Source organism: Mytilus edulis, chromosome 11 (assembly GCF_963676685.1).
Source record: "Mytilus edulis chromosome 11, xbMytEdul2.2, whole genome shotgun sequence".
NCBI classification, from domain to species: domain Eukaryota; kingdom Metazoa; phylum Mollusca; class Bivalvia; order Mytilida; family Mytilidae; genus Mytilus; species Mytilus edulis.
In genome coordinates this window covers 20001378-20066413 of record NC_092354.1, presented here as the reverse complement: position 1 = coordinate 20066413, position 65036 = coordinate 20001378, and the positions used below count along the sequence as shown (strand labels likewise).

General features: G+C 31.7%; 3 protein-coding genes across 3 annotated transcripts; all 3 read left to right on the top strand.

Annotated features, from left to right (window-relative positions):
* Nucleotides 1-20027: 20027 nt before the first annotated feature.
* LOC139494071 (uncharacterized) lies at nucleotides 20028-35261 on the top strand. The gene is made up of 9 exons (XM_071282241.1): nucleotides 20028-20194; nucleotides 20883-20928; nucleotides 23004-23191; nucleotides 26026-26340; nucleotides 26745-27050; nucleotides 27853-28073; nucleotides 28337-28433; nucleotides 30475-30558; nucleotides 32884-35261. The coding sequence occupies exons 1-9, from the start codon at nucleotides 20092-20094 to the stop codon at nucleotides 35259-35261; spliced, it is 3738 nt and encodes a 1245-aa protein (XP_071138342.1). The 5' UTR covers nucleotides 20028-20091.
* Nucleotides 35262-48214: 12953 nt separating this feature from the next.
* Nucleotides 48215-53239, top strand: LOC139495294 (E3 ubiquitin-protein ligase DZIP3-like). Its single transcript, XM_071283602.1, has 4 exons — nucleotides 48215-48549; nucleotides 49561-49802; nucleotides 50909-51119; nucleotides 52848-53239. The coding sequence occupies exons 1-4, from the start codon at nucleotides 48306-48308 to the stop codon at nucleotides 52991-52993; spliced, it is 843 nt and encodes a 280-aa protein (XP_071139703.1). The 5' UTR covers nucleotides 48215-48305; the 3' UTR covers nucleotides 52994-53239.
* Nucleotides 53240-56466: 3227 nt separating this feature from the next.
* On the top strand, nucleotides 56467-60000 carry LOC139494070 (ankyrin-1-like). The gene has a single exon (XM_071282240.1). It carries the CDS (start codon nucleotides 56467-56469, stop codon nucleotides 59998-60000), a length of 3534 nt encoding a protein of 1177 aa, XP_071138341.1.
* The last annotated feature ends 5036 nt before the right edge of the window (nucleotides 60001-65036 follow it).

Here is a 65036-nt window from a genome sequence, read left to right as displayed (position 1 = left end):
CGTTTGATGTTTCTTCAATAAGTACCCCTTCATAACCTACATGTCATTAATTCTAATGTATTATAACGAAAAAACAAGCTCCGTGAACACCAGTTTTTTATGTTTAAACTTGAAATTACTTTTAGCGGTTAGTCTTTTGCAGAAGCTTACGTCGATTTTGTTTACACCCCAGCTACCTTATTGAATGAAGTGGATATACGCCAAAAAATCTATAACCTTTAGTTTTTTTTTAAAAAGACTCCGACAAAGTTACATTATTTTCTCCACCTTCTCCCATCTTCCCTCTATTGAGACTTGTGAAAAAAATCTTCAAAATAGTATTCTCTATATCTGAATGGTACGAAATGCACAGTAAAATAATAGATATTTCGATATCCTTTAAATTGAATTTGATCAATAAATATTTAGATTTTCCTTCCCCCAAAAAATACGAAAGGAATAGAAGATACCTGTTTAGTTTCTGCTCCTTGAAAACTGATATTTGGATGAGATAGAATTTACTGATGTTTTGAGATAAATGTCATAGTGTTCAATTCTTGGTTTCTGTTTAATGTTATGTAGACGGAATCTGATTTGTTTTGTTTTTTTTTTTTGTTTTTTTTTATTTCTGCTAGCTTTGTTCTTTTACATTTTATAAATGTTGCACTTAAGTGGATAGTTGTCATATTGGCAACCATTCTCATCTCCTTATTTCTGTATACAAACATCTTTCAGATAGTTCGGGTTTCCATTATCAAACATATACTGATGTTTGTAGAATATCAGAAATATTTTCATATTGAGAATTTGACAACTGCAGACTGAGGGTACAGAACATGCACACAGCCTATAACATCCGTCATATATCATCAAAAATGCGCAAAACCTTTTTAAATTCTTGTCTGACAGTGTTTACAAAATCAATAAATTTTGAATTTTGACGTATTTCAGTATTTTGGATTTTCAAACTGTTCCGTTTGTTCTGAAGGTAATAAATCAAGCAACTCTAGTTTCATTTTATTTTTGTCTTTGCAAAGTTTATTTTTGTTTAAATGGAGATATTTGTTTTTTTTTATATATCTAACGGACTCGGCCATTTGCCAACCTTATAAAACCAGAAATGATGCCATCCATGTTTATGGGCGACAAGGACGTGAACTTTGATAGGTTTATTGAAAAGTGCACCGTTGAGTCTAAACTATAATGTTTCTTTTAGTTATTGGATAATTTGTATTCTTCCTTTGTAGCTTCGCTCTCACCCCATATATACCGTATTAGGTCGCTAGCACACTATGTAACTAATAGTACAAAATATGTTAAGTTATTTACCTGTCCCCGCTTTTATAACACTAACTCCTAACATACTGAATATTATGATATTCTCAACTGAAGTTCTGCTCCTGATAAAAAAAATCACATTCAATACAGATAAAAGTGTTTCAGTGACAGTTCTTCTTGTTTTTTCGCCGTAAAAATATTGCACAGGCACAATGCATAACAATGAAAAAACCTGTCAACTACTTTTATAAGGCGAAAAAGAAAGTCGAATCGTGTAGCCAATAAACAATACTTTTTTTTAATCTGAGCATGCAAATTGAAGATTATGTTATACATTTTGCAATAAACATATTCGCAGAGCAAAACGATTTATTATGAGAGTCCCAAACACTATATTAGTTGACAATTTTCCCACTAATTTCTCGTGTTTTCAAGTGATAGTAAACTCGTAGTAGCCTACAATGCATTGTAGTTCATTGAGTAGATTGGTCATTTTTTCGAGGCCATATTGGACTTGTGTTTGGGAAATTACTATGCAAATATATTCTGACGTCAGGAAATCTAGAGTTCTCGACCTGTTTAAGGAGAACTGAACATGACTGTATATGTGTAATTTTGTTATTGTCACTAGGACGATGATCTAAATGAGTCATGTTTGATATATTTGTCATGTCTGGCGATGAGGGGACACCTCCCGTATCAGACGACACCGTGTCCATTGTGACGTCTGTTTCGGATCTTTTTATACTTGGCGACGTCCGAGCCAGTTTCCTGTTTGATCTTAGTAAATTCATGCAATTGTAGTTTTTCTACTGGGCCGATGATGTCCTCGGGGACAAAATGTCCACCAGCAGAGACATCGACACAGTGGTTTTAAAAGAGGGACGAAAGATTCCAAAGGGACAGTCAAACTCATATATCGAAAATAAACTGACAACGCCAAAGCTAAAAATGAAAAAGACAAACATACAAACAATAGTACACATGACATAATATAGAAAACTAAAGAATAAACAACACGAACCCCAGCAAAAACTAGGGATGATCTCAGGTGCTCTGGAAGGGTAAGTAGATGCTGCTTCACATGTGGCACCCGTCATGTTGCTTATGTGATTACAAATTTTAAATCCGGTAGAAAGTCTTAATTCGGTAGGTCACATATAGGTTAGTTAAATATAAAGAAAATTGATGTAAAGTATAATTTATACCAAACTGGAACAAAAGCGATGGCTGTTTCAAAGATTCAGTAAGGGATTGTTTTATTGTTAACGGTTGATGTATAACCTCCAAAAGACGAAAACGGTTATCAGCATGGTGTCAGTAACCATACAATGGTGTCAGAAGTCCCAAACTATATGTCATATAACATTAACACTATTAAATGAAGATTACGTATTTGAACTGTCTTAAAATACGCCATAACAGCCTTATATATTTCAATTTTCATATACGCACTATAATTACCACATATCACATAAAATATTTAAGTTGATTCTTTGTTGCCATTTCTTTAGGCAGGATTTAAGAAAAATACCGAAAAAGTTTAATGCTATAGGGTATAGAAACAAGTTGATTTGCAAAATTTAAAAAAAAAAAAAGATTAAGGGTAAAAGACCTTAGACTTTTAATTTTCATGTTGCGACATATTAATGTATTGAGTGTTATGCAGAAGACGGTGGTTGTAGTTTGTTCTTTTGTATACTTTTTGATTTTCGCTCATTATTGTATAAATAAATAAGACCATTGGTTCTTTTTTAAATGATTTTACACTTTTATCATTTTGGGGCCTTACAAATAACCTGTGTGGTATTGGTTTTACTCATTGTTAAAGGCCGTACGGTGATTGGTACTTGTATATTTCTGTGTCATTTGGTCTCGTGTGGAAATATTATTTATACTATAAAAATTATATATCTGGAATAAACTATCAGAGGAAATCTGATAACATTCGAACTTACTTTAAATAAAGCTAATACTAACAATGACCACTGCCCTTTTCTCGATCTTGATATCTATATCACTAATGGAAAGCTGAATACTAAAGTTTATGATAAAAGGGATGATTTTTCATTTCCTATTGTTAATTATCCGTTTTTAGATGGTGACGTTTCCTTGTCACCATCTTACGGTGTTTATATATCTCAACTTGTACGATTCGCTCGTGTATGTAACAATGTTTTAGATTTTAACGAGAGAAATTTATGTATTACTGAAAAATTATTACACCAGGGTTTTCGATATCACAAACTAGTCAAAACATTTACTAAATTTTATCATCGGTATAAAGACATCATTCGTAAATATAGCTCAACATGCAGACTTCTAATACGTTCAGGTATTTCACATCCAATTTTTTATGGTAATATTCTTTATAAAGCACAAAGGTGTCAGTATTCACCTCAGAAACTTACAAAACCTTTGAATAGACTTATTAAGAAGGGATATAATTACTATACTGTTGTCAAGTCATTAAAGATTGCATATTTTGGCGTTAATATTGAGTCACTGATAAGGTCTTTGCATCGGAACTAAACACATTATTTTTTTAAAAACAGTTGTTGGCATGACACGGGTTATGTTCTTCTCATATATGTTATGATGGTATGATACTAAACCCCTAACGGGAAGGATTGTGCCTGATGTTCATATGATGAAATCATAATCTTTCAGTCAGTTTAATTGAAGTCTGGAGCTGGCATGTCAGTTAACTGCTAGTAGTCTGTTGTTATTTATGTATTTTTGTCATTTTGTTTATATTCTTTGGTTACATCTTCTGACATCAGACTCGGATTTCTCTTGAACTGAATTTTAATGTGCGTATGCGTTTACTTTACTACATTGGTTAGAGGTATAGGGGGAGGGTTGAGATCTCACAAACATGTTTAACCCCGCCGCATTTTTGCGCCTGTCCCAAGTCAGGAGCCTCTGGCCTTTGTTAGTCTTGTATTATTTTAATTTTAGTTTCTTGTGTACAATTTGGAAATTAGTATGGCGTTCATTATCACTGGACTAGTATATATTTGTTTAATGGCCAGCTGAAGGACGCCTCCGGGTGCGGGAATTTCTCGCTACATTGAAGACCTGTTGGTGACCCTCTGCTGTGGTTTTTTATTTGGTCGGGTTGTTGTCTCTTTGACACATTCCCCATTTCCATTCTCAATTTTATTTTTCCTTGAATAGCGATAACGTAAATATTTAATAAGTATCTACGTGAAAGTCTAGTCGTTCTCATATTTTAAATTACAGTTAGCATGAAATATTGATTGTAGGGTGTCACATATAATGTAGACAGCAAAACAAAGGAACAGTTCGACGTTAAACGTAGGGGAAATAGTTCAATAACAGTTGAAGTATGTTTAATTATTTCTTTTCAATGAAAAGTTATTCATTACAAGTACGAAATTTGTAATTTTTCTTTTTCAATGACATCTCAATCTCAAGTTACAAAAGATTTGAAAAAAAATATATTTTATAGAAACTTGACATATGTTTTTGTTTTGTAACCGCCATTTTGGTATAAAGAGGGTTGACAAACTATAGGTAAGTTTACTAAGGAATATTGTAGTAAAATTATTGGGAAAATTGGCGATTGCCGTTTTACACATTATAGTATTATGCTAGAAATATGTTCATACATTATGGAGTCTAATTATTAGGTAACTGTTAATGTGATGCATTTAAAATACAAACAAGTTTATCAGCTTGGTGTCAGTTATCTATGAAAAGCCACAGTGAACACCCCTTCCCCCCCCCCCCCCCCATCATTATTTTTTTCCTTAGAAATACAGGGATTTAAATAAATCTTCGACTGCCGGGGTATATTTGTTTTTCTTTAGAAAAATATGGATATAAATACATCTTCGACTTTTATGGTCGCCGATTATTTTCAACTATAAACTCTTCGGCTTGTAAACATCAGACTCTAGCCAAATATTATCAATTGGAAAATCTTCGGTTTTTAATCAAGAGCCCGCAGATTATATTTCATAATAAAATCCTTTGCTGTTAATCAAGAGCCCGGAGATCATTATCAAAAATGTTGTCTGCGGTTTTTATAAACCAACACAGGTGTTAATGTTAAAAAGACAACTGAAAACATTAAATATGCAAGTACATGCAGACTATATAGTATGTATATGTGTATATATTTGAGTGTGTGCGTTAGCGTCTGTATTATTTTTAATTCCCGTGACAAAATAGGGGGTATTAATTTACCCCTGTTCATCCGTCTATTCGTCCGCAAGATGCATTGTTGGTACGGCTGTCTGCTACAGTTTTGGAGGTACAACTTTAATCTGTTGTATGATGTTCATTCACATAATACAGGTGTGCATGGTCACAGGTTTTTGATTTCTTCCAAATATTCTGACAATTACAGCTGATCACAGCTGTAGTTGCCTAAGTTAGACATGGTCTTTTTCTTGGTACTGCAGCTGCAAATAAAGATCTTGGTTTGTCCAGCTATCTCCTCCTACAGTTAAATCATCATATATATTTTTATATTTATAATTTCCTATAGTTAGGTGGGACACAGGTACTTGTCTAAGAAACAAATTTCCTATAAACCATTTTATATAATGTTATATCAACATGATCAATGTGCATTGTATAATGTATATAGGAAAAAATAACCTGAGAAAAGTGTCTTTGGCTCTAGTACCAAGAAAATGACCAAGTTAAACTTTGCCAACTACAGTTGTGATTCCCCTATATTGTCAACGGGGCTTACAAATAATACAGACGCTTACGCACACACTCAAATACATACATACATACATACATGCATACTATATAGTCTGCATGTGCTTGCGTGTCTAATGTTTTCGGTTGACTTTTCAACAATAACACCTACCTATCTCAACCTTTCTTGGTGTAATAAACCATTATATGCAAAACTTGAGAGTTTCGAATGTATTTCTCTGTTCCTCGTCTGCATTTGATGTAAGTCTTAGCATTTTATTTCCCCGCAGATTATAACAATCATAATATTCAAGCCTCGTAGATTTTTTTGGGGTTGGTTTATAAAAACCACAGACAATATTTTTGTATATAGACTTTCTTAACTTTTTTATTCAAAAGACGTTTTAAAGTTTAAGCAGTTTGGATAATAGAATTCAATTAGACAATGTATCTTTTCGCGAAATGTCACAGTTTGAAGTCGCTTTAACTCCCAGTTTACGTTAGCAACGTCTTAACCTCTGCCGTAACTGTATCGTATGCCATTAAACGGTGTTATATATTTAGTAGACAGGTGAACAAAATAACCCAACGTTTAAAACACAAGAAACATTTTTCAATAAAAGTACGAAATTTATAATTGTATTTTTTAATGATATACCCTTTAAAAAGTTATAAAAGATTTGAAAATTGTTTGGTAATTGTAACTTAAAAGCAACTTTTTATTTTTTTACGGGCATTTTGGTGTGAAAAGGGCTAAACAATTATAGGTAAGTTAACTAAAAATAATTTTGAAGTAAAAGTTAATTTAGACCAAACTACAAAACCAAATGGCGACGGCTGTTTCAAAGATTATAGTATCATGGTGGAAGAAATAAATTCGGTTAGGTAGTAGTTCATTGATAATTGTTGACGTATTACGTCTAAAAGATGAAAAAGGTTATCAGCATGGTGTCAGTAACCATACAATTGTGTCAGACGTCAAAAACTATATGTCATATAACATTAACGCTATTATGTATTTGTACAGGCATAGATTACCGGCATAGATTACCTTAGCTGTATTTTGCAACACTTTTAGGAATTTTGGTTCTCAATGCTCTTCAACTTCGTACTTTATTTGGCTTTTTTTTTTTACTTTTTTTTATTGGAGCGTCACTGATGAGTCTTTTCTAGACGAAACGCGCGTCTGGCGTATATATAAAATTGAGCCCTGGTATCTATGATGAGTTAATTTATGTATTTGTACGTTATTTCAGCATTAAATATCCAGTTATTTTATAATTACCACACATCACATATAATACTATACAAGTTAATCATTTCCTGAGTAAAATTTAAGAATATACTGAAAAAGTATACTGCTGTAAGTATAAAAACGAAATCATTTTTTAACTCTTTTTAAAGTTCAAACTGTCAAAAATATTACTTGTAAGCATACACATGATATTGAACCATACATTTTGATCGTTGTTTTGTTGAATGTCATGACAACAAGAATACAAAGGATTAATCTACCAATTTCACCTTTGAAACTTCAATAGATCACGATGTTTGTATTGTGATATGTTTTTGTATTACTTCTTTTTAAATATATAGGTATTGAATATTTAAAATATAAAAGGTCCAACAAAAATGAATGCAGATTTGCGTTTCATAATTTGGAATGCCATTTAAATTTAATTTGTTAAATACATGTTATTATGGTTATTCTTTTTGACGTTTTAAAACTTTAATCGTCATAAATTTCAAACAGAGTGATTATCCAACCACGAATGTAGAGCGTAACTCATCATGTTGACAGGTAAACAAAGGGAACATTCAACTTTAAACATAGGGAAAATAATTCAATGGAAGTTAAAGATTATTTAATTATTTCTTTTCAGCGACACTCTTTTTAAAAAAAATATATAGCTAAATCATATTTGAGAAATTATTGGTTATCATAATTAAATATGCAGGTCTTTTAATTACATATCAGTAGGAGAACAAAGGAAAAGTTCATTTTTTTTAATGATAGGGGAAAAAATCAATAGAAGTTAAAGTTGACTTAATTATGTCTATTCAGTGACATTATCATTAACAGTCTAAACAATAAAATAGCACATCTGTCTACAAATTTGCAGATTTTGGCAAATAACTAGATTGATTGTGTACTGCGATAGTTAAATCGAAGATGGCGGTATACCATGAATCTATCTTAAACCACTGTCCTTGTGTTAGGTTTGAAAGAGGGGCGAACGATACCAGAGGGACAGTCAAACTCATAGATTAAAAAATAAACTGATCTCAGGTGCTTCGGAAGAGTAAACAGATCCCGCTCCACATCTGGAACCCGTCGTGTTGCTCATGATATTATAAACCCAGTAAATAGTCTTATTCGGTAGGTCACCTTCATGAAAAGGAAAGTAGGTAGATACAGAAGAGACAGGCGTATCAATTATTACATGTATAAAGTATCTCTTTAAGCTTGAAAAAGATGGACTCCGAAAATGTATGAACTAGCATAGAGGGTTAAGATGGAAAATATTGTAATTATGGATGTCCGTCTATAGAAACAGATTTTTATAATGGTATAGAAAAGGGATACTGCAAATATTTGTTTAAAATGTTTAAATCATGAACTATGTAAAGAAGATAGATTATTTGTGAAATTAGAATAACGTCTAATGAAAATACAAAGGCAATTTAAATGCTCAAATTGATCATTCCCAAGTGGAGGACGGAATTAAACGTGAATTGTTATAAAACTCCTGGTATTTGATTGGCTAGATTTGCGTTGTAGTCATTAAGGAAATGTTCAACGAAATTGCCTCTGACTCACAGGACAGAGATGATATAACGAGTAGTTTAAATATTGGGACACATTGGGTCCCATAATAGTTATCAAAGGTACCAGGATTATAATTCAATACGCCAGGCGCACGTTTCGTCTACATAAAACTCATCAGTGACGCTCAGATCAAACTAGTTTTAAAGCCAAACAAGTACAAATTTGAAGAGCATTGACCCAAAATTCCAAAAGAGGGACGAAATATACCAAAGGGACAGTCAAACTCATAAATCTAAAATAAACTGACAACGCCATGGCTAAAAATGAAAAAGACAAACAGAAAAACAATAGTACACACGACACAACATAGAAAACTAAAGAATAAACAACACGAACCCAAAACTTTGTGCCAAATACAGCTAAGGTAATCTATTCCTGGGATAAGAAAACTCACTTGAATATTGACGTTTGAATTATACCCAAAGAACCTGGGTCAAGTATAAAAAGATGAATATCGCAGACAATTATTTTGTATAAAAACAAATGTATGAAAGAGGAAAATGCGATCTGTTCTTGGTCTGAGAAAAAGCTATTGAATGGGTGATAGATCTTAATTAATCAAAATTTGAATTTTGTGAAAAATTGACGAAGTTAACAAAAAAACGGAATGTCTCTAATTGAATGGTAAAAATTAAAAGCACAATACATCAAAGGAACGGATACTAACGGTTATATTCCAAATGATGAGACATGTTTTAGAATTGGTTGACATTTTGATATTAGTTTTTCTCTCATGTTCTATATTTGAGATTAAGTAGACAGGTAAAGATTAACTTTAAACATAAGAAAAATAACTCAATACAAGTACGAATGTTTTATTTATATTGTTTTCAATTAAAATAACTTTAAATACAAAGTAAAAGAATATTTAAACAATTGTTTCTTTTTCACCTAAAGAGACTTAACATTTTTTTGTTTGGTTCGCTATGTTGGTTTCAATAGTCCTGCACACTGTTCGTTAACCTAAAATAAAGTTGTGGTAAAAGTATAATAAAAAAAATAAACAAATAGAGGTTGCAGTTTTAAAAGAGGGACGAAAGATACCAAAGGTACAGTCAAACTCATAAATCGAAAATAAACTGACAACACCATGGCTAAAAATGAAAAAGACAAATAGAAAAACAGTAGTACACATGACACAACATAGAAAACTAAAGAATAAACAACACGAACCCCATCAAAAACTAGGAGTGATCTCAAGTGCTCCGGAAGGGTAAGCAGATCCTGCTCCACATGTGGCACCCGTCGTGTTGCCTATGTGATGACAAATCCGGTAAATAGTCTAATTCGGTAGGTCACAATCAAAGCAAAGGGGATTGTAGTTACGACGTAAGAAACATATCCGATGTAATTTGTGAAACGGTTATTTAATAACAGTCACCCAACTCATGATGGCGTCCGTAGAATTTACGAAGAGATGATTTCAACTTCACCATTTTGTCTCAATCGTATTAGCCAATCAAAATCTCACAGTTTAACATAAAGTATAATATTAAATTATGCCTCCTATTAATAACATATTTCATACTTGATTTTTCAGTTTCTAGTAACATATGATGTATTCGCTACCATAACTGATTCTGACCTACTCTCTGATATCACAAGGTAATATACTGTTTTATGCATATTAGAGATAGAATTCGTGGAATTATTTTAGAATTGAATGCTTCTTTTTGTAACTTCATTTGGGTGTAAAAGCGTTGACCGAAGTACATTTTGTATAATAATGTGCGCACGGTCAACGCATTTACAACCCTTTGAAGTGACAAAAAAGAAGCATTCAATTCTTTTAATTACAGCTATGATCATGAAAACACGAATTTTAATTTTTTTTTATTTGATTCACCTGTGCATTTTATTGTGGGACCACGTGTTATCACGAATGAAACGTTTGATTGAGTAATGCAATTGCGTAAGGAATGACACGTGATAAAATTAACGGTACCAATTTTGTTGCAACAGATGCGCATTTCGACAATACATGTCTCTTCAGTGATGCTCGTGGCCAAAATATTTGCAATCCAAAGCTTATATAAAAGATGTTAAATGCTGAATTTTCCAATTGACAATTTTAAGTCACAAGTTAAAATTTCAATATTTCTTGTATGGAGAATAAAAAAGTTAATATGTCCCAATTTCTCTATTTAACGAGATATTCATTTATTTTTAATTTCAAGTTTATTCTTTAATGTTAAAATACATAATGCAATAAGCCTGACCTATATATTGTTGCACATGCGCAAAAGACACTGTCCAATACAAAGGTCGCGAACTTACAAGCATGTCTACTTATTTTACGGTCACATTACAAAATACAGACAGATTGACCATGTTTCTGAAACTATTCATTAATTTTATTATTTCAGATTGTTTGCAAATGAGTTAAGAATATTTCATTCTCAGTGGATAACATTTGTTCCAAGGTTCTGATTTTTTTCTTCCGTTTCGACTAAGGGTAACGAACTTCCAATTATCGAGGATAGATGTAAATATAATTAATATGTACAACATGAACTTAACAAAAAAAAAAGAAGTTGTTTAATGACTCTATTGAGGGTATTGGGACAGAAGGTGTTTGCTGTTTATCAACAAAAAAAAACAATAGCCATGGGTACATCTAAGTGTAAGTTTGCCGACTTCTTGAACTCAATATACTGTCATCAATCTAAGAAGTTCGTGCTTGTGTCAATTTGTATAATCAAGTTATGTTTTTGTACCAATTTGTTCAACAATTCTTGCTCTTTGGATATAAATCATAGTCCAAAATTCCTGACACAAGGTCATTTTATCAATAAAATAATCAACGGTTTTTAAATCATAGAAATGTGTGTCATGCTGCGATTTGCATTCTTGGACACAGCATATTACTTGAATTCCGATTATTTCATGCCCTTCTCATAATCAATCTCTACTCTCGGTAGCTGATTTTGTCATCATAGAGCTTCAAATTCGTTTTAAAATGCTCAAAACAATACAAAAACCGAAATTTGAAAAGGAAGTTTTAAATGAAACGAAATTGTTGACAGTGACCGAAAACGGAAATGAACAAAATCCGGATATAGTAAATTTTTTTTTTTTAAAGGGGCGGGACGATTTCAGAGAAGCGGGTGGGGATGAAAATATCAATTAATTCAAATTGGCCTTATGCATACAATATATTTCATACTGTATGCACAATTCTAATTTTAGCGTATAATTTCATGAGAAACGCAATATTTGTGTTCTACCTACTTTTTTGAAGCCCCGCCCACTCATAGCAGCATGTGATAATATTTGAAACAAGTAGTATCTCTTAAGTTAACACCCGCCACGGCCGATGTTTAGAGATTCTCATTTCTTCATCAGTCGTGTTATTGTTGTTATTTAAATAACTTGGACAACAATAAATTACAGTGGAACGTACCTAAGATTTATTACAGAAAGCATAACAACGTAACCAAGGGTGTAATGTTACATACGGATTACTTAAGTATAGTTTAACGTTATGTTACACGCAATTATGTCATTACCCTTATTAGTAAATTATCTTTATATATAACTCTTTTACAATTGTCCTCCTAATAACATAGTGCATACTTAAATCATAAGGTATTCAGTATTATAAAAACTTACCGTCCTTCGACGAAGGAGTTATACCTCATCTTTGGTGATAATTTGTTCACTCGTTTTGTTAATCTACCCATCACCCAAGGACAATATGTTTATACAGTTAATATACTCCGTCTTTAAAACATTGTCAAATGGTAGGATTATCGCCCCTGTCATGGCGGCGCCCATGAAAATTTCAAGCTGAAGAAAAAAGAGTAACTTATCCATTTATTATGTGTTTATGTTGTTGAAAATATGACATTAATATGTAACTAATAGTCATATAACAGTCATACAACTTTCAGAATATTGTGGTAACAAATAAACACTACAAAAACAATATATCGAAACAAAATATCCGTACATATTGATTGAAATTTGAATGAAATAGACATGGCGACAAAAGAAGACGTTGCTGACCTTAAAAACATAATGATGAGTATAGACAGTAAGGTCACAAACTTTTCATCTAGGCTCGACTCCGTTGAGAAAAACTTGACTGAACTTATTAGTGATGTGAAATCTGAAGTAGGGCAAGTAAAATCTGACCTTAGTATCACAATCACTGAAGTACAGCAACTTAGGCAAGACCACAATGAGCTTGAGAGAGGTGTGGGACATTTGGAATCTCAGTTCAATTGTTTAGAAACCGAGAAATTAGAATTGCTTAAATTAGACATAGACAAAAAACTTGCTTCACTCAAAGAATGTCAAGTACTACTTGAGAAACATGATAGGAAATACAATGTCCTCATCTATGGAGTCGAACAAAAACTAAATGAGATAATTTGGGAAGTGATTGATAACTTATAAAGATCTTTGTATAGAAAAATTTAAAGCCGACAGTTTCCCTATTGCAAATGCACATAGGATTCCCGCTAAAGCTCCACTTGACGGTACAAAACGCCCTGATGCAATTATTGTTAGGTCATGCATTATGACGACAAGCAATGTATTATGGCTCAGGCTTACAAACTTGCGAAAAAAAGGATAAGAATTGTTGATGATCTCCCCGTTATTATGAAAGAGGCACGTAACGATCTTGCGAAAATAGCTTATAACATCAGGACTTAAGAAAAACTACAAACAAAGATAAAAGGAAGAGGTGTACACTTGGTTTTAGAAACCCGTATAAATGCTCGAGATGTCTGGAACGTCCGTAAAGACATCAGTTGTGTCTGATCAACACTTGTACATGTAGAACAAACAGTACACATATTATATATATGTATCTCTGTTTTTTTGGTATATTTACTTGTTCGGTATAAATATGTATATTCATAAACAAACAATCTAATTAAAAACCGATCTCTCATCGCTCCTGTTTCTGATATGTCGCGTGGGAGATCTAACGAAACCGGCTTTGAGGTCACATGTGAGTGAACTAAAAGTCCTGAATTATAAAGATATGCAAATGAGTTGACGACCTATTAATAAGTCAATCAAAAAAGTTTATGAATTATTATGACTGACGATTTCGTCGTAAATAAAATGAGTTACATCCCTTTGCCTTACGTTAAACTTCCAAGATCGTGGAAGACTCAATTTCATTGGTCGAAAAAGACACACCTACGAGGTCACTCACATGTGACCTCAAAGCGGGTTTCGTTAGATCTCCCACGCGACATATCAGAAACAGGAGCGATGAGAGATCGGTTTTTTATTAGATTGATAAACAAATATACAGAAATGTATATTTAATACTTTAATATTTTTTAGGGTGTGACATATCAGTAAGTATAGATGTGTTAATGTTCTGGTTTTTTTTTTTGTTTTTTTTTTTTTTTGTGATGTGTGTATGTTGGGTTTTTTTTTCTTGCGTTTTTTGTTTGCTACCGCTTTATATTTTTATTTTAGTGCTTTCCAGCATGTAATGCCGGTAAAACGGGAATGTTTTCCTACCCCACTTCAATAGCCAAGATAGGATACTAGGTTAAACTATGTATGTCATATATACATATTATATAGTCTCCAAATTTTAAAGCTTAACGACTATTTTTTTTCTCACGCTTAAATGACTGGTTGTAAGATCAGTACTCACCCGATAATAGAAACCGTAAAACAGTTAAATTTACACAAAATTCATCATTAGAAGCCTTGTTCTAATGAAACTTTATAGGACACAATTGTTTTACTGTTATCTTGTCTCAAATAATACCATGATAGAAGGTGAGATTATTACAAATGACATGAATGAATAAGTGAAGCTGGCTTAACAAATAGTACTAATAATTGAAAATTTATTGCGAAATTTAAATTTTATTTCTTTTAAAAGAGAATCAATCGTATAGCCCTATCAAACATGCTTTATGTTTTCTACTAGTGCTGACTGCTTACTGCTTAGCTTATATTTATATGATTTTTATTTGTGTTGATTTGCCTGAAGCTTAATTAGTGCATGACTGAAGCTTAATTTGTACATGTCAAGAGCTTTTAGATTAGCTGCTATTGATTCTTAGTTACATATACATGCTTTCCTATGCTCATGGTGTAAATATCATGAAGTGTATTAAGAAAAAAATAAACACTTGAAAAATCCTGAAAATGTTAACACTTCATGAACAATATAAACAAAAAAAATCTATTGATTTCATAGAAAATCAAACATTTGTTTGTCTATTTGTACATGTTGAAAGCAAAAACTAAATATACACATATTTATTGTCTTCATTAACCCACTATGTCTTTCGGTCTGACTCATTTGAATTGAAATGAAATAAAAAGTTACTTAAATCAACCAAAACAGTGTATATTTAATGCATTTAGATTTTGATATGAAAACACATTATATAATGGAGATAATTTTTATTATAATTTAAACTAGATAGATTTATCTCCCTTTGTACACAGTATTTCTGTATCAAAAAATATTTGAACACAAGTGGATAGGTTACTCTTCACTACAATAGTAATTTGTTTTTAATTATTATTAGATGTTTGATATTTACACTATGATCTCAAATTTTCTTTCTTTTTGTTTTTTTTTATTGTTTATGTTTGTTTTTCATTTTGACACAGTATTACTTATTGTATGGAAACTATAATGTATTTAGGATACATCAGGAAATTAATGCAGACAAGGTAGAGGAGGTCAGACATTTCAGAGTTACATTATCACTTACTTATATAAAACACTATGGGAGAATACGTCGCAATACTCTTATCAAATCTCAAGTATTTATTATTCAGCTATAAAAATAAAATTGAATAAATGAGTGATAGTGGTATAAAAAGTGTTTCATACAACTGTCAAGGTTTAAATTCAAAGGAGAAGAGGAGAGATGTTTTTGATTATCTTAAAGCAAAAAATTGCTACATATATTGTTTACAAGATACACATTTTTCAGAAAAAGAAGAAATATCAATAAAAAATCTATGGGGAGGAGACTGTATTTTCAACTCTTTTGCAACAAACAAAAGAGGGGTAGCAATATTTTTTACCAAAAACTTTGAATACAAGATACATAGGATAAAAAAAGATGATCAAGGAAATCTGTTAGGAATTGATATTGAAATTGAAGGGAAAAGAATATCTTTGATAAGCTTATATGGTCCAATAAAGATTCACCTGCATTTTATTCTAGAGTAAGTGATACAATAGAAGACTTGAACAACCGATCAGTTTTAATAACTGGAGATTACAATTTAAAACCAAAATCTTGATACTTATAATTACCAAAATGTAAATAACCCAAAAGCCAAAGAGAAAGTTTTAAATATAATAGAAAATTATGATTTAACAGATCCCTATAGGGAATTGTACCCTGAACTAAAAAAATGTACATGGAGAAAAAATAATCCCATTAAACAAGCAAGATTGGATTTCTTTTTAATATCGCAAGGCCTTAATCAACCTGTACATGAAATACACATTCTCAACCGTTATAGATCCGATCACTCCCCAATAATGTTACATTTAAAGATGAATAACTGTATAATTGGTAAAGGTCTATGGAAATTTAACAATTCACTTTTACCTGACATTGAATATTCAGCTGTTGTTAAAGAGACTATAAATAAAGTTAAAGAACAATACGCATCACTAGTATACAAGAGAGAAACATTAGAAAAGATAAATGACTTAGAAATTCAATTTACTATAAACGATCAACTCTTTCTAGAAACTTTATTAACAGAAATTAGAGGAAAATCAATTTCATATGCTTCTTTTAGGAAGAAACAAAAAGATAAAAAAGAAAGAATACTATCAAAAGATAATAAAAAGCTAGAAGAACAACTATTGACAGAAGAAATATTTATTGAAACTGAAAAAAAAATGATCTAAAACTATTAAGACAAGAAAAGATGAGGGGGTCCTACATCAGATCCAAAATTCAATGGATAGAAGAAGGAGAAAAACCTTCAATCTTTTTTCTAAATTTAGAAACTAAACATTTTATAAATAAAACTATTCCAAAATTAGTCAATGAAAAAGGGGTAACTATCAGTGAGCAAGAAAAAATATTAAAAGAAGCAAACAATTATTACAAAAGGCTATATACTAAAACAGAAAGTTTGAATAATGTTAACCTAAACAATGAAATCCCTGATACTGATATTAAAAAAATAAATAATACCTTTAGAGAATCTTTGGAGGGTGAAATTACTTATGGTGAATCGACAACCGCTTTACGAAAAATAAAAAATGAAAAAAGCCCGGGGTCAGATGGTTTCACAAATGAATTTTTCAAGTTTTTTTGGATAGATATAGGAAAATTTGTATTTAGGTCTATAATTAATGGTTACGAAAAGGGGGAATTATCAATTACTCAAAGACAAGGTATTATAACCTGTATTCCAAAGGGAGATAAACCGAGACAATTCATGAAAAACTGGCGACCAATAAGTTTACTAAATACCACATATAAATTAGCATCAAGCTGCATAGCTGAGCGTATAAAATTAGTTCTACCTCAAATTATTAACAGTGATCAGACTGGTTTTATTCCGGGTAGATTTATAGGGGGAAATACTGGTCATATTTACGATATATTATTTCATACATAACTAAATGATTTACCAGGACTGCTCCTTCTCATAAATTTTGAAAAAGCTTTTGATTCTGTATCATGGAATTTCATTGAAGACGTTTTAGACTTTTTCAATTTCGGCCCCTCTATAAAACAATGGGTAAGAACCTTTTACAAAAATATAAGTTCTGCAGTTTCTCAAAATTGTTTTTTATTTGAATTCTTTGAAATTCAAAGAGGTTGTCGACAAGGGGATCCTTTATCACCTTATATATTTCTTTTATGCGCAGAAATACTTGGAATATTAATTAGAAAAAATAAAGATATAAAGGGAATTCAAATAGATGATATTGACTATTTGATCTCTCAAAATGCTGATAACACGTCAATTATTCTCGACGGTTCACCAGAGTGCCTTGACGCATCTCTCCGCTTATTACATAAATATGCTGAAATGTCTGGTTTCCATATGAACTTAGACAAGACAAAGGTGGTGTTGATCGGAAAGAAAAAATATAGTCAAGACACCATGTGTGTAAAGAGGGGATTGGAATGGGGTTCCAGCAGGTTTACACTATTAGGAATAAGCTTTTCTGTCAATTTGCAAGAAATGGAATCTTTGAATTATTATCCTAAAATAAAAGAAATTGAAAATATAATCAATATTTGGTCTAGACAAACACTTACTCCAGTGGGAAAGATAACAATTATCAAGACACTAATTATTTCAAAATTAAATCATCTGTTTTTAACATTACCAACACCATGCAATACTATTCTTAAACAACTTATTCGTACAATATATTCATTTATTTGGTAAAACAAGCCTGACAAGATTAAAAGAGAAATATTATGTCTGGAACATAAATTTGGGGGGGCTGAAAATGTGAGATATTGAAGAATATATAAAAGGGTTAAAATTAACGTGGGTCCGAAGGTTGCTAAAAAACAATACAAAACTCAAAAAGCTTATAGGAAGCACAGATAATATTGATATTGAAAATCTAGTATTTCTAGGCCCACCAAACAAATGTAAAGACCCCTTTTGGAAAGAGGTTTTTAAAGCATGGACAGAAATGCTAAATAAACTTAAACCAAAAAATAAAGAAGAATTTTTAACAGATTCACTTTGGAATAATGGAAATATTGAAATAGGTAGCAGATCAGTGTTCTATAAAGACTGGGCTGATAACGGTATTTTGTTGATTAATGATCTGGTAGATAATGATGGTAAATTAATGTCGTTTGAGCAATGCAAAAATATTTATGAAATTACATCTAACTTTCTAGTTTATAATGGAGTTATATAAGCAATAAAATCATATCAAAATTCTCTTCAACATAATATCTCTATAGAAAATCTTCATGGACCAATTCTACCAAATAATATTAGAACATTTTTTTTGTCAAATAAAGGGTCAAAAGATATGTATAATGTTTTCTTAGAAAAAAGTAGTACAAGGCCTAGTTGTGAAGATAAATGGTCTCTAAGATTAAATAAAAATTTTGATTGGAAAAAAGTGTATAATATGTCTTTCTACACCACAAAAAGCTCTAAACTTCATTGGTTCAAGTACAGAATAGTGCACAAAATCATAGGCACAAATTAATTTTTATTTAAAATTAAGATAAAACAATCAGATAAATGTACTTTCTGTAATGAAGCTATTGAAGATATTGAGCACATATTTTGGACATGCCATAACATTTGAGATTTATGGATTGAACTTGGTGATTGGATTTATAACCAAACACAAATATTGATTCCATTTAATATAGATATTATTTTATTTGGAAATTTAGGTAACAACGGAAATACTATGATAAAAAACTTAATAATACTCCTGACAAAATTCTATATTTACAGAACAAAACTATGTCAAAAAAGGTAAATTTTACAGGACTTAAAAACTACCTCAAAGAATCTCTGGCACTAGAAAAGAATTTATTTTTTAAAAGAAAACCTTTTTATATGGCCAATATCTGCTGGGACCCCTGGCTTCCAATTTTAGAAGACTAGGTTGATTATCAAGAAATTGGTACATCATGTACCGGAATTATTTTTATGCACATTTCTTTCCTTATCCACATCACCACCTATGTTATGACTTGATACTGTTATATGTTGGTTTATATATATGCTTGATGTTTTAGTCTATGTTTATAACTACATGTATGTTCCTCTAAGTTATAACCTGTACGCAAATATTTGAATAAATAAATCCTGCAAGCTACATTATGAATGCTGTAAGTAAAATATATTTATTATTTTTATTTTTTTATTTTTTTTTTTATTTTTTTTTTATATTTTTTTGCTTTTTCCAAAATTGCAGATTTCTGTGATATTTATTTATTTATTCTTTATTATTTTTTTTTCTATCTATTCAGATTTATTGATCATTCTGTATTGATAGTGTTTTAGTTGGATATATCATAATTTACAATGATTTATAAATGTATATATTACAGTTAAATAAACTAACAAATACTAACCAAATTGACTATATGCTACTAACGGTTAACGAGGCCGGGATAAGGTACCGGTATTTGATGTATCCACTAACAAATGTCAAACTATCAATAAAGTATGATCAAATTTAAAAAAAAAAAAGAAAAAAAAATTAAAAAAATTGTCAAATGTTGAGGATCTGTTATCTTGACTTTTTATATGACAAATAAAATATGGATAATTTTATAACTTTAACCCACAGAGCAACATGTCTACTTAGACAAATCATTATACTATGACAACATAGACCCATATCTATGGCGGAATCTGGTGAAGACTTGTTACAGTCAGAAGGTGAGGCAGACAAGCATTCGTCTGACAGTCAGGCAGATTTACAGTCATTATCAAGTCCCAAGACAGGTACATGATTTAACATATACATTGACTATGATTTCAATTGGTCAACTAACACAACTATACACGTTTGTTACCTCTCGTCAACTTACAGATATATTGACGTTGGATACCTCTAGTCATCTATACACATTCGATGTAACACGCAGCATGTTGGCGAGACAGACCAGCAGTGCAACACACGCATGGTCATCGAGGTTGGTCAAGGGTTGACAGACTAGCTCAGATTTTTTTTTATTAAACAGCTAAGAACAGCTTCTCATGAGGGCATTCATAAAAACATAAAATGAGTCTCTACCATCACTTGTTCCAGTAACTCAGTCTTCATTGTAAGACTCTTACAGTCTAAACGAGATGTATTCCTCCTTTCACACATCAATATTGAACAAATTTACCAGCGTATTGATTCGGGATCATTTGTATGATGGTCAAGTTTATTCCTTTTTGGACTACACTATGTCAAGATAAAAATCATTACTGATAAAAGATATGAGTTATCCAAACTATTTAATAATTATACATGATTTTACTATTTTGTTAGTGACATTTTATAATTTTGGACTTGCTTTTTACATTTATATCATGATGAAAATGTTTTAATGAGAAAATGAATTGAAATATACTTGTAAAAGTAACTAGTAACTCTGCAGAACGAAACATACGTAATAGATAAGATATTTCATTTGTCTTGCAGAATTGAAGGAGAGAAGTACAGATGTTTGGTCGAATAAACCAGAAACGTAAGTTTTTTTGCCATTCAATTGGTTTACAATGTAGTATGTTAGTTAAGAATTGAACGATTAATCAGTAAATTATTTTTTGTGACATCACAAGTGATTATGAAAAATATATCTTCATCTTGTGTGGCTACGATATCACGTTCGCGTTTTTCCTGGATATCACTTTATCTTGTAGATGTCTAGGTTAATAAATTTCTTTTAACTTTAACCCACACAAATAAACTATATCCACCATTTGCATATGTTTTTTTTATTTCTGAAGTTGGAAGGGTTAAATTCTAAATTTCAATTTTCAAAAAGAAAGTAGTTTTGGACAGCGTAATTTTGTATCTATAGTATGAGACTGATATCAAATTGCTTATGCTGCACACTCTGAAAGATGCATTAATGAATAAAACAGGTTTACAATACAATACAGTTTACAATACGTTTGAAGTGTAATATCTTACCGATGTCAATCACTGTTATGATGTTCAAATGATTGACACAATTGCCTTTTGTTACTGAGGTATTAACATTTGTTTTAAATGTACAAAAGTAAAGTACAGCAAGAGATTTTGGAAAACATAGGTACAATGTCGCACATACAGGTATATGTTCTCTACAAACAGATTAATCAGTGTGCACCAAAAATTTATGTTATCTCTTCATAAGCAAAAAAAAACATTACAATCATTACTTATATAACTCTAATGAAACAGACATGAGGTGCTGACACGATTGATACAAATGCAATATTCCGATGACTTCAAGAGGTAGTGGGTTAAGGGAAGTAACAAAGTAAAATAGGACAACATACAAAAATACTGAATAATCCATTGCTACCAATCAGTTGAACGAGCGAAAACTTAAACTTTTTTTAAGGATCAAGACGCACCTTAGTTGATCTAAATCGATTCACGGTTTCGCATATGATATCGGATATGTCGTTATGTCAATCCCCTTGCCTTATCACGAATATAATTTATACCGAATTAGACAATATGAGCCACAAGACGGCTAGCACATGTGGAGCAGGATTTGCTTACCTTTCTGGAGCACCTCACATAACCCCAGTTGTTGTGGGGGTTCGTGTTGCTCAGCCCTTAATTTTCTATCGGGTGTCTTTTGTACTATTTCTTGTTTGTTTGTCTTCTTCTTTTTTTCGAAATGGCGTTATCAGTTTATTTGTACAAAAAGTACCATTATAGCATGTATAGTGTTTGTCTCAATAAAGTTTTAAGGCGACTATTTACCGGATTTGTTATCTCATAAGCAACACGACGGGTGCCACATGTGGAGCAGGATCTTCTTACCCTTCCGGAGCACATGAGATCACCCTTAGTTTCAGGTGGGATTCTTGATTATTCTTTAGTGTTCTATGTTGTGTCGTGTGTACTATTGTTTGTCTGTTTGTCCTCTTCATTTTTAGCCATGGCATTGTCAGTTTTTTTTCGATTTATGAGTATATATTTCGTCTTTCTTTTATGCATCCTGTATCAGTCAGTGATGGCATCAGGAAGTTGGTTAATTGCCGATTAGTTTGGACTGAGGGAAATACTCATAATTGTGCAACGTTTTGTATTCCAATGAATTTGCATTATAACTATACATTTCCTAGAAGATTATTTTACTTGTGCTTGCCCCTTTTGTTATGGTCTTAATCTGACAAAATCTCATGTTCAAATTTGTGATTATCTTACCTTAAAGGACACATCTCATGGAAGGTCAATAATATTTGGAATGTAGTTATATCAGATTTGAAATATCACATTTCCACAGCTTTTAATTTGCCATGTTTCTCCACTAATGCATAATTGATTTTGAAAATTTAGCATTTCACAGATTGAAGTGTTGCAATTTCAATTTTATCATTTGCAGTCTATCAAGAATACTTACAGATGATAAATATCTCCGTGTCAACAGTTTATGTTGCATCCATGGAAAATCAAACATAACTCAATCCACAGTTTTAAATTCATATTATTATTAATGTTGGGAATTTCCTAAAAATAATTCAGAACACTTTTTGATAATAGTCTCAGCTCACCTTCTCTTTACGATTGAAAGTTACATTACATATTTCATATTTACAGAATACAAACAGAAGAAGACAACTTGTTACAAGCAGCGTGTACTATTCTCTATACTGTACCTAGGGCTATTGAACACTACATAGACAGAGAGCACAAAGGTGGTTTTCTACAAGCTATCCGTGATTATAAAGATCAACTGAAGACTAAACTCAGATCAGAAGAATGGGATTTACTCAACCAACAAATAGGTATATTACTTATATGTCTTACACATTGTACTTTCAAATGTTTACTAGGTCTTACATTGTACTAAAACTTATACGTATTTAAAAATAATTCTTCTGTAAATTCTGTACATTTGCAATCGTAGTTGCTATAAATCTGATTGAGGCAACTAAGAATCCTAAATTATATTAAAAATGTACATTCAAAGGTTTCCTAGGTCTCAAATTGTTCTTAAGCTGATTATAACTGAACAATAGTTCTTCTGTTAACCAAATTTGCAAATGGAGTTGCTATTAATCTGAACTAGTTCAACTATAAATCCTATATCATATCAAAAATGTACCTTAAAAGGTTTACTAGGTCTTATATTGTACTAAAACTGGTAATAATTGAACAATAGTTCTTTTGTAAATAGTTATTAAAAGTACCAGGATTATAATTTAATAGTAAATCAAAGGAGTAGGTTCAGTAAGACCCCTTTTTGGCCCCAAAATATAGCAGTTTTACAAAATTGTTTAAATGTAAACTTTTAGTTATTTTTTGGAAGGTATAATGCCTCTGCTACATAAATATGGGCTTTAGTTTGGCTTTACAATGCACATATATCGGGTACTTGCATCATGAAGTCATGCTAAATTACTGAAATCTTCACAATTTCAGCATTTTAGTTAAATTTTAGACGGTTTCCGTCTGAAATGAAAGTGGCCGCATTCGTGTTCATTCTTGATATTGAAATGTAAGTTGTGTTTAATGATAATACATAACATATATAAAGGTCGAGGATGAACACGGATGCGGCCACTTTCATTTTTGACAAAAACCAGATGAAAAGGGACAGTTTTTGGCATATTTGATAATTTTTTCATATGTAAGCGTTTTTAATGAGTGAATCAGTTAAAACCTGTCACAAAAAATAATTGAATCAATTGATATAGACATTTAAGTGTTTAAAAAGTGTCCAAAATCTTTCGTCAAATGAACTTGAAATCTGAGGCCAAAACCGGCCCTTACCGGAACTTCTCCTTTGCAAATGGAGTTGCTATAAATCTGAATGAGGCCAACTATAAACCCTAAATCATATCAATTGGATAAAATTGAATAATGAATAGATATAAAACGAGAATAAAGCCGAACCAGAAATTAAATGCAGAGGCTTGAAAATTCCAGAAACTTGTTTTTTTTCTCAGGCAGTTGATAAGTAAACTTAAATTGGTTTAACCCATGTTGATAGTTGTGTGTTTCTCAATGAGACTCTATATCAGTTTAACTAGCTGGTCAATGAAATATAATCATTTGCAGAAGTTTCATACATAGTTAAGGAAAGTGTATGAAAAGCAAATCACAAAATACTGAACTAAAAATAAATCAAAACGGAAAGTCACAAATCAAATTAAAAAGTCAAATGTTCAAACATATTAAAACGAGTGGACAATGCCTATCATATTTCTGACTTGTTACAAGATTAAACCTAGTTTTATTGCTAGCTTAACCTCTCATGTGTATGACAGTCACATTAAATTTAAATATATTGACAACAATGATTGAATAAGACAAACAGACATAATAGTTAAATTGTCAAAAAATATATAATAAGAATAAGCCAAGCTCGTTTTGGGTTCAAAAATGATATATACAGAACTGCATTGTTAATCCCAACGTAACGATGGAGGCATCAACTATTACCCTTGTTCATTTGATTTTTATGCACTTCCCATTATTAGTTTCGGTTTTCTACTTTTAGATTTACAACAGCTATGAGACTTAATGCTAAGTGTCACAAAAATGAAATCATATCTTTCTGTTTGTGGCGTCATTGTCATCGATTTGCAGTTGTGTCTCTTTGTAAATGGAAAAATTGCTAAATTTGTCGTTTTACCCCTTAAACTCTAGATTGCTTTTACGCAACAAAAAAGTAAGACATCTGTATATAATTCATGTAACCCCTAAACACTAATAAAAGTTTGATTTTGGTGGCATTACGTTATCAAGTGTTTTTCTTTTATCAATTGATACATTTACCGTATATTAACAAAGGTGTAAAATAAACACATTCTTATTTCATTTTTTATTATATAAATTGAAATGTTTATTGAATGTTTTCACCCATAAAAGAACATTAATTTAATCATATTTTTTCATTTCAAGTGGAGAAAAGTGCTGTTGCTTTCAGAGTTATATTTTTTCAAATACTCTTTATGTTTAATGATATTACACATGTTACACCAGAACACCAAAGGAGTAGGTTCAGTAATATCCCTTTTTGGCCCCAAAATAAAGCAGTTTTACAAAATTGTGAAAATGTAAACTTTTAGCTATTTATTGGAAAGTTGATATTTCTGCTAAATAAATATGGGCTGTTTTTGACAATACAATGCACATATATCGGGTACTAGCATCATTAAGTCATGCTAAATTACTGAAATCTTCAAAATTTAAGCATTTTAGTTAAAAACGGCCGCATTCGTGTTCATTCATAATATTGAAATTTAAGTTGTATTTGATTGTGATACATAATATATATAAAGGTTGAGGATGAACACGGATGCAGCCGCTTTCATTTTTGACAAAAAAACATCTGAAAAGTGACGTTTTTTGCCATATTTGATAGATTTTTTCATATTTCAGCTTCAGTCGGAGCGTTTTTGATGACTAAATCAGTTAAAATCTATCACATTAACTAATCGAATCAAATAAAATAGACACTTAAGCGTTTTAAAAGTGTCTTAAATCTTTCGTTAGATGAACTTGACAAAATTGAGGCCAAAATCGGTCCTTACCGGACATACTTCTTTACAAAATTTGTCCTAACTATCTTACTAAATCCACGTGATTACCAGTTGTTTTGTTTCTTTTCCAGTTCACCACAGACTATACCATTTCTATGATCAGATAATACAAGACAACGTTTTAGATAATGAAGTCCTTGATCTACTGATTTCCAGATGTATCTTAAGGAAAGAAGACAGAGCAGAAATAGAACACCTTCCAAGACAGTCTGACCGCAATAAATGCATCTTAGACTTACTAATTATAAGACCAGAACAATCCTACAGTGTGCTATTAGAAGTTCTTAAGGAGTCTTCGACATGTTCTAAAGACTTGATAGAATGTATGGAAGGTCAACTTTATTCCCATCATACAGTTGTTTCTAGGTCGAAAGTTAGATCAAGTAGTGAGTACTTTGTTCACATGATAATTATAATTATGAAATGGGGTGTCGGGTAATTTAAGAACTTATGCGACAATAATTAAAAAAAATAAGGGGAGAGGGAAACCGACGCTTGTAAATAACAAAACACATAAACAGAATTCATAGAAGAAGAAGAAGAATGCTCACAGTTACTAAGAGCAAGATCAAAGTACCCAACATGCATTATATACGTTTCTGTTTTTTTTTCATCATACAATGCACTCACCGTTTTGCATTTTCCTTGAAGCTATAATTTGTGGTAAAATTTTATTTTTAAACCCTTATACGTGTGTAGCTTCTTTTGAGTGTCAATAAGCCATTTAAATATGTTCCAAAAAGACAAAGCTACAAATGATAACACAGTAAATTGCTTTTCTTTGATGTAGTTACAGGGTTCCATTCAGTCAGAATACAAAAAAACTACCACAATCTGACTCAGAATTTGTCTAATACAGAATGTATCATAGATTCATTAATATCAAATGGAGTGTTAGATCCTGACGACCGGTCAGAAATAGTTTCTAGCGGAGTACAAACCAAAATAAATAGAAAACTGATAGAATACATCAGAAGTGAACAAGATTATCAGTGTTTTCTGGAGGCACTGAAGGAGGATACCTCAAATGTTAAGCTGGTATCTGACTTAGAATCAACAGACGTAAAACCTGACGAATTAAAGTTACTTCAAACAGGTAAAGTATTTTTTTTAATAATGCTAAATAGTTATGCACTCAGCATAAAAATAAAGTATGATTGCCAATGAGACAAATGACCTACCAAAGACCGCATAGCGTGGATGTAAGATTTTAGGTCGCTATGTGGCCTGCTAAAAATACAATCAGTACTTTATAGTAAGCTGTAAAGGACCATGGCATGACCAAATAGAAAACAACTTAATAGGAGTCAATGATTATTTGTACATCACACGTGGCAAGTGTGCTTGTCTCTAATCTCAATTAGCTAGGACTATTAGTTTCTTACCGGAGGTCGTGGTTCCTTCCGGACACTAAATTTTTCTTAACCAATAAAAACTGACCGACACGAAATGGCACAAAAGTGTTGAAAGTGTTTTTATACGCCAATCAATCAATCAATCAATCAAACGCATTTCGATATGAATAAACATCAAAGGTTTTAATAAACAGGATCCAAACAAAAAAAATAATAAAATTGAGAAAGGAAAAGGGGAATAAGTCAAAGCGACAACAACCCGACCATTGAGCAGACAACAGCCGAAAGCAATTAATGGGTGTTCAATGTAGCGAGAAACTCCCGCACCCAAAGGCGTCCTTCAGCTGGCCTCTTAGAAAATATGTATACTAGTTCAGTGATAATGGACGTCATACTAAACTCAGAATTATACACAAGAAACTAAAATTAAAAAGCATAAAAGACTAACAAAGGCCAGAGGCTCCTAACTTGGGACCGGCGCAAATTTTCGGCGGGTTACACATGTTTATGAGATATTACAATATATATATATCCCTCTTACAGGAACCATAGTACCACCACTTACACACACACCAGGGTACCAGACAATGATTACATTAGTTTCAATGGTAAAAGCTGTCCAGATTTCAAATACAAAACCAGAAAGCCATGAAACCAACTTATCAGCAGACTTATACAGACTACAGTTTTGGTACAAAAAGATACTTAGAATGACAGTGATGGATTCACATCAATATCGACAATTTGTTCGAACAGTAAAAGAAGTAAGCTTTTTATCTTAGATTTACATGGTAATTGCCCATGACTACTACACTTCATACAAGGTTAAACTAATCTATCATCTATAAATGAACCTGTTTTATACATTATATATCCTTCAATTTTTTAACTTTTCCATTTTTCATTTTCCCACCAATTCTACAACATTTGGCTATACTTTAGGTTTTTTTTATACACGAAAGCATACCTCATGTTTTATGATAGGAATACATTTACATTGTCAATGTAATACTGTGTTTGTGAACAGATATTGGTAAGACTTGGTGAAGATGATGATCCTGAAGATATAACATGGAATGTTGGGATGCAGAAACAAGTCAGAAAGGTTCTAAATGGTTTAAAAGGTAACCTTAGAGACATGAGTTAAACATATCTGAACAAAAAACGAAATATCGCTCCTCACAAAGTAAAAATATTTTCTAACTGGTGCATTTGCAAACCCACACAGAAAACCAAAGACTAAGCAACATATATCCCTTTACAATCTAGGTTAACGTTATTGAATGCCCATATTCTACTTCAATAGTGGCACCCGTCAGTTTACTACTCTTAACGTGGATAAGTAAAATATCTAATACTAGAAAGTAGCACATGATGATTTGTCATTTATGTTTATTAATAGGGAAAGATGACAGCACTTGTCATAATTTGCTATTTATAATGAAGAATGACAGGATTTGAGCTTCTGTAGCTCCGACCAAAGAGAAGAAAACAGCACAAAGTCACCAATGGGTCATCAACACAGTAAGAAAATCATGCAACCGAAGTCTTCAGCTGGCCCCTAAACAATTGCATATACTAGTTCCGCTAAAATAGAGGTCACACTGAACTCCTAAACATATAAATGAACTAAAATTTAGAATTAAAGAAACATACAAGAGATACAAAGGCCGGAGGATTATGCCTTGGTACAGGTGCAAAACTGCAGCGGGGTTAAACATGTTTTGTGAAACCGTACAATGTAACCCTCCTCCTATACCTTCTAGCCAATGTAGAATATATGTACAATAATATTTCACTGCAATTGTCGTCTCTGAAGACCATGTACTATAGCTCAAATTTTATTTTCCGATTCTCATGTAATTTTAACACAACATTTGAAATAACAAAAGAAAGCTCCTGTTGGGTGTTTTAAACAATGTTTATTATGCACAGAGCTACGGGACTTCAACCGGATGAAGTGAGATATTTTTTTACACATTGCACTAACATCAGTAAGCCTAAATTGATTTCCTCAAAACTTTCTGTTACGAAATTTACAATTTATCATTTCAAGGTTATGGGAATTTGACCGTCAAATAACATGGATAAATAAAAGCCATTTTTAAATGTCATGCACCGGCTTTATTTGCTTGGATCAAATTACTGCAAATTTAAAATGTTTTTGGGATAATTGAATATAATCTTGCTTTTGATTTTGAAAATATTTTAGATTTTCTGGGGATTTTTAACAGATATGTATGACCTTATATTTATATACCTAACGGTATTCTTATTCGTGAATTCTTTTTTGTATCTGATCTAATGCTTTTAAATATTGAAATTGCGACGTGTGCCTACATATTTTGGATATATTTATTACATAACACATATAAAGATTGAGGATGAACAAGGATGCGAGTACTTTTATTTTTGACAAAAACCATCTGAAAAGTGACATACTTTGGCATATTTGACATATATTCGTATTTAAGCTAGAATCGGAGCGTTTTTTTTATGAGTAAATCAGTTAAAATATTTCACATAAGATAATTGAATCAACTGAAGTAGACAATTAAGTGTTCAAAAAGTGTCTAAAATCTTTCGTCAAATGAACTTGAAATTTAAGGCCGAAATCGGCCCTTACCGGACCTACTCCTTTGTTAAAGAAAAATCATTGTACTCCCAAGATTGATTTCAGTTGTTAGTATTTTTTTTATTTATGTCAAAACCCCGGTTTTTAGTGGAGGTCGTGCTGTTTGTTTCTTAATTATCATTGATAACTGTTGCTGTAAATGTCCTTTGGTTTGTGTGAGTCTTTGTTTACTCCTTGGTTTTGATTGTTATTGTCTTTTATCAACCGATATTTGTAGTTTGCTATGATGTTTGGTTAATGCATCACTATCCTTCTACAGCCGCCCTCAATTGTTCTAACTTGAATTTGTTTACATTTGTCATGTTGGGGCCACTTTAAACTTGCTTTGTGGTAGGGTTTGCTCAGTGTTTTGAGATAACTTATAGTTCCTTTTTTCTACTTTGTTCGGTGGAGACTCGTCCCATTGCCAATCATGCAGTATCTTTCTAGTTTTTGTTTACATGATAATTTAAGTATTCACTTGAGTTTATTCATTTCCTTAGTGAAATCATGGTAATAGATTTCAGGAAAAAATTATGTTTAAATTTCAGAAAAAGAAGAACATTCTGATCTGGAAGAGAAAATATTGAAAATGGAAACTGAGCAGGACGAAGTTATACCAAAAAATATTAGAGGTATATTATAAGTTCAAATGCATTGCAACTTTATATCTTGACAACAAAAGATTGTAGCAAAAAATTCTGCTTTCAAACCACTGGCAGCTGGAACAGAACCGAAACACTAATTGAAAAGGTAAATTAACAAAAATACCGAACTCAAAGAGGAAAATTCCAAACAAAAAGTCTGTCAAATGGCAAAATCAACATTTCAAACACATCAAACGAATGAATAACAACTGTCATATTCTTGACCTGGTACAGGCATTTACATATGTAGATAGTTGTGGGTTAAGCCTGATTTTATAGCTAGCTTACTCTCTCACGTGTTTGACAGTTGCACAAAATTCAATTATATTAACTACCATGTCTTAACAAAAAAGCAGACATAATAGGTAAAAATGTCATTAATAGGGATAGAAGTAAACAATGTGTTATAATCTTAATCAGTAAAAAAAAAATGGTCAACAAAGAAACACAAAAAAGCATATAGACATAACACATTAGCAAAAATGAAATAAAACAATACAGAAATGTACCTAGCACAATAACACAGTGACGGGATGGTACCGAGCCTAGGCCGGATGGATATAACCAAAAATAGGCTAAACAGTAAAAGTAATATTCACAAAGACAAATAAAGAACACTATAACACGTTATTAAAATGAGTACCTAGAATCTATATTTCAGGATCGTCGTGTAGTACTTGTAAATACTGCATTTGTGAGTGAACTACAAGTTATGAATTTATAATGATATGCAAATGAGTTGACGACCTATGAATAAGACAATCAAAAAAGTTTATGAATTATTTTGACTGACGATTTCGTCGTAAATAAAATTAGTTACATCCCCTAACCTTACGATAAACTTTCAAGATCGTGGAAGACTCAATTTCATTGGTTGAAAAAGACACACCAACGAGGTCACTCACATGTGACCTCAAAGCGGGTTTCGTAAGATCTCCCACGCGACATATCAGAAAACGGGAGCGATTAGAGATCGGTTTTTAATTAGATTGGTACCTAGAATCTATACTTCAGGATCGTCGTGTATTAATTGTAAATACTGTATTTGAGCTACTGAAAAGTACATATAATCCACCCTGTTATCTTTGAGGCTAAACAAAATTGTATCACACAGTGTTGTAGTCAAGCAGTTGTATATTTACGCACTAACTCTTCTTTGACAAGGGACCCTTTTCTTGGAGGATTTTTTTTTGTGTTTCATTATTTCGAACTTAGTCTGTTCAAAAAGCATGAAATATCCAAATCAGTGGAAAAGAGGAAAAAGAATTAAAACATGACTTAAAAAGTTGAATATTGAATAGTAAATAAAAGCAACTGAGTTATTTTGCTGTTCAAAACTGACAAGTATCATAAAAGGTCAGTAAAAGTTGGATTGTATAAACTGTGAAACTTTGATAAATCAAGATGTCATGTGGTACGTTCAACGTGCTCGTGTGATATATAAAAATGTTGAATTAGCAGTTTCTGCACTTTTACTGTATTTTACTTCGCCCAAATGATATTTAGTTTACATACAATGCTTATTCCTTTGAGTGACGTTATTTTCACTGTTCACGAGTTCGGTCCCTCTTTTCATTGGAGTTTTGTCCTTTATTCAAAACATTGCTTAATATGCAGTATATTTACAAGAAGGGTTGTTATGTCCCATGGACACATTCTTCTCTGATTTAATGCTAACATATACATGCATATTAGGGACATTTGATTGACTTTGATTTTTTATTCTACTATGTAAGGGACATTTGACATACACATGCAAATTTGCATGTAGTCATTGCAATAGGGCAAAAATACATCATTGGTTAAGCCAAACATGTTTTCTTTAGACTTTGAATTACGACATTTGGTATGAAGTTGGATATTTTGTTAACGGTGATGCATATTGTTATACTATTTTTGTGTCATTTACCTTTGGCCTTAAAATAAATTAATTTTATGGAACATCTTGGTGTCAACTTTGAAAATTTACAATAAACCATGTCTTTTAATGTTTGTTTTTTTTAAATGTTTTTACTATCAGTTATATTTGTATAGTTCTTTGCTTTGTTTTATTATATCATTGTCTCGGGGTAGTTTCAATTATAATACTATTTAAACAATCAGATGGGATGTGATGGCCACTGTGAAAAGCCCATATAACACTTCAGGTCGTCATAATAGCCTTTAGCGATGAGACGTTAATGTCAAAATCTGCAACAACATACACCACATACGTAATTCACTATTAATTACCTGCTTATTATGACACAGTCAACTTAATATACATTGTGATTGTTTTATTTCTAATTAGCTACACTTTATAATATTTTTTAGACCAAATAGAAAAAGAAATAAAAGAATGGGAAATAAAGGATAAGATGTTTGTGACTACAAGAGCCAGTGAGTTCGTCATCGGGTGTTTACAGAACAACAGTTGTTTGACTTTAACTGCCCCATCAGGAGTAGGGAAATCTTTTATTGCAAGACACACTGCACTAGTTTTACAAAAAGAAGGGTACAACATTATACCAGTGAGAAAACCAGATAATATCAGTGATTATTATCAACCTGGTAAACAGACAGTCTTCATAGTAGATGATATTTGTGGAAATTTTACTGCCAACCAACAGCAAATTGAAAACTGGCAGCAAATGTTACCTGTAATAAACACAGTTATTGAAGACAAATGTTGTAAGATTATTGTATCTTGTAGGTTACAAGTTTATAGAGATGATAAGTTTAACCTATTAAAGCCTTTTAAGTCCTGTGAATGTAATTTAATGTCAGATAAGTTATGCCTTACATCTGAAGAAAAAGATAATATGGCAAGCATTTATATTGATTCAAGCTTGGACAACATAGATAAATTATCACAAAATAGTGAATTCTTTCCACTTTTGTGCTCTTTATATCATTGGGAAAAACATGGCGATGTTAAGGAATTTTTCAAAAATCCATTTTTCGTCTATCAAAATGAACTAGACAGTTTGAGTAGGCATGGCGATGAAGGGAACTATAAAATATGCAGTCTAGCTTTATTAGTTCTGTTTAATAATCAACTGCCAGACAAATGGATCCAGGGTACAGTAACACGTGAGCAACGGCATCTTATCAAAGCTACATGTGATGCTTGTGGATTAAACAGAGGTACTTCCAAAGCAAAACTTAATGAGGCCCTTTTCACTCTAGAAGGTACATTTGTACATAACCAGAATGGTATTTACAAAACTTTACATGATAAATTGTTTGACTTTCTTGCTTATTACTTTGGTCAGAAAATGATTGAATGTATTATAGACCATGGTGATAGCGATTTAGTACATGAACGCTTCGTATGGAGGAAATCAACAGATGACAGGGACAGTAATATAGAGTTTATTATTCAAATACCAGAAGATTATTTTGAATTGTATTTAGAAAGGTTTATAAAGGACTGGTCAACAGGAAAAGTGAGTGTTACATTGATGAACAACAATTTGACAGTTTCAGAATTTAGACAACAGCTGTTAAAGCATTTACAAAATCTGGATAAATCACTTCAAGTCACATTAGCCAATAAATGTGACACAGTTTTACCAAAAGAGCACCATGGATCAGGTACTACACCGCTGATACAAACTTGTTTTGGTGGTTATACTGATATGTTACAGTGGATGATACACAATGATGTAGATGTGAATCAATGTCAAAACAATGGCGTTACTGGACTGTACATTGCCAGTCAGGAAGGACATACTGAAATAGTAAAGTTGTTGTTAGAGAGGAATCCTGATGTTGATATATGTTGCAATGACAGCTGTAGTCCTCTGCTCATGGCTAGTCATAACGGACATACAGATATAGTAAGATTGTTATTAGAGAGAAATGCAAACATCGATCTATGTAGCAAAAGAACTGGCTGCAGTCCTTTGTATCATGCATGCCAAAATAGATATGTTGAAATAGTGAAGTTGTTGTTAGAGAAGAATCCTAATATAAATCACAGTGACAACAATGGATGTAGTCCTCTGTGCATAGCAAGTCAGAACGGACATACTGAAATAGTAAAGTTGTTGTTAGAAAAGAATCCTAATGTAGATCTCTGTGACAACAATGGATGTAGTCCTCTGTGCATAGCAAGTCAGAACGGACATACTGAAATAGTAAAGTTGTTGTTAGAGAGAAATCCAAAAATCGATCTATGTAGCAAGAGAACTGGCTGCAGTCCTTTGTATCATGCAAGCCAAAATGGATATGTTGAAATAGTGAAGTTGTTGTTAGAGCAGAATCCTAATGTAGATCTCTGTAACAATCATGGATGGGGTCCACTGAGACAGGCAAGTCATAAAGGACATACTGACATAGTAAAGTTGTTGTTAGAAAAGAATCCTAACGTTGATCTATGTGACAATGATGGCTGTAGTCCACTGTACAAGGCAAGTCAGAATGGAAATACTGAAATAGTAAAATTGTTGATAGAGAAAAATGCTAACATTGATCTGTGTGATAACACTGGCTGTAGTCCATTGTACATGGCAAGTCAGGAAGGACATACTGATATAGTAAAGTTGTTGTTAGAGATGAATCCCAACGTTGACCTTTGTGACAACAAAGGCCGGAGTCCTCTGTACATAGCAAGTCTAGTAGGACATACTGATATAGTGTGGTTACTTTTAGATATAGGAGGAATTGGTATCTATTATGTTGATTTTACAGAAATTAATGGTTTGTAGTCCTCTGAACAACAATGGAACAAAGCAAGTCAACAAGGACATCCTGATGTAGTAAGGATATCTTTAGAGAAGAATACCAATGTTGATCAATATAAGAATTGTCTTAATGTAGTTTAAATCCATGTTGTTTTTTCATCTATTGGCGTTCGTCCGATAACGTCTGTCTTTGTTTGATTTCTACTGCTTTTCATTCCATTTCTTCTTTCTCTATTATATATATTGCTATTCATCCCATTACTTCTATCTCCTTTTTTTATCTACTATATTACTACAAATTTATCGGTCTCATATTGTTTCTTTTTATCTGAGTTTAGATACTACTGCTATTCAGCAAATGCATATATAACTATACTAAATTCAGTACATATTGCATTGAACAAACGAGACACATTTTATGTAGCTGTTCAGTGGTTGTAGTTTACTGTCTTTCATCGTATTTATTTGTTCGTTCATTGTGTGGTACATACAATTTACCGTTAGTTCTTGTTTGAATTGTTTACATGTTAAATTAAATGTTAAATTGGGGCCTGAGAGAGATTCCCTTATGGTATATGTTTTACTCATTGTGAAGGCTGTACTGTGAGCTATAAGTGCTTACATACTTCTCCGTTTTTGGTCTCTGTTGGTGAGTCTCATTTGCAATCGTACCACATTGTCTTCTTATTCTATGTAATACAATCAGTAAACATTGCTATTTTATCATAGATTAGCTGTTGTTAAATTTGGCATCATTTTCTAAAGTCACAGGTATTATGTCTTGATTTTATTTTCAAGAACAGACGAGACATATCTAATTTTGACATGCTGTATTCTGCTTTTTGTACATACTATGTATTCAAGTAAACATTATTTTTATTATTTTGTTTTATTACTGTTATGAATTATAGATGACATGGAACGTGTGGTAGAAGTAGTGTCAATTGTTTATTTTTTTGTATGGTAATCAATGTGATCAATTGTTGTTTTAGTCTACATTTTGTACATAATACTCATGCTAATTGAGTTTACAAGTTTTGTTACCATTATTTGTGTTCCTGGATTATTTACTAGAAAGGATTGTGTTTCATATTGTCATTTAACAATCATCGGATTTTTCCTAACATTTTGTAAATTATACTTATCTAAATTAAGATTACTTATTTTGTTATCATTTCTTGTGTTGTTTTTTGTACTGAATGATATATGTGGTAGGATTCTTTTTTCATAATGTCAGTTTATATTTCATTTATTGTTTGCTATCAAAGTTTTTTCTGTTCTACCTTTTGTACATCAAACCTATTTAATCTATTTTCTATCATAACTCGCGTTGTTAGATTATGTTGTATTATGTTCTAAACGGTGCATGTAGTAGGACCTTTTTTCATTAAATTTTTATCATTTTCTAAATTCAGATTTCTTTTGTATTGACGTTATCATCAAGAACAGACGAGACATATCTTATTTTGATATGTTGTATGTTGGTCTTTTTTTTAAATAATATGCAGAAGTCTTTTTACATAGTGTCATGAATTGATATTTTGTTTTTATTGGTTTGTTTGGATTTTTTGCTATCAATGTAGATTTCTATTTTTAACTCTTTATTGTGTACATAATACTCATGTATAATTAAGTTTAAAAAATTTTGCTTTATAAGTTTTGTGGTTGAATTATTCACTAGATTGATCGTGTAATAAGACTCTATTTTTTAAATTGTCATTTAACAATAATTGGTATTTTTTTCTCTACATTTTTGTACAAAATACTCATTGATTAAGCTTACAGATTTTGTTATCATTTCTTGTGTAGTTGTATTAACATTGTGTAATTAACGGTGCATGGACGTGGTAAGAATCTTTTTTCATAATGTCATATTATATTTTATTCATTTTTTGAATATCAATGTTTTTCTATTCTACTTGTTGTACATATTACGTTTTGAGTTAACAGATTTCTTCATCATAACTTATGCTATTGGATTTTTCTTACATGTAGCGTGTGACAGTACTATTCATATTTTTTATTTATGGATTTTTTTTTCTTTTTTAGCTATTAATGTAGCTTTCTGTTTTATACTCTACATTTTGTACATAAAACGCATTCGCATAAACCTTACAAATTTTGCTATCACCACTTGTCTTGCTAAAAAAAAATGGAGCGTGTGGTATGGATCTGTGTTCATATCGTCATTTTATCATTTTTTATACTATCTTCATTGAAAAAAAACTTTAAAAAAATCTAAATGATGACCGCCTTTAGTGTTCAAACTTTGAAGTAATTAAAAAAAAGTAGGTGCTCCATTTGTAGCACTTACGCTCGAAAAATGTTATTGTTATTTGATTCATGTCTTAAATCTAAGATTTCAGAATTTGAGAATATGTAAAGGAACTAATTTAGTGATATTTTAAAGTTCTAAGGAGTTTTATAGGTTACTTGTTTACACATTTTTAAAAACTTAAAACACACTGGTTAATTAGTTTTTTTCACAATTAGACCTATTCATTTATATTGAGGATGTTCGTTCCTCTTTTAGGCTTTTGAAAAGACTGTTATAAATTGATAGCATATAAATACAGAACTTAAAAAGCAAAAAAAAGAAAATCTATATCCTTGATTTTGAGATAAATTGAAAATTGTATGATACATGATTATCTCATGTATTTTTATACATATATCATTGAAACGTTGGTGGTTTGTTTTACAAATTTATAGAAATGCAATGATTATATAAGATTTAAAATACTGGATTATTTTACTGTGCAAAGTATACTGATTATTGTTATAATTGATAAATACTGATTGTTACTATTTGTTATTGTTACGAAATTTATACATTATTTATATTTGTAATTTTTTGTAACAGAAAAATAACAAGAATATAAATGTTTATTGGCTTTATATTCAATATTTTTTACTTTGTTCAGCTTACTCTGGATTCATTATTATTCTTTGAATACCAATTTCCGCGGATTTTGTCAGTGCAGGTTAACCACGAAAATAATCGCGCAACGAATTTCAAATTTTATTATAAGGCAAAACCACGAAAACAAATATCCTATTTGATGCAAGTTTTCCTCTATCCACAAAGATTGGTACCTGAGAATATAAATGAATCCATATCAATGTTCATATCATCAATGAAAAATGACATTCTTTTCACTTGTAATATAATTATGAAAATTATCTCCCTAAGAAAGTTGAAATCCATCTTCATGTTAAATTCTAGATCAAGTTATTTAGATAACTTTTTCATTATTATTTTAATTAAATTTTCAAGAATTAGTTAGTAATTTCTGCGACAGTTTTATTTGTTTTCTGCAAACTGTCAAACCCATTTTTTGAATTTCTAAGATAAAAGGTTCAAAATTGTTTTTGGAATTGTAATCATCAATTTTGAAATTATTTGATGAATACACATAAAAAAACACCTTTTCGTCAAAGCTGTTATTTCCATTGCAGATTAATTAAAAATGTAATGAGTGTGTTATATATTTGATGTTGTAAACAGTGAAATTAAAAAAAGGAATGATTCCGCCCTTTTTTTCAAAATGAATTAATTTTATTTCACAATTATTTTTTTCATGATTGTCAGGGGAAAAAAAGTACAAAAAATGTAAAAATGTATTGATTGTGTAATATGTTTTATGTTGTAAATATTTTAAAAGATATAAAAAAAAAATCAGACCCGTTTTTCAGAAGTATCAAATTTGATTTCGGAAATATTCATATTATGATTGTCAGGAAAAAACAATAAAAAAGTAAAATATAAATGTATTTATTATGTGATATAAATTTTGAAAGTTATGTTTTGTAAGTCATAAGATGTTGTGTTTTGAAATGCTGGATAACAAAGAAATAGTCAAACCTCCTATGATGAAGGACTTAATCTGATCAAGCAGTCATTTTGGTAATTTAATTCGTAATTGTCAGGTAAAACAATATAAAAGGAGAAGGTTAGTATTTAGAAAAGAGGTTTGAATCGAAGGCATGGTAAATGTGATGCTTAAATAATCGATATTGGTTTAGAAACTGCAAAATAACAGTAAAGAAAATGAGTTCTATGAAGAAAAAAATGTATTCACTACTTAAATTCTAATTAACAAGCTCTTTAAATGACTGTTATAAATTGATGAACAATACATTAGGGATTTTAAAAAGTAAAAAAAGCTGGAAATGGTTTACTAGCAACACATAGATAAACTAAAGGAATCCGAATATAAACAATGTTTTTATTGTACATATGCATATATTTGAATGTGAAATAAATTAAACATTTACAATGGAGCATGTGTTTTTGTGAGATTTTTTTTATGGGAACCGCAACAGCCTGGCCAAATCTTGATCACCCTTCAGTATGCAACAAACTTCTTTTATATGTCAGCTAATCAACCTCTACAGTGACCTCAATATACTACAAACGGTGATAAGATTTTGAGGGAGTGTTTTGATTTTTTATTAATTCCAAGTGAATTTTGACTGTCAAATAGACAATTGACATAGATGTTCGGAACTGTACGTCAGGGCATTTTAGAAAGGAGACCCAGTTATCTAATCATTTTCTGCTATTTTCTCCATGCAGTCCAAAAGCAGATAGGGTTTTAAGGGAGTATTTAGTTTTTTTAGATTCCAAGTCAGTAGTGAATTTTTACTTTCAATGTCTAATTGGTCCAATAAATATTGTATGGAGATATGCCCCATCATCTGGAAGTCAGACATGTTCTTTTATAGTAAAAATTGTATATTGAGATATTGTCCTTCGTATAAAAGTATAAACATGTGTGTTGTGAGTCAATCACCAATTGTCCCTCTGATAATACGAGTAAGGAGTGTAATTTGACAAACTTTCATAATCAATATACTGTTTATAAGACGATCCTGTGTAGACATTTCATGGTATAAGCTCTGGTATATTAATGATCTTCTGAAAGGACACATTCTATACCACAAGAAGTCAAGCGTGTAAGGTGATAGCCAATATTTAATTGTTCCTATTAAGATCATGAATAGAAACAGCAGCCTCCAATTTTAGGTTAGATGTATGAGGTGATAGCCAATCGACAATTGTTCCAATCGTATAGTAAGATACTGCCATCCCTTAAAAATTTTGAGAATATGTGACTCTGCATCCTCAAATGTCCCCCTGACGAAAAGACACGTACATCATTTTTCAAGTCAGTGATCTTATTCGACAGTTAACCAACAATTAATGCCATGACGATCGTGTGAAAAGATACTGTCTTCCCCGAACAAAAGGAAAGTAAAACATTTAATCCCTGACGATCGGTTGAAAAGACATTACTCTGCACGTTATACGAGTTAGGGTTTTACTGAGTCTCTTAATATTCACAAGACGATCGGATAAAGAGACACCACCAGCTCACTATAATTAAGAGGGGTGATGCTCTAGTAAGTCCGCCACTGCTTCCATGACAATTGAATGAAGAGACATCACCCGCCCACTACAATTAAGATGTGTAATGCTATAACCAGGCTGCTACTACGTCAATGACGATCGAGTAAAGAGACACCTACTGGTCCAATATAATTCAGAAGAGTAATGCGGCCTTGGCGATCGAATGAAGAGACATTTACCGGTCCACTACAATTCAGAGGTGTAATGGTGTAGGCAGTCCACCACTGCTTCCATGACAATCGGGTAAAGAGACACTACCCGCCCATAACAATACAGAGGTGTAATGTTATAGTCAGTCTGCCATTACGGCTATGATGATCGGGTGAAGATAACTTACTTCTTATCTATAGTTCTGAGGTGTAATGTTATAGGTCGTCCACCACTGCGTTCTTGACGATTGGGTGAAGAGACATCACCCACCCACTACAATTCAGAGGTGTATTGTTGTAGTCAATCCACTACTGCTTCTATGATGATTGGGTGAGGAGAAATTACTCCTTATCTACAATTCAGAGGTGTAATGTTATAGTTAGTCCGCCACTGAGTTCTTGACGATCGGGTGAAAAGACATCACCCGCCCACTACAATTCAAAAGTGTAATGTTATAGTCAGGCCGTCACTGCTTTCGTGACGATCGGATTAAGAGAAAACTTCTCATCTACAATTCAGAGGTGTAATGTTATAGTCAGTCTGCCACTGCGTCCATGACGATCAGTTGAAGAGAAAACACCCGCCCACTACAATTCTTAGGTGTAATGTTATAGTCAGTCCATCACTGCGTCCATGTCGATTAAGTTAAGATACATCACCCGCCTACGACAATTAAGAAGTGTACTGTGTATAGGCAGTCCGTCACTGCGTCCATAACGATCGGCTCAAGAGACACCACTCGCCCACTACACTACAAAAGTGTAATATTAGAGTCAGTCCGCCACTGCTTCCATGACGATCTTGTAGTCATGTATTGGAATTTTAAGCTCACCATGACTTACAAATGTCTAATAGATATAGGAAGATGTGGTATGAGTGCCAATGAGAAAACTCTCCATCCAAGTCATAAATTATAACAGTAAACCATGAAAGGTCCAGGTACGGTATTCAACACGGAGCCTAGGCTCACACCGAATAGCAAGCTATAAAGGGCCTAAAACATTAATGGTGTAAATCATTCAAACGGGAAAACCAACGGTCTAATCTTTATAAAAAACGAAAACAAGAAACACTTATGAACCACATAAACAAACGACAACCACTGAACACCAGATACCTGACTTATGACAGGTAAAGAACAATTCCAGCGGGATTAAACGTTTTAATGGTACCAAACCTTCTCCCTTTTCTGAAACAGTAGTATAACATAACAACATAGAAATAGACACTATAAAATATCAATGGGAATGACTTAACTAAATAAAAAAAGCGATGTGATATCTGTTTAGTTACGTACAGCCATGTAAACCTATATATGACGAACACAAGTCGATGTCTTGTGAATTTCGATGTAAACTTTAGCATGACGTACAAACAACATATAGTTCCATGTAGAGCTAATATTGACGAATAAAATCATTGATAGCAGCCATCTATAGCGCATCGTAGACCTCATTAGGACGGACAAACATCAATGTGAGTAGCCCCGTATAATGTCATTTTGAGTTGATTAGGACAGACACACGTCAATATCAATATCCATACGGTACAATGTTGATCTCATTAGGACAGACATGAGCGTGGAATGACGAACAATTGTCATTGCGAGCTGCATTATATAGTGTAAAGTATAATTCAATATGAGAAACTGTCAGCAATGGGAGCACCTGCGTATAGTGCCGTGTAGTATATATAATACAGTAGTTATACAGTATTATTGTTAAGTGCTTACAATGTCAGACACACGTCAATTCGAGTAGATATGCTTAAGGCATTAAAGCTCATCATCACGAACACACATCTATTCGATATGTCATGTAGTACATAATGTACTATGAATAACTTACCATGTCAGACACACGTTAATGCACGTAGCCATGCAGAGTCATGTTCAGCTTATTATGGAGTTTAGAAGTCAAGAAGATCCCTTGTCTGATAATTAACATTAAACTGAAAATTGAAATGTTGATAGAAATACAAGTGTTTCTGTAAAAAGGTCTAATCATTAGTCACAAAGAGTCATATTTACCTATATATGATGAATACAAGTCGATGTACATAGCCTTATATAGTACCATGTAAACGTCATTATCACGATCATACATTAATACGAAATAACATGTTGTACAATGTAACCCTCACATTGTCAGATAAACGTTAAAGCAAGTAGCTATGCAGTGTCATGTTCAGTTCGTCATTAAGTTTTAAGAAGTCAAGAAGATCCAATGGCTGATAACATATTAGCATTTACTTGAACTGACAATTACATTGTTGATTAACAAAAAAAGTTTCTTCAAACTGACTGTAAATGTCAGTATATATTGATTCTATGAACGCCTTTTCTTATATTTGTTCATGTTTGATAACTTACAAAAATGTCTTGTAAATACTTACTTGCTATCACCTTATATAGTTATGTACTTATTATTGTATTTATTTTCAGGTTCGTTTTCATCTTTTAGTAGAAACTTGTTTATACTTTGCATCATTTACATGGAAAAAAACAATGGTTTCAAAAGGTGCCTTCTTTTATGAGAATTCGAAGAGTGTCATATTTGCTCGATATATTTATAAAATAGTGTACCTTATTTTCCCTGTATAAGATTTATCCCACAAAATAAAAAAGTGGCCTTTTTTCCATTTCATTGTTTTTATCAGTCTGATCATTCCATTACATTTTAATAAACATATTGGTTCTTTGTTTGTCTTGTCGTAAATGCTTACACAATCCTATGCATACATGTACATATAGAGTGTATTAAGATTTATGGAACACTGTATCGATATTCTACCTTTCATATCATTTTTTATTTAGTTGCTTTATTTGCATTAACAAGCTTAAACACATACGTGTACGTATATTACACAGTTGTAAAGCTACTATTTTGTTTCATCACATGTCATGCAAGGAACTGGCCAGTGAGTTTTCAAGTGAAAATATCGGAGTTGTACAGTAGTGACTCTGTGAGTTACTGGGTTTAATGGTACGCAGCCCTCCCCCCCCCCCAAAAAAAAAGAAGAAAAATAGGGATCACTGTAGATGATTTGGAGATATAAAGGTAGCTTACTTGTTAAGTTAGGGAAGATCGTCTTTAACTCAAGGGTTAGATTGCTACCCTAATATGCCGATTTTGAGAATTTGAATCACGCTGGTATCAACCATGCATGATTTTCAAAACACATCTTAAATTACAATACAAGCAAACCGAAAGTGATTGCTATGCTTCCTTTTTCGTGTTATTATAACAAAAACAAATCACATGAGTATTTTGGGATTCCGTTTTGCATGTCTTTTATCTTAGCGGTAACTACTTTTAATTTCATTTAAACATTTCAAGATTAACGTGGTCATTTCCCTGCAAATATAACTGCTATATGAATATATAACAACAGTGAATGAATTGGAATATGTTATGCATTTTTGTTATAAATTCTATAAAAACACCTAAAATTTTACACAAGGCTCATTCAAATGATAACTTTACCCCTTCGAGTTATATGCATTAGTATCATATTCAAATTATAACAATGAAAAAAATATGATAAACCGAATACGTCATTTTGATAATTTCGTTTTCTTGAACTATTTATTCTATAGTGGCGTATAAAGGGGTAGTTGGGTGTTTGTATCCCCGTTATGCTTTGCTTTTGTATAGTAACATACGGGGTTACATCCGCCCGCCCGTATACGTTAATTGCATGTGTGGAAACCCCTCTTTTTAATAATTGATTGGGCTACGCCATATCTGTTATACCTTAATATATTTATAGAAACTGTCCGAGTATTTTCTGATTTTAATGTATAAGTGTATTTAAAATGCAACAAACGACTTTTGCATGAAAAAGTTGCCTAAAGTTGTTTGAATTTGTAAATGTGTTATCTTTGAAATTCAAAGGTCTTTTCTAATTCTTGCAAACGTTTGGAATTTTTTCAAAGAAATTGTCTTTTAATATGTTTTTGTAGACTTTTTATCATGTTTATGTGCAAGCATATCAAATGTTTTACAAATATTTCTTTTTTTAAAAGTCCCAGATTTGTACCTGTTTTTCCATTTCCAAGAATGTTGAGACGGCCCAATATTTGGCTGTGTGGCAGCATTAATTTTTTACTAATATAATACATTTTTATTCTTTTTAGTTTAATTTCAACATACAATACAAATATTACTGAAATCTTAATTTTTATGGGAAATCAATATATTCCATTACTTTCGATATTTTCAGAATGTCAAACGTATTCGCGTTGCGTTTCAATAAAACTTTAACACCTGTTATTTAACTGTCCATAATATAACTTTAAGAGCTACCTTATGATAGTATACAAAGGTAAAATTATTAGACATTTAAAAAACATGTAAACACGAATGTTATTACGAAATAGGCCTTCGTTCCATTTCGTTGCTCCCATTGAACTATCGTCCCTTTAAACACTTGAACATTGTTGAATAAAACCTGTTGTAAAAGAAATACTAATTCAACAAATAAAGTAATTTAAACGCCATTTTTAATCAATTCAAACGCCATTTTGTATATTTACTGTGAGGAAGGGTGAGTTTTTCTTTTATTATGTATTAAAACATTTTTTACACATGATGCCATAGATTCATATATTGTTATTTTATTTACTGGTTTTAACAGCAAGAGTATCAAGCTACCCCGACAAGGGCGATCTGATATTCAAGCTATGGAAGTCATTATAAAAAAAATAGAATGCCATTACTGATGTTATCGACAATTTTGTTTCAAACAATATGTTTTTGGTTCTTAAAATATAAAATACAATAGATAGTAAAACCTTTCGATGCGTAGAAAAGGAATTTTGATAGAGTTTCGATTGTATGAATGAAGTCGCATCATTTAATTTATAGTTTGACGCGTATGGAAATGATTGCTTGACGATACTTTATTGTAGCATGACGTCATTGCTAAACTTTTTCGAAAAGACGATAAACAACCATTTATAACAAATGTTGCCGATCTGAAGTATACACAGTTCAGGTTTAATACCTTGCATGCGAATCAACATGGCTTTCGTATAGAATAATTTTCTCTGTTTCATTATTTCATATGAAAATATAAAGTACTCTCAAATCGTATTTTCTTGTTAATTCGACCTGTTGATACTGTTTATAATGCTTTTTTGTCATTTTTTATTTATATGGATCTTGTCTGTATACCAGCTTTGATTATTTGTAATATCTTCAATTTTTCACTTATTCTTACAACATTTGTATAAACTTCAAGATTATAAAAAAACGGTTTTTTTTTTCTAAAGTGAACATTGATTGGTTAAATATTTCTCAGTGTGTTTAAATTTGTTTGCTAGCCTTTTGGTCATGAATGTTTGTCTCTAATATTTAATTAACTGTGCATTTGTATTCAGATATCGCAGATCAAATTTATTCGTTCATTGTGTAATCATACGTTTTTTGATTGAGTTAAGTCTGCCAATTGATATTTTATTGATATGTTGTGATGTTATGCTATTGTTTCAGAAAAAATGAGAAGGTTTGGGCCCATTAAAACGTTTAATCCCGCTGCAAATGTTTGCACCTGTCCTAAGTCAGGAATTTGATGTACAGTAGTTGTCGTTTGTTTATATAAATACGTGTTTCTCGTTTCTCGTTTTGTTTATATAGATTAGACCGTTGGTTTTCCTGTTTGAATGGTTTTACACTAGTAATTATGGGGCCCTTTATAGCTTGTTGTCCGGTGTGAGCCAAGGCTCCGTGTTGAAGGCCGTACTTTAACCTATAATGGTTTAATTTTTAAATTGTTATTTGGATGGAGAGTTGTCTCATTGGCGCTCACACCACATCTTCCTATATCTATAGACATCTAATATTTGAAATGTACACACCAACTTCACATTTTGTATGTATTAGTACAGGTATGCCCATAACATACAAACGATAGTGTTTGGATATATTTATTTATACAAACATTTTGTTTTAACTTGCATCATAGCTCCATTGCCCCTTGCTAATGTCAAGCTTTCAAATATCATTTTACTGAATATTTGAATATCAATATCTGTTGATAAATACGACATTATGTTTAATGAAGAATTGTTGAAATTATTGGCAAGTAAATTGTTGTGCCCATAAATATGATATAATACCAAATACATATGCAATAAAATTGAGAATGAAAACGGGAAATGTGTCAAAGAGCAAAACACAGTCGAAGGCTACCAATGGGTTATCAAATGTTAAAGGCGGAAAAACATAAGAAATAAATAAAAAAATCAGAAGTTGATAAGAATAACAATAAACCCCCCAACATTAGGTTAAAGTCCAAACGATTTTTTTGTTTTTCTCATGTAAGAAACGCATAATAACATAACACGATTTCAACTAACAGGCATAGCTAGCTATTAAACCAAATTTTAATCCACATGTTTTTACGCCAGGTATTGCGCATAGCAAATCAAGAAGATGGCAGTTGTTTATCTATTCGGTTGATGTGTTTGTGCTTTTGATTTTATCCTTTGATAAAGAACTTTTCAATTTATATTTCCTTGAAGTTCATTATTTTGTTATTTTATTTCATCGTTTGCACCTCACTCAAGTGTCAAATTTTGAGCAGGTTTTTTTCAATCAAGAGTACCTTAGATCAACTCCGGTTTCGTATGTGATTTAACTATAAATGTAGAACGTTTTCGATTTTCGATCTGTTCTTTATCTTTTCCTTTTTCATGATTCTTTTCTATACCAAATTGTCAGTTTCACATCTACTTTTAAAGGAGCCCTGTATTTTTTTTGTGAAAATCGTGTCTTTAATGTTTATGTTGTGTTTTGTGTACGGTTGTTTCTCTGTTGATTCTTTTTTTTCCATGGCGGTGTCAGTATATTTTCAACTATTAGTTTGAATGTCCAATTTGAATATTTTGCCTTTTTTTCTGTGTCTTATATATAAATGTAGCTTTTTTTCATACGATCAGTATGTCACGGTCAAAATTGTGTTTTTTATCAGTTTGCAGATCCTTTACATATTTGTTATCTAATTTGGAAATCATGTGTTTTCGAAGTTGTAAAACAAAATTGTTTACACGACATGGGGTTTCAACCTTTATCTAGGTACGATGTTTCAAAACGTCTCTCAACTATTTTTTAATGTATAAAAACAGATATGTCTTTTTCAAATTATATAGTTACTAAACAGGAATATAATACTTGCTACACTAATATATAAGCATTATATTTAGCAAACCCTCTGACACAACCATGCTATTAATACAATGTACATATTCTTAATGTTATGGGTCCAAGTTTTTACTTTTTCTATTCATATTAATACATATATTTGAACAAAGACACTATATATACATGCATAGTTACAGCTTCTTACAATGTTGAACATCAACGCTGTGTGTACATAAAACCTTAATTATTTTGTGTGATCTCATTTTCAGAAGTCAGTGATAAACAGTCAAATCATGATTATAAGGGAGGAGCAAAAAGAGTTAATATAGGCTTATACTACATAATTGGAACATTTACTAAATGTACGTTGTCATGGCGACTAACATGACTAAGGAAGAAGATAATTTTCTTCGCATTGTTTACTTAAATTACCGAGTAGGAACAACAGCGTTAAGGAGGTATTTTGACAGTGTTCATCCTAATTTGCAATCAGTCGTGTCATCTTCATCAAATAAGGCAATACTTTCAGACCTGCACAAACCACCCAGAGGCCAAAGGAAAGTATTGTTTCTTGAACAATGGCATACTTTGTATCCATCATCAGGTAATTGTCTCCTTAAACTTACAAAATGAATAAAATGAAAATGTGATACTCTTGATGGTACTCAGATGTCATAATGTTGTAAGAAAATCATCATATTGGCTTTTATACAAACAATTAAATAAACTCATCATAGATATCAGGACTAAATGTTGTATATACGCCAGACGCGCGTTTCGTTTACAAAAGACTCATCAGTGACGCTCGAATCCAAAAAAGATAAAAAGTCCAAATAAAGTACGAAGTTGAAGACCATTGAGGACCAATATTCCTAAACGTTTTCCAAATACAGATAAGGTAATATATATGCCTAAGGTAGAAAAGCCTTAGTATTTCAAAAATTCTAAATGTTGTAAACAGTTAATTTATAAATATAACCACATCAATGATAATTAAAAACGGCAAACACTTACAAGTTTAGTCTTATTTCAGTGAAAGTTAATTTTGTGGTCTTGTTGTATTAAGAAATGACTTCATTCTTTTTGATCTACAGTCATAAGACATTTATAGATAGTGTTGTAAAATGATCATCATCACAAACAGATGGATAATGATTAAAAACTGTCCATGTTGGTAAAAAGGTGTTAATAAAACTCACATTTTTTGAACGAGTAACCATTGCAGTCATTCGTGAAATTTGTTGTTATTGTAACGTTTCTTTGTTTTATAACACAAACATTGAGTGTTCGATGATGCATCACAATTATAACAATTAACAGTATTTGCAATCAGGTTTTACTAGTTTACACATTAAGCAATATATGTATGTTAAGTAGAAATAGCCATGCACAATGGAAAGGTTTCATAAAAGATAAAGTTTTTGTCAATAAGAAATCGTTAAAAAAACATTACTGTCCTTACATATGGCTACAATAAGGAAAGCCCTTTGACTGGTAGGTACACTTAACATTGAGAGTGCTAAAACTGTGAGTGAATTTAAAGTATGTCACATAGCAGTTCATGAGATAAAAATGAATGAAAGAAAACATATTAAATTGCTAATCCTTTTTATAGGGTCATCTGTAGTATCATCTGCCGATTTAGATGTTACGTTGATGGTTTGTCTTCTACGAAATTTGCCACCATATGTTTCACCACCAGCTTCTGGATTTGATGCTTTACCACAGTCAAATGATGTGTCGCCTGGTGCTCACATAGCACGGATAAAGTATTATAAGAATTTCATTGTTTCGCATTCAAAAGATGGCAAACTATCAGATACAGACTGCAATAGAATATGGATCGATTTGGAAATGGTATGAATATTATAGTTTTTATAGGACGGAAAAAACTGTGCGTCGTCATCCGAAGACATTTGATTCACTAAGAATACATCGAGTGTACATGCATTGATATCTATGAATTTGTATCACAGGGTTCTACAATACAAAAGGAAGGCTGGGATTGATTCTGGGGGTTATTATCTTAATTGTTTAGGAATTGGGTGGCAAAAACAAGCAGTTTTCGTGTTTTAAGACAAACATGTTTGTATAAGTGTGTAAATCGTCACGAAATTGTACCACAAGGTTCCAAATCGTATAAAGAAGGTTGGGATTGATTTGAGGGGTTAAAGCCCAAATCATTTAGAAATAACGCACCAAAAAGGTGCCAAAGAACATGGATTTTGTATTCTGTTTTCTTGAAAATAACTTAAGTATGAGTCTATAGATCTCTCTGAAATTGTACCAGATGGTTTCACACCAAGAAAAGAAGTTTTGGATTGATTATAGGGGTTATGGACCTAATCGCGGGGAATTTTGGGGACACAATACTTTTCTAATATTTGTTTGAATTGTTTATGTATTCAAATTTCGATTGGGTCTATTTCAAAGTCTTAAAATCTTAGGGTTCAATGCTATATGCTGAATCTAAACCTATTTCATGGTTTTTTTGGAGGGTGGCAACATAACAAGTAAGTCGAAATCGGTATCCAAATTAAACCTATTTTAATTTAACGTTAACCGTGTTTTTAGTATGTTTAGATTTTCTACACTATTTGTCTAAATGGAAATAAAATCCTATGGAAAATGTTCTATAACGCGAAATATAACCCCCGCTCCTCCCCCCCCCCCCCCCCCCCCCCTTATGAAAAATTGAACCTCTAGGGACTTATTATTGCATTATACATGTAACAAGCTGGAAAAGCTATGACAGTTTGTAAACCTGATATCTGAAGGGTGTTGATTTTTCCATGGTTTGAATTGTCAATGCCTGAGAAAAGATATTTAAAATATTGTATAACATGTTTAATCCTTCCCATGTACTTTTGCATTATGTTAATGTTTTATTACTTTATAACAAAAGTGATGATTACATTACTTTGATTATAAATACATATTATTTTTTTGTTTTTATTTTTAAGGCGATCTATGGTTTGGGAAATCAGCAAGATGTTATAGATGCAGCTGATGCAAAATCTAAAGTTTTGGACTTCAACGCACTTAAAGAACTTTTAAATGTTGGTTTTAGTTTTCACAGAAATCTGGAAAGGTTAAATGACTATGGTAATGAACTAGCGGTGCAAAGTTCAACAATAAAAAAGCTAAAATCAACTGTAAAAAATATGGAAAAAGGTAATATTTTATTAGAAAAGAATGGTATGTGTGCATGACTCTATATGTTTTGTTTGAACATTCAGTCGTATTTATCCAGACAGCCTGCTTGCAATCTGTTTAAATTTTTCTTTTTTGACTATCAAAGTGAGCGGTACTTAGCAATTGCAATGCATTGAATAAATAACAACAATCTATATTTCAATCTTGAATTATTTTGGATTTTAGAACAATTGTACGGTGAAAACTGACCCAATTTATTAAAGTAAAACTTCCACGTATGGCTTATGTTACTTTCACTTTTATATATTTTAGTATTAACTTACTCATTCATAATTTTCCACATTCCGATATTACTTGGTTGAAATGACATACATTTCTTATCAATTTTCAAAAATTTAAAATAAATCCAGATTCAAATAATTTCTTGGATAGACATTCATATTGTTTTTATTAGTACAGATATTGACATAACTTTGATTATTGTTTTATTTATTTTGTAATAAAAAAAATGAAACATAAAAAATATTAGTATATCGATATAAACATGATAAACAGCGATGAACATATGTGGTCTTTCATTCGGTCCATTCGTACATTTTGACATTGCACGCAATCATGTTTTTGCTTTGTCTAATTATGATGTCTTCACAATAAATCATCTGGGTGTATATTGATTGACATTTTAGTTTTTGATATATTACAGTTACATTATGTGTTCATCTTGTCGTTTTTTTTTTCTATCTGTATACACGTCTATTTGTCTGTCCGAGAGTACATCCGACAATAGTTCGTTCTATAGCTAACTTTTGGTTTAATCAATACTCCGGTAATTTAAGTACAGCATTATGATTGACCGATAAAAGCTCTCTTTTGATTTTTTCCTCATCTTGCACTTACACTAGACGAGTATTTTGTTTCTTCAAACATTATATTCTAAAATATATAAGTCTTTATCAAAGAGTTATACGAATTCGACAGTCAGGAAATTGACCTTCATATTACACAGATAAATAAGAGGCGTTCTCAATTTTATATTTAAGTGTCAAGTTCTATCTCGTGTATACTTGGATCATTGGTTGGTTTTTTTTTTGTGTGAATTTGAACTCACTGTTTACCTTGAAAATTGTGTGGTTCGTTATTCAAGAGTTTAAGTATTGTAAAGAGTTATTTACGATTGAAGGTTTTTCAGCATCTGATTAATTGGCTTAAAAATATCCAATCTTATTGTTGAAACTATTTCAATAAGCACTATAACGGTGTTTCATATGCTTGCAGCTACGCATTTGGTTAGTTGTTATTGACTTTAGGCCTTTCAGTTTACGTAACAATAAGTTCTCTCAAATTGTATCGGTACGCTATGTCTTATGTCTTTTCGTTAGTTGGTTTGTTTGTTGTATGTCGATTCGATGAGTAAATCCTTATTAACAGATTTTATAGTTTGTTTTAATATGTTGCCGTTACATCACTGTTCCATGTTAGCTGTTGGGTTGGAAGGCTATTTTTTTCTCCTTTGACAAAAGTTTGTAATTTTGATCCCTTTTGAAATTGTGTGGTATTGGTTATGCTCAGGTTTTAAGGTTGTTCGATGACCTATAGTTGCTTTCGTATACCTCATCTTCTCTGGCGAGACTCTTCTTATAGGCAATCATTTCACATCTTCTAAAATTGTTCACATGTGAATGCCATGAAAATTTTAAAACATAAATTTGTGTACTGCACATGATCTTAATTCTGTCCTAATTTTAGAAAAAGAACAACTAAAAGAGAAAATAATAACAATGAAAGCTGAGCAGGACGAAGTTATACCAAAGAATATAAGAGGTACATCATTAGTCCATAGTTTGAAAGTTTATATCTTGACAACAAAAGACTATAGTAATGATACTTTATAAAACTTTTAGTTTTAACTGAATATTTCATAGAGGTTTGAACCCTTCTAAAAATAGATGAAATCACAATGAAGGTAAGAAATCACTGACAGTTTAACTCTTTTTTTTTTCGGGACAGGGTTAGAACAACTTAGCCACCTCAAGTCTAACCCCACTAGCTAACTACAACAAAACGTGAAATATTAGACATTGAGATTAATAGATCATTATTCTTATTGTGGCAACCTTCAAAATCTACACTAACAAAAATACCGAATTCAAAACGAAAATACATAAACAATTAACAAAAAACGCATCCAAAGTCAGTGGAAAATAATAAAAAAAATGGCAAGACATGAAGGGGAATATTTAATAATAACAGTGGTATTTCGTTATTAAAAACGTATGTATGATGAGTATTATAATGTCTTTACCTACTCAAATATATGACAGTTGTTGCCCAATCGTTTGAGTTTGTGAGCTTTGATTTTGCCATTTGATTAGGGACTTTCTGTTTTTAATTTTCTTCGGAGTTCAATTGTGGTAATTTTACTTTTTAGAAAAAGCCAGTAAAAGTTGATTTGTATATGCTGTAAAAAAAATTCTTCAGACTTACGACATTCGATTTGAAGGTGGATACATTTTCAACGGTACTGTGTATTGTTAAATTCCTTACTAGACAATACCGGTTCATTATTTGAAGATATATCGTTTTGGTGTAAGGCGATATTAAGACCTTAAATCTTGTTGAAGCGTGTCACAGAGGAAATACCACCCCTCAATATGACACCAAAAGAATAGTCTTCCTGACAGAAACTATTGGCGTTTGTGATCTAAGCATAATATATGTTATTGTTATACATATACCCTAGATGCATTGCACTGATCAAAATAATATGTGTTTAAAATACCTTTAACTGATGACATATAGAGTGAAAACTGACTGGGATTGTTTATCAAAAATATACAAACCCTGATTTGGTAAAAAAAAATCTGTCTAGCACTTATAGCAGCTTTGCCAATTCCCCAACAAATTTTGGAAATAAATTTTGTGTATTGAACACATAGGGAAAACATTGAATGATGAAAAAAAAATCCATGTGCCAATGAAAATCCCAGCCCTATTCCATGGAAAATCAAATGGTCCGTTCCTAATACGAGATGTGAACGTGGTGTCATTATGCTAACCCTCTATTGGCTGACCTGCTTGGGTCTTCAAAATTCTGGACCCGCACCTGATTTCAAGTTTTTCCGAATTGCTGCTGTTCCCCGGAAGGAAAAGCTCTTAACATGTAAAAATATGTTGTTAAATTGCTGAGAGCGACACTGCAAACACAAACCACAACCTACTGCAATTTACTTATGAAATTGACAGACAAAGTTTGAAATTTCTAGACTTAGAAACGTATAAAGGACAGAGATTTCAAAAAGAAAATATCTTAGATATTAAATGTTTCACAAAACCAACTGAAAAATTCCAATATCTACACCAACATTCTAACCACGCTAAAAGCTGTTGTAAATCCTTTATTAAAGGTAAAGGAATACGAATTCTTAGAAATACCTCTGATCCTGAAAATTTTAATGAAAGAATAAACTTATTTACAGAAAAATTAATACAAAGAGGTTACAAAATCGCTTTTGTAAATAAAATATTAAGAAATATTTCCCATACAGAAAGATTAAACAAATTAACAAACAAAGAAACAAGCATAAACAAAAACACAGATAACTATAATATATCTTTCATAACACAATACCACGCTAATGCGGAAAATTTACAAACCATTATAAGAAAACATTGGCATTTAATTCAAGACAACCCACAGTTCAAAAATCTCTTTGACAAAAAACCTACAATAGCATTCAAAAGAAACAGGAACATTGGGGAAATCGTTAAGAAACACTTGAAATAAATCAATGTCTCCCAATAGAAATTAATTAGACAGTTACACTAAAACCAAAGGAAGGTGCGTTGACAATGAAAAATGCATATTGAAACGTATCTTAAACTAAATCTAATAACCAAAACCAGTTATCCACACGTCGATAAAACGAACAATAATAAATAAAATTTACAATAATAATTAAAATGTACAAAATAATAAACAAACAAACATTTAGAAAATAAAAATAGAACGGACGACCTCTGAAGAGAGTTACCTGGAATATAATTCCGAAAGAACTCGAAACATTGTACACGTAGCACGTAATCAATGTAAGGTCGGAAATGTGATCCATACTATAAACGGTTGGATATTGGATTAATATACCTATAATTCAAGCAAACCAATATGCTGCGATTTGATAAAACTGTCTAAAGTGACATCCCTAGACAAAGCCAAAGGAGTAATTTAGTTTTCGTGTATTAAGACATCTTTCAGGTCAAACTGTCTACTTTACCAAGAACTTTTCGTATTCTTCAGATTTGTTTTTTTACGACATTTCCAGTTTCAATTTAAGGCTTTGATAGGAAATTTTTTATTTGGTTATAAAAAGCAGATTCTCCGTCGTTTTGCTTTTGCTTCAAAATATCTTCGTATTGTTCGGACCCTATATGTTGGAGTTTATATATACATATCTAAAATGGTATTGGGTGCAAATCACTCTGTATGTCTAAAAATAGCTTGCGCATGCGCAAAACTGATAAATGCATTTGTTTCGTAACCCTAAAATGTTATCTAACAAATTCATACTATCATTAAAAATCCAAAAGCACCAAGTAAATAGAAAAAAGTTCAAATGTCCAGGTGTGAATTTTGTTACATTTTTGCTCATGCACAAATCCTGAAAAGTCAAATATATATATCTTTTAAACACGTCACATGCAAGGAATGTAGCCACAAAACCTGATAATATTTTTCACTTAAAGAAGGTAAAAGAAAACGTTTTCCAGAAAAATAAGTATTTTCGAACTCGAAAAAACAGCCTTTTTTGAAAAAGTCCGTGGCCATTTTGAAAAAAAAAAATTTTTTATGGCCAGCAGATTTGTCTTAAAAAGTATATAATAATGAAGCCTCGTGCTAATTTTCATGCTTGTATCATCATTTGCACAATTCACACGATTTTGCTTGCTGATATCTTTCACTTTTATGAAACATTTGTTTGAACTGTTTTTCAAATTTAATATAAACTATAGTTTAATTTATAAAATAGATTTTAAAATTAGTTATATTTGTACAGTACTGTTCCACGGTTAATATAGACAATATCGGACTGTTTTGCTAGAAGTTATCATTATCTTTCGGTAGTTTCAATCATTATGCTAGGAAAACAAGCAGATGGGATACGATAACCACTGCGACAAATACCAACCACAGGATAAGTTTGTAGAATACAACACTTTATGTCGTTATTTAGACTTCAAAACGGGAAATAACTTACACAATATACGCAATCCACACAATTGAATGCAAGTTGTAAATGATAAAATAAATTTCAAATAAATTGATTTTTTTTATCTTTAATCAGCTTATGTATAATATTTTTCAGAACAAATGGAAAAAGAAATTAAAGAATGGGAAAATAAAGATAAGATGTTTGTGACTACAAGAGCAAGTGAGTACGTCTTTGAATGTGTGCAGGACAACAGTTGTTTGACTTTAACTGGTCCATCAGGAATAGGCAAATCTTTTATTGCAAGACACACAGCACTACTTTTACAGAAAGAAGGATATACAATAATAGCAGTTAGAAAACCAGATGATATCAGAGATTATTATCAACCTGGTAAACAAACAGTCTTCATTGTAGATGATATTTGTGGAAACTTTACTGCCAACCAACAGCAGATTGAAAACTGGCAACACATGTTACCTGTTATAAACACAGTTATTGCAGACAAATGTTGTAAGATTATTGTATCTTGCAGGTTACAAGTTTATAGAGATGATAAGTTTAATATATTAGAATCTTTTAAATCATGTGAATGTAATTTGATGTCTGATGAGTTATGCCTTATAGCAAAAGAAAAAGATAATATGTTAAGCATTTATATTGATTCAAGCTTGAACGGTCTTGATAGGTTATCCCAAAATAGTGAATTCTTTCCACTTTTATGCTCTTTATATGCCGAGGGGAAACATGGAGATGTTATCGAATTTTTCAAAAATCCTTTTACAGTCTATCTAAATGAACTAGACAGTTTGAGTAGATGTGGTGTTGAAGGCAACTATAAAATATGCAGTCTAGTTTTAATAGTTCTTTTTAATAATCAATTGAAAGAGAAATGGTTCCAGGGTAAAGTGACAGATGAACAACGACATATCATAGAAGACACATGCGGGGCTTGTAGATTGAACAGAGGTACTTCTAAGGAAGAACTTAAAGAGGCCCTTCATACTCTAGACGGTACATTTGTATATAAACAGAACGGTATATATAGAACTGTACATGATAAATTGTTTGATTTCCTAGCTCATTACTTTGGTCAGAAAATGATTGAATGTATGATAGACCATGGTGATAGTGGCTTATTACATGAACGTTTTATTTGGAGACAATCACCAGATGACAGGAACAGTAAAATAGAGTTCATTATTAAAATACCTGAGGACTATTTAGAAACATATATAAAAAGGTTTATAAAGGACTGGTCAACTGGAAAAGTTAGAGTTATATTCCTTAACAGCAATTTGGAAGCACCATTATTTAGACAACAGCTATTACAGCATTTAAAACAGCTGGACAAATCACAACAAGTAACATTAGCCAATACCAAAGATACAATGTTACCAAAAGAGCACCATGGATCAGGTACTACTCCACTGATAATACCTTGTGGGAAGGGTTATACTGATATGGTACATTGGATGCTACAGAATGATGTGGATGTGGATCAATGTCGAGATGATGGGGTTACTGGACTGTACACGGCAGCTTCATATGGACATACTACTATAGTAAAACTGTTGTTAGAGAGGAATTCCAACATTGCTCTATGTAACGAAGATGGCTGCAGTCCTCTGCACATAGCAAGTCAGGGAGGACATAATGATATAGTAAAGTTGTTGTTACAGAGAAATCCTAACATTGATCTGTGTCAAAAGAATGGATGTAGTCCTCTGTACAAGGCAAGTCAAAACGGACATACTGAAATAGTAAACTTGTTGTTAGAGAGGAATGCTCACATTGATCTATGTGACAATGATGGATGTAGTCCTCTGTACATGGCAAGTCAAAACGGACATACTGAAATAGTAAACTTGTTGTTAGAGATGAATGCTAATCTTGATATACATGACAATGATGGCTGGAGTCCACTAAGACAAGCAAGTGCGAATGGACATACTGAAATAGTAAGGTTGTTGTTAGAGAGAAATCTTAACATTGATCAATGTGACAAAAATGGCTGTAGTTTTCTGTACAAAGCAAGTCAGAACGGGCATACTGATATCGTAAAGTTGTTGTTAGAGAAGAGACCAAATATTGATTTATGTGACGAAGATGGCTGGAGTCCTCTGAATATGGCAAGTCAGGAAGGACATACTGATATAGTAAAGTTGTTGTTAGAGAGAAATCCTAACATTGATCTGTGTGACAATTATGGCAGAAGTCCTCTGTACAAGGCAAGTCTAAACGTACATACTGAAATAGTAAAGTTGTTGTTAACGAGGTATCCTAATATTGATCTATGTGACAAATACGGCTGGAGTCCTCTGAACATAGCAAGTCAGGGAGGATATACTGAAATAGTAAAGTTGTTGTTAACGAGGAATCCTAATATTGATCTTTGTCAAAATGATGGTTGTAGTCCTCTACACATTGCAAGTCAGAATGGACATACTGAAATAGTAAAGTTGTTGTTAGAGAGAAATCCTAAAATTGATCTGTGTGACAATTATGGCAGAAGTCCTCTGTCCAAGGCAAGTCTAAACGTACATACTGAAATAGTAAAGTTGTTGTTAACGAGGAATCCTATTATTGATCTATGTGACAAATACGGCTGGAGTCCTCTGAACCTAGCAAGTTACGAAGGATCTACTGAAATAGTAAAGTTGTTGTTAACGAGGAATCCTAATATTGATCTTTGTCAAAAGGATGGAGGTAGTCCTCTGTACATTGCAAGTCAGAATGGACATACTGAAATAGTAAAGGTGTTGTTAGAGAGAAATCCTAACATTGATCTATGTCGAAAGGATGGCAGTAGTCCTTTGTACATGGCAAGTCAGCAAGGACATACTGAAATAGTAAAGTTGTTGTTAGAGAGAAATCCTAACGTTGATCTATGTCAAACGGATGGTAATAGTCCTTTGTACATTGCAAGTCAGGAAGGACATACTGAAATAGTAAAGTTGTTGTTAGAGAGAAATCTTAACATTGATCTATGTAACGAAAATGGTTGTAGTCCTCTGAGACAGGCAAGTGTTTATGGTCATACTGAAATAGTAAAGCTGCTGTTAGAGAAAAATCCTAACATTGATCTTTGTGGTATAAATGGTTGTAGTCCGTTAAATATAGCAAGTCAGGGAGGTCATACTGATATAGTAAAGTTGTTGTTAGAGAATTCTCCTCGTACTGATCTCTGTGACAATATATTAGGATGTAGTCCTTTGGAGAGGGCAAGTTACAACGGACATATTGATATAGTAAAGTTGTTGCTAGAGAAGAATTCTAACATTGATCTATGTGACAAAAAAGGATGTAGTCCACTGAGGCAGGCTAGTCAGGAAGGACATACTGAAATAGTAAAGTTGTTAGAGAAGAATCCAAATATTGATCTATGTGACAAAAATGGTTGTAGTCCACTGAGGCAGGCTTGTCAGGAAGGACATACTGAAATAGTAAAGTTGTTGTTAACGAGGAATCCAAATATTGATCTATGTGACAAAAATGGTTGTAGTCCACTGAGGCAGGCTTGTCAGGAAGGACATACTGAAATAGTAAAGTTGTTGTTAGACAGGAATCCCAATATTGATCTATGTGACGCAAATGGTTGTAGTCCATTGGATATAGCAATTCAGAAGGGACATACTGATATAGTGAGATTACTTAAAGAGAAGAATTCAAATATTGATCTAGGTGAGGATTGACGTTTGGAAATATGTTGTTGGTTGGATGTTTTGTTTCATCTGATGCTTTTCGTCCAATTAAGTCTGTCGTTGTTTGATATTTACTGCAATTTATCCAATTTCTTCTTCCCATGTTGGATATTCATTTCATTATTCTGTGTTTGTTTGATATCTCTGCACTATATTTAATTACATTTGCCTAATTTTTTATTTACCTTGCTTTTCGTCCTATGACATGCTTACTTATTTCTTTGATAAATACTGCTATTTATCAAATTACTTCTGACTCTGCTATTCACCCCACAACGTCTTTGTCTGTTTGAGATCTGTTGGTATTCAACCCATTATGGTTGTCTGTGGTTGATATCTTTTGTTATTCATCATATTACTTCTGTGTCATTATGATATCGGTTGATATTCATCCCATCATTTTTGTCTCTGTTATATATCTACTGACATACCTCCCTTTACTACTGTCTTGACTTTATAGCGAAGAACAGAATAGACATATTTGATTTTGATGTGCAGTAAAACCAATTTGTAGATGCAAATAAATATATAGCAGGTACCACAGTCAGTTAATCTTGCAATTCTATTATTGTTTATTTGTTCTTCAATGTTTTCTAAAGTCAGACATCGCAATAAATCATTGCATATTTGTTTTAATTTTTCATTGTTTTTTTAAATCATATTTTTTGTACCAAATTGATGCATGTTTCATTTATTGGTCATTAAAACCATTGTGTTGGTGCCAATTAATATAACTGTTCAACACTCAGTGAACATCGCAATGATATTATCTTTTTTTTTGCTTTAGTTTGATTATAATTTACCTGTTATTTTTCATTGTTATTATCATATGTTTCATAAAGCAAATAAAGCAAAACCATTATGTTGATGCCATTTAATATAACTGTTAATTTGGGGTTTTCTTTCGTGTCTGTATACAATATTTTTTTATTTGTTTACTATGCAGTATGGTATTACTCAGTGTAAGAGGCTGTAATGTGACCTATATTTGCATATTGAATACGTCATTAGATCTCTTGTGGTGAATTGTCTAATTTGCAATCTAACCATAGTTGATAATTGTATATATTCCACCGTTAGCCATAATTGTTATTCTTATTACTTGGTCATATGTACTTCGTTTTGACGTTGTCATCAGCAACAGAAGAGACATATTTCCATTTGATGTGTAGTAAACCTTTTAACTGATGCCGACGAATATAACTGTACCACACTCGGTTAACATTGTAATTTTATCATTACTTAGTTGTTTTTAGTTTGTGCATTGTGGTCTTATGTCACATTTCTTTCTTCTTGATTTGATCAGCAGAGACGTATTTGGTTTTAAACTGTAATTCAGTGGTTATCGTTTGGTGTTGTACATTATATCTATTTTTCGTTTATTGTCTGGTAAATAAATCACACCACTAGTTTCTTGCTTAGGTTACATGTTTTGTTTTCATTTTTGTGAAGTTGTATTAACATTGTGTACTTAACGGTGCATGTTATGTTTTATTTATTTTTGGAATATCAATGTTTTTCTATTCTACTTGGTGTACAGAATACGTTTTGAGTTAACAGATTTTTATATCATAAATTATTTGTTACATGTAGCACGTGATAGTCCTATTTTGTTCATATTTTCATTTTATGATATAAAATTGGCTTTGCTTTTTTGTAGTTTTCCTGTTTTTATCTACTTGTTGTTCATATTTATCGTGTAAATTAAGCTTACAAATGTTGTTATCATTACGTTTGTTATTAATTGCAAAATATATCATCAATTTTCTTTCAAATTGTTATTTGATAATATATTCATTTGATAATATATTCATTCTATGCTAATAATGTTGATTCCTATTTTCTGCTTTACATTGTGTACATAATATTTATGCTGATTAAGGATGTTCGTTACTCAGTTTTAAAATAACAAACTTTGCATAAAACTGGTAAATATAAATAGTCGATAAATAAAGGAAATAAAAAAGCGAAACAAAAATCATAGGGCCGTGTGCTTGTTTTGGCGATATAAGTTTTTTAGAAATATGACGAAAATAATTTACTCTTGATTTGTCATAGCTTTATAATTGACTAGCTTTATTTCTCGCAACACATTAGAAAACAACACGGATTTTATAAGATTTAAAATCGTGTGTGTAAAAGATTCGTGAAAACAAAATGAGTGTTAGCATGCAAAATATTTAATCGCATACAAATAGATAAAACAAGAGGATTCCGATTATCGTACAAACAAATCAAAAACGTGACTAGTGAACATCCTTAAATTAACAAAGTTTATATTATATTATTTTAATATGTAACAAGGTTGATTGCTTCTCTGTTTAAAAATACAAGCTTTTAAAAATGTTTATTATTAATTGAGAGTACATAAATTAAATAACTTAAAACGTAGAATAAAACGTCCGTGTCATTGTTTTTGAGATATAAGCTATTGAAATTTGTATGGGAATGATTCTCACTATATTTTTAATACCATTAATTAATACAAAACTATTGTTTATCTTTCAAAAAGTATGAAAGATTTAAAGATTTTCAAAAATGGATTTTTTTTACTGTAAAATGTATACTGATTATTGTTATTGTGTTCATACAAAATGTATGAATGCTATATACTATTTATTACCATTGTGTTCATACAAAATTTATGAATGCTATATACTGATTATTACTAGTGTGTTAATACACAATGTATAAATGTTCTTTACTGATTTTTACAATTGTGTTGATACAACATGTATGAATGCTATATACTGGTTTTTACTATTGTGTTAATATAAAAAAAGTATAAATGCTATATACCGATTGTTACTATTTTGTATTGTTATGAATGATATATAGTGTTTATATTTGTAATGCAATACTATATTTGTGGTATCAGAAAAATAACCAGAATAGAAATATTAGAAAAAATGTGTTAGCTTCATATTCAAATGTGTGTGTTTTTTTACTTTTTCTGTTAGTCTATTATCAATATTTGTATCACCTTTGAAAAATGATATTCTTTTCACTGGCAAGTTATTCATGGAAATTGTCTTCCCTAGATAAATTCATGTTATGTTAACGTTTCTTCTTAAAGTTCAAGATCATTAGTTTATTTTAACTTTTTTTTTAGATATCAGTGTAATTTTCATGATTTTCAAGAATTAGTTTAGGCGACAGTTTTAACTTTTTTGTAAACTGTCAACATTAAATTTTTGTTTAATGTATGATATGAAAGATTCAAATAGTTGATTGTCATTGTTATCATCCATGTTTTAAGTATAAAAAGGATTTTGGAATGAAATGATAGATAAACTGAATTAGCGAGTATTTGGCTGTTTCGGTTGGGTTTTTTTGCAGTTTAAGTTAAATGTAGTGTAAGAAATAAGAATGTTTGTTATCACGAGATAATTTTATTTTGTAAATACTTGAAATAAAAAAGAAATTAACCAATTTGTTTTGATGTTGGCTGAAATTAATTCGGCAATCATTTATTACGTAATAATCAAGTAAACTTGAAAAAAAGGAAGTGATTTCTTGAAAAAAACAACAAGTTACTGTGAAGGTAAGACAAGAACTGTAATTGTTTCATGAATTGTACAGTCATATGGATGGATTTGAATTCTAAAACAATTAAAACTTACAATAGAACATGTATATATTTTGATATAGTTGATGATAACCACCATTACCAGGCCCAACTTCAACCGTTATTTCAGTGACAAACAAACTCTATCGTGAGTATATGTTAATGTTTAATACCACTACCAGGCCCAACCCCAACCATCCTTTCAGTGACAAGCCAACTCTAACGTGTGCCAGTTGTTGTTAACTACCGCTGCCAGGCCCAACATCTACCATTATGTCAGTTACCAGCCAACTCTACCGTGTGTCAGTTGATGCTAACCATCACTACCAGGCCCAACCTCAACCATCATTTCAGTGACAAACCAACTCTACCGTGTGTCAGTTAATGCTTAACATCACTCCCAGGCACAACCCAAACCATCCTTTCAGTGACAAGCAAACTCTAACGTGTGTCACTTGCTGATAACTACCGATGCCAGGCCCAACATCTACCATTATGTCAGTTACAAGCCAACTCTACCGTGTGTCAGTTGATGCTAACCATCACTACCAGGCCCAACCTTATCCAGTATTTCAGTCACAAGCCAACTCTACCGTGTATCAGTTGATAATAACCCCCACTACCATGCCCATACCTCAGGCATTATTTTAGTTACAAGCCAACTATACCGTGTGTCAGTTATTTAACGGCACATTGAACTGAGTGATGAGCGTTGTAGTGCATAACAATTTGTAATTGTACCAACCATATCAATATATATTGGGTCTCTGGTGGATAATTGTCTCTTGGAAAATAATGAATCCTCTTCTATTGATTTGGCAACGATGAAGCTCATCTAGGTATGCATATCATATGATAAATATTGTCTTCAGAATTTTTATTTCTCTGTCAAATATTGAGTCATGGTGATTAATAAAAGCCACAGTAGTATACCGCTGTTAGAATGTCATAAATCGATTGGAAGAAAACAAGTACGGGTTACCAACTTAAACTGAGGTAAACACATCAACTATCAGAGAAAAACAACGAAACACCAAAATCACTGAAGTGCAACCAAAAAACAAAACGACAATGCAAAACACACAAACGAACTATAAATGAGAACTGCCATTTTCCTGACTTTGTTCAGGACCTTTTAATAGGAAAAATGGTGGGTTATACCTGGTAAAAATAACAGTAAAATATTAACATTATATTGCAGGACTCCAGTACAAATAAATTCAAGAATATTACGGACAGAGAAATATACAAATAATCGTTACAATAGATCATTTTTACTTGTTTATGTTTATCAAATCTAAAACACCATACACGCGGTTCATCTACAAGACGCTCCAGCCGCTCCAGCGAAAAAAGTACAAAATTGAAAATAACCGATGACCCAAGATCCAAAAAGTTGTGCACAACACGGTTTGTTTTATCTTTACATCTTTATAAAACAGGTAGCCAAAGGTCAAGG

What these genes read in the sequence shown, in the direction of transcription:
- LOC139494070 (XM_071282240.1), top strand. Translation starts at nt 56,467, where the DNA reads ATGGAAAAAGAAATTAAAGAATGGGAAAATAAAGATAAGATGTTTGTG.
- LOC139494071 (XM_071282241.1), top strand. Translation starts at nt 20,092, where the DNA reads ATGGCGGAATCTGGTGAAGACTTGTTACAGTCAGAAGGTGAGGCAGAC. An exon ending in GTCGAAAGTTAGATCAAGTA is followed by an intron (nt 26,341 to 26,744) that starts GTGAGTACTTTG and finishes TCTTTGATGTAG; the next exon opens with TTACAGGGTTCCATTCAGTC. An exon ending in ATTAAAGTTACTTCAAACAG is followed by an intron (nt 27,051 to 27,852) that starts GTAAAGTATTTT and finishes TCCCTCTTACAG; the next exon opens with GAACCATAGTACCACCACTT.
- LOC139495294 (XM_071283602.1), top strand. Translation starts at nt 48,306, where the DNA reads ATGTACGTTGTCATGGCGACTAACATGACTAAGGAAGAAGATAATTTT. An exon ending in TATGGATCGATTTGGAAATG is followed by an intron (nt 49,803 to 50,908) that starts GTATGAATATTA and finishes TTTATTTTTAAG; the next exon opens with GCGATCTATGGTTTGGGAAA. An exon ending in TGTAAAAAATATGGAAAAAG is followed by an intron (nt 51,120 to 52,847) that starts GTAATATTTTAT and finishes TCCTAATTTTAG; the next exon opens with AAAAAGAACAACTAAAAGAG.